This window comes from Myxine glutinosa, chromosome 8 (assembly GCF_964187855.1).
Source record: "Myxine glutinosa chromosome 8, kmMyxGlut1.1, whole genome shotgun sequence".
Classification (NCBI taxonomy): domain Eukaryota; kingdom Metazoa; phylum Chordata; class Myxini; order Myxiniformes; family Myxinidae; genus Myxine; species Myxine glutinosa.
Genome location: NC_136268.1, coordinates 5,843,844 through 5,915,932, shown reverse-complemented (window position 1 = coordinate 5,915,932; position 72,089 = coordinate 5,843,844). Strand labels below are relative to the sequence as shown.

The 72,089-nt window shown below is 47.0% G+C and overlaps 1 protein-coding gene across 1 annotated transcript; it reads left to right on the top strand.

Annotated features, from left to right (window-relative positions):
- Nucleotides 1–16,321: 16,321 nt before the first annotated feature.
- LOC137432243 (ras association domain-containing protein 10) lies at nt 16,322–61,688 on the top strand. Its single transcript, XM_068123999.2, has 2 exons — nt 16,322–16,738; nt 60,398–61,688. The coding sequence occupies exons 1-2, from the start codon at nt 16,430–16,432 to the stop codon at nt 61,367–61,369; spliced, it is 1,281 nt and encodes a 426-aa protein (XP_067980100.2). The 5' UTR covers nt 16,322–16,429; the 3' UTR covers nt 61,370–61,688.
- Nucleotides 61,689–72,089: the final 10,401 nt, after the last annotated feature.

Genomic DNA, 72,089 nt, shown 5'->3' with positions numbered 1-72,089 from the left:
GCCCCACAGGTGAACCACACGTAGTCGGCCCTGTGGGCCATAAATAAAGAAAATAAAAAGGACACATTGGGCACACTTTATTGCAAATAGGCCGCCAGTAAGAAAATGAAAGAATGACAACATCTGAAGAACAAATAATAATAACCAGCAGAGGGAGCCGAAGAGCAAGAGATCACCTGCAGGGTTAGGGGTTGTTGATTTATTTTTTATTGTTGAACATTGATGAACAATGGTGACTGCACCGATTGGTGCTTGAGGGTGCTTGTATTGGTGCGGTTTTAGGTGCTTTAATAGTGCATTGATGCAGAGCAGAATGTCTCCCCCCCAGAAAGAACAATCACAGGTCCTGGGTTAGTTTTGTAAATAAAAATAGCGTCATTGTAAATAATGCTTCCCACCGTCAGTGTGTAGTTTGAAGACCATTCCGCAATTCGGTTAACTGTGGGCGTAAGTCTGTTAGGCAGGGTGCAATGGAGCAGCGGGACACATTTATTTATGTTTTAAAACTGTCGCACTCAGGGTCAGGTTAAAAGTAGAGGGAACTACACCTACGTGTCACACTAAATAAAAGTTGTAGGCCCGGGACGTGCCTAAGAGGAGGAGGGTGCAGTGTTGCGGATATGAGGACTGTATATTTTTTTGATTGTGTGCTTTATTATTATCATTATTATTGTTTATTCTGCGCCCCCTGCCTCCGGAGCTGTGTAAAGGTGAAAGGGCATCCCATAATTAGTCCACAAGCATACACGTCAGCCAATAATAGAATACCCCTGTTCGATAGTTATATCTTATTCTGTGTTTTAGAGTAAGGCTGTGTCTCCCATTAATTGAAGTACTCCATTGCACCAGTGAAAGAGAATAGATCCCCTTTCATTCCCATCCCCAAAATCTCCATTTCCTTTCACATCCCCTTTCGTCATTGCCGAGCCTCGATTGCCAATTACCTCCCCTCCAAAACCACCATTGAACAAGCGCTCGGGTCGGAGAAGAAAGGCGTGCCCGCCCGTCGTCATCAAGGGCGGAGCCAGAGGGTCGCATGACCAACCAGGGCCGAGGTGAGCACACCGATGGGCGTGTCCTGAAGGCCGGCGGCTTGATCGCCGGAGGCGCTATAAAGGCGCGCGCGCAAGCGGTGGTGAAGAGTCAGTCAGTGGAGTCGGTGGTCAGTTGGTTGCGTTGGTTGCGGTGAGGAGTCGGTGGTGGTGGTCAGTTGGTTGCGTTGGTTGCGGTGAGGAGTCGGTGGTAAAGAGTGAGTGGACCAAGAAAGAGTTGAGGGTTTGGACCAGACGAGTCGGACAAGTCCTGGGAAAGCACGCGACGTCCACAGCAGCCACAACAGCCACTTGGGGCCTGGACGGCGGTTTTGAGCAAGGCCGTGAAGGAACGGCGGCTGCTAAACGCGCCGATCGTGCTGCAGGACCCCCTTGGACCTTCCTCTCCCTCCAGCCATCCACCTCCTGCCTTTCCACCCTTCTTGTGTACGTGAGTTTGTTTTGTTTGTTCTGTCCCTGGGTTAATTAAGTCTGTATAAGCTAGTATTTGCACTGTGTCACCTGCGTCTTATGTGTTGTAAATAAACGCGACTGCTTTCTTTTTGCTTGTGTAAATAATAAGTCCCATTACTCTTCTGTACGTCTTCTCGTTTTATACCTTTTCCTCTTTGCATTTCGTCGTTTTAGTCTTTTCCCAGATTGGGCAGCTGCGGTGCGATACGGCCAAAGTTCTGGGTGAATCGGGTGAGTTGGGGAAGAATCGGGGGAACTGTTAGGTCGCGGTTGGACCATCCGCTCGGCCCATCATAACATCTAAACGGCGATCAGTAACAATATATATATATATATATATATATATATATATATATATATATATATATATATATATATATATATATATATATACAGTCACGTGAAAAAGTAAGTACACCCCATGTAAAGTTTTGACTTTTTCAACATATTTCAACATACAGCTATTTGATCTTCATTTCAACAATATTGATAGTAAGGGCATTTTATGAGATATTTCACAAATCTGTTAACTAAATTGTTACCAAAAAATTTATTCACCAATATGTTTGTAAAGGTGTGTAATAACATGTGTTAAAATGTTGAAGTTCAACTCCCGTGGGAAACCCAGAAAAAAAGCTGTTGAATTCGGGTACCGAAAAATTATTTTCGAGAATTTTTATTTTTTTTAATCGGCCCTTAAGTAACTTATGAGGGGTCAAATAAGGGTTTTCATGATTCTGAGTTGATTGTTAACATTTATATTTTCACTTTTACATTTACACACAAAGTAGCTTTTATTTCACATACATATATAATACTCAAGAGTTATTTCTCATTCACAATGTCAGAAGTTTCAACAGTCATTGTCTATGTCTTCTTCAGACTCAACAACATCATGACTGCAGTTTCTGCATGTAATGCCATTACAGACTCCACAGGCCGAGATGCACGTGACCCCATTCTTCTTGCAGCTGCATCACCGGTTGCTGCAATCTCCATGACAATTACAGCTCGTGAACTGCAATAGCTCCTCAGGAGCCGTGGGGTCCAGTGTTGGAACTGGCTCATACCCATGCACACCTATTGTCCATCCATAGTCACTGGGGTTCAGAGACATGCTCTGTAGAAGGATCCAGTCGAGGGTCTGCAGGTAGGCACGGAGTGAATGTTGTGCAGCTGCACCCTCTGTTGGAGGTAGAGTCTCTGGTTTGATCACTCCTGCCGCTGCCTTCCTTGAGAACATGTTGTACCGAATTTCACCCAATGTAGTCACTATAGCGACCCCAGCGCGCCGTATGCACTCTTTCAGAGTGGTGAAGATGGTGTTGAGGTCATTAGGGTCTCCTTCAATAACTGGGAGGAACTCGATCTGTGTGCTCTGCTTTGCATCATTAGCATGGATTCTCTTCATCCAGCCATTCCAGTTGGAGTGTGGGAACTCAGGATCGTTGGCTTTGATCACCCACCCCGCTGCCCAGAGTGTGTCACCTGGAGTGAGGAGTGGCTGATCATGAGCCAGGGAGGAGGAAAGCTCAGCGAGGGGGAGAAACATGATCGCGTTCGTTCCTATCTGTTTCCTGTTCGTAAATGGAATAATCTTTACTTCAGTTCCTCTCAGGATCTTAGCTTTGTCGAGTGCCTTCAACTTCACCCGGGGGAAAGCTGCTGTTGTCTGTGGATCTGGCAAAGGTGGTGCCGGAGAGATGACTTCGATCCAACCCATTGAGTGAAAGGGAGTGTTTCCGTGAATAGAGACAATGTTTAAATCTATATTGTCTCCAACAAACTGAGTGACTGCATTGTTTGTTTCCCCAACCTCCATAAAGACCACCTGATCATTACTTGACAATTCACTTTCACTGGCTGGCACTTTGGCTGTCATCACTGATTGATCCTCAAGCGCAGCATCAACCGCAACCTCATCATTGATCTGTTCATCGGTTTCCTCCACAATGGTGTCAAGAGTGCCAGAAGTATCTGGAACATCATCTCCACTCCTACTATTAAGGAAGCAGTATTTGTAGTTTTGTGTCTCCGTGTAAGACTCAGTGTATCCCAGCCGGTGGAACTTGTTGAGCATCCATTTTGACCCAAATCTATGATCAAGTTGTATGGCAAGCCCCATTTGGTGTGGCAATACTCCAGACCGAGGTCGACAGGCCTTAATAAAATTCTGCCCCCAAATGGCAACTCTTTCGTCTGTCTTGACAATCGGTCTCAAGAACATCTGAAGGCTTGCAGGAACAAGTGTCAGCTGACTATCGATGTCAGTCATACTGTGTGTGGTGGGGTATGACTTTGGACCTAAATCAATCAAGGCAATATCATTGGATATGAACTTGAGTGCCGTCTTTATGATCTGAGTCTTCTCATCTCCATGGTCAAGATTAGCATGATGCCCTCGCAGAATATTGTCGGTGCCATCTTTGAGACAGAGTACATCTGCCCTTCTTTCCTGTGTTGTGAAATACAAGGTGTCTTCGTATTTCTCTAGAAGTTTTATCTTTAGCCAATGCTTTGAATAAGAAAGGCTCATCTCTGGTGACTGATCAAGTCGTTGATCCCTTCCAGGCGTCCAGTGACTTCAGTGCCCCAGTCATCCCCGCGACTCCGTGCTGTCTTCAGCAAGCTTGCCTTCAGTGTATCTGCAGTCAAATTATCTGGCACTCTGTATTTCTTTCTAGCTTGTGCTGGATTATTTTTGTAGAGCTGGGCTGGTTGGTTGCAAAGAATGCATACATCCTTATACAGGAGGTCAACTGACTGTGATCTTCTAGAACTGCAGCCAGTTGATGAACTGAACTCACAAGTAGTGCGTCTTCTCTTCAACTTTGATGACTCTTTCTCTGCCTTTGATGCTTGAGCTGACTTCTTGGTGGTTGCAACAAAGTTGTTGTACAGATCATTTTTACACTTCTGGTGGTACCTCAGTTTTCCTTCCTTTTGAGCTTCCTTCATACGTTCCACAACAGTAACATTTTCGACAGTTTCTGCTTGTTTCAATAAAGTTGAGTATCCCTTTGGAGTTGCCTGTATGAGCCTTTCAGCTGGTGTATCCGAGCGTGCACAGATGAAGCAATTGAGCACAGGTGGAGTAACGTCTTCATCCATATTGCTAGACTCCATGTCCTGCAAAGTAGAAAATGAGATATATTTAGAAATTATTTTTCCACAAAGGAGTGTCTGTGGTGAAATATAAATGTTAACAATCAACTCAGAATCATGAAAAACCCTTATTTGACCCCTCATAAGTTACTTAAGGGCCGATTAAAAAAAATAAAAATTCTCGAAAATAATTTTTCGGTACCCGAATTCAACAGCTTTTTTTCTGGGTTTCCCACGGGAGTTGAACTTCAACATTTTAACACATGTTATTACACACCTTTACAAACATATTGGTGAAGAAATTTTTTGGTAACAATTTAGTTAACAGATTTTCATATGTTTCCCTTACTATGATAGATAAAGGTGATATAACATAACAAATATCATGAAACATTAACATTTTGTAGTCCATTGTATAATTTAAATAAATATAAATGCAAATTTCGCATGTGGAAAAAGTAAGTACACCCCTACATTTATCACTACTTCAAATACCTAAAATTAGAATCAGGTGCACCAGCTCAGGTATGATTAGAACATCATCAGAGAGGATCTTGGGGGAACCTGTCTTATTTAAACCTTCGACATTTAGTTTGGTTTGCTCTTTGTTGTTGAAGTGTGCGGTGTCCCCATGCCTAGATCAAAAGAGCTCTCTGAGGCCTTCAGAAAGAAGGTTATACAGGGTGACCCAAAAACACCTCCCACATTTCAAAGGTAAATGAAAAAAAAATGGTTAAAGATAATCAAGATATTATTTGCACACGTGAAACTTCATTCAATACAGTTTTTACTCATAATGTTTTAAAGATGTCATCCTCCAAATGGTGGTCCGTCATTGTCTATACACGCTTGGAGGCGATTTCTGAAGGCTGCCATGGCTCGACGGGTCATGTCGGGTGGAACAGCGGCTATCTCCTGCTGAATTGCAACCTTAAGGGCTTCAAGAGTTTGGGGTCGATGAGTATACACTCGTGTTTTAAGGTAGCCCCACAGAAAAAAATCACAAGGAGCGAGGTCAGGGGAACGGGCCGGCCACCCAACATCGCCACGCAACGAGATCACCCGATCCGGAAACATTTCCCTCAGCACTTGCAATGATCTTCGAGCTGTGTGTGCCGTAGCTCCATCTTGCTGAAACCACACATCGAGTTCTTCAAGCTCAAGGTGTTCGAGTTGTGGCCTTAGAAAGTTTTCGAGCATATCAATATAACGGTCAGAAGTTATGGTGACAGTTACACCACCCTCTTCAAAGAAATAAGGACCCACGATGCCAACATCGGCAACAGCGCACCACACAGTCACTCGATCGGAGTGCAACGGTCTTTTGTGTAGCATGCGAGGGTTGTCTTCAGACCAATAGCGAAAATTTTGTTTGTTTACAGAGCCACTCAAATGAAAATGAGCTTCGTCACTGCACAAGAGAACATTATCTTCCGGAACACGTTGCAGAATGTTCTCGCATAACTCCATGCGGCTTATCCAGTCTCTCGCATTGCGTTCTTGCACAACCGTCATTTTGTATGGATGGAAGTGGAGGTCTTTGTGTAAGATTCTCCTTGCAGTTTCCCGGGACATACCTTCAGCTAAAGCATGCTTCCGCGCAGAACGTCTCGGAGACTGCACAACAGATCGCCTCAATGCTTCAATATTCCCAGGCGTACGAGCGCTCCTCGGTCGACCAGGTCATTTTCTTTTTACAGCTGAGCCTGTTACCCTGAAATTCTCAGCCCACTGCAAGATGGTTTTCCGATCTGGAAAGTTTTGGTTCCGTGGAATACAGAAACATCTTCGAAAGGCCCTCTGCACGGCGATCACGGAACGGTTGTTTGTGAAGAACGCTTCGACAGCGAACGCACGGTGTGCTCCCGACCACGCCATGTTGGCGACTGAGGACGATTGGGGTTGGGCTACCAACAGACCCTAGCCCCACCCCTCCCGCCTCACTACTGCCAGTGCTACAGCCTTTTGAAATGTGGGAGGTTTTTTTGGGTCACCCTGTAGATGCCTACGAGTCTGGGAAGGGGATTTAAAAAGATCTCCAAACAATTTGAAATCAATCATTCGACTGTCCGGAAGATCATCTACAAGTGGAGAAGATTCCAAACAACTGCCAACTTGTTCAGGCCAGGCCGCCCCAGCAAGTTCAGCCCGAGAGCAGACCGCAAGATGCTGAAAGAAGTCTCGAAGAACCCCAGAATGTCATCACGGGACCTACAGGTAGCTCTTGGCACTGTTGATGTCAAAGTGCACGAGTCTACCATTAGACAGAGGCTGCACAAATTTGATCTATATGGGAGGTGTGCCAGGAGGAAACCTTTGCTGTCCAGAAAGAACATCAGGGCAAGACTAAAGTTTGCCAATGAACACCGAGAAAAAGACCAGCACTTCTGGAACAATGTGCTCTGGACAGATGAGTCAAAGGTGGAGCTATTTGGCCACAGTACCAGAAGACATGTTTGGTGATAACCAAAGACAGCATTTGACCACAAGAACCTGATACCAACTGTAAAGCATGGTGGTGGAAATATTATGGTTTGGGGCAGCTTTGCTGCATCAGGGCCTGGGCAGCTCACCACCATAAAATCCACTATGAATTCTTCATTGTACCAGGGGGTGCTGGAGGATCATGTGAGGCCACCTGTCGGAAAGTTGAAGCTCAACCGAAGTTGGACCTTGCAACATGACAATGACCCTAAACATACCAGTAAATCCACCAAGGAATGGCAGAAAAGAAAGAAATGGAGGGTTCTGGAATGGCCAAGTCAAAGCCCGGATCTAAATCTCATCGAGATGCTGTGGGGGGATTTGAAACGAGCTGTGCATGCAAGAAACCCCTCAAACATCGCACTGCTGAAAGAATTCTGCATGGAGGAGTGGGCAAAAATTTCTCCCAATCGATGTCAGAGACTGGTAGACAGTTATAAGAAACGCCTACTTGAAGTTGTTTCTGCCAAAGGGGGCAATACCACCTATTAGAGCCAAGGGTGTACTTACTTTTTCCACATGCAAAATTTCCATTTATGTTTATTTAAATTATACAATGGACTACAAAATGTAAACATTTCATGATATTTGTTATATTATATCACCTTTATCTATCAATATTGTTGAAATGAAGATCAAATAGCTGTAAGTTGAAATATGTTGAAAAAGACAAAACTTTACATGGGGTGTACTTACTTTTTCATGTGACTGTAGATGTATATATATACGTATTTATATATATATATATATATATATATATATATATATATATATATATATATATATATATTGTTGTGGTCGGGTCAAATCCCCACTCCTGCCAACAATTTGTTGCGGTCGTTTGGGTTCAAGGTGCACACGTCAAGGTGCACGCACGTACCGAAGAAGCGCGCGATCGAAACCTCACTTTCACACACCTTATTCAATTGCGTACCGAGCGGTTTTGCACGGTGTGGAAAGCGGCGTTACCACACGAGATTTATGGACCTGAGTCTAGCCAAATTCGGTCCCGGGTGATGCTAGGCCAATGGAGAAAAGACGTACCGACCAGGTTGGAAGTAAGAACAAAATGACAGCCTTTTATTTGGAAGGCACAGAGAAACAAAGATGAAGATTTACCTTAACAATTCTTACCCATCCTAATAAACCCCACTGGCGCCTTCACACTCTGACTCACACTCTCAGGGAATAACACTCTGGTTAAAGGGCATACCGATGTACGTGCTGGGATTCCTCGCTGGTGACCAGGTGGTACTCGTGGTAGGGTGTCCGCGGCTCGTAGTTCGATCGTGACGTGCAGCCTGGATGAGGTAAATTCAGTACAGGTGGGACGAGCTGCCACGCAGGCAGACAACTTCAGCTCAGGTGAGTCATGTCGAAAGGCCAACGCTTGCAGGTCAGCCAGATGGCGCAAAAGATCGGCGCAGATGCGATGGGTGCCGACGAAGAACACAAAGGCCAAACACGTGTAGTGGGAGATATGAAAAAGCAAGCGAGGTCTCATCGTGGGCGTGGCGAAAGGGGCAATAGCTCAGGTGTGTCCTCGAAGAAGTCCCAAAAAGCAAGAAACTGATAATGCCTGTGCGTGGGCTATTATCAGAACTGGTCATGCCCTTCAAAATGTTCCAGAGCCTCCCATTGGCTGAGGCTTGTCACATCATGGCGACGGGTTCCCGGCTCGCCATTGGTCACGTGGGCCGTGCTTTTGGCTACGCCTTTCTGCTCATTAAAAAAATGGCTTCCCTTAACCACACTAAGGTTTGACATCCTGCCTAACTCAATGCATATTTGGTCTTTTTTACTACTCAATGGGAAAGGGCTAATGTTTATATTCAATAAGACATAACTGACTAATGCAGGCTACATGTTGTCGTGCAATTGACTATAGGGGGTCTGCCTTCAAGGCACAACCGCAACAATATATATATATATATATATATATATATATATATATATATATATATATATATATATATATATATATATAAATAAATATATATATATATATATATATATATATATATATATATATATATATATATATATAAATATATATATATATATATATATATATATATATATATCAGTCACTATGCGACCCCCATATCATCAGTGGAGAACCGCCAGCAAGGTGTCCCATACAGCTGCTGCTGCACCTTGCTGGGAGCGATAAGCACCGCCTGCCACACGGTAACGTTATCTCTGGTATCCACTCATCATATGGAGTCGACCTGGTTGTGGTTGGGAGTTACTAATATATATATATATTGTTGCGGATATGAGGATTGTATTTTTTTATTGTATTGTATTGGAAATGGTGATGAACATTGGTTGGATATGGCCCCTCTTGCCTCCAGAGTTGTATAAAGGTAAAAAGGGCGTCTCGGTAATTAGTCCATAAGCATACACGTCAGCCAATCATAGAATGCCCCTGTTCGATAGCTTATATCTTATTATGTGTTTTAGAGTAAGGCCTTGTCTTCCATTAGAATAATACTCCATTGCACCGAGTAAAAGAGATAGATTCCCTTCATTCCCATTCCCAAAACCTCCATTTCCCCTTTCGTCATTGCCAGGCCTCAATTGCCATTGCCAATTACATCCCCTCCAATTGCTGCCATTGACCACGAGGCAGGGTCGGAGAAGAAGGGTGTGTCTCCACCTCGTCATAGAGGGGAGGAGTGAGCCAGCCCCACTCGACCAACCATGAACAAGGGGTTTGGCTTGAGAGGGCGGAGGAAGAGCGTTTGGGGGAGGTTCGCAAAGGTTGAGGGGCGGGGCCTATATAACCCGCCGGCGGGGCGTTCCCCAAGCAGTTGAGACAAGGAGGGAGGAGACAAGAGCTGGGTCGTCAGAGAGTTGCGCTTTTACTGAGTCCAAAGAAAGAGCTGGGTCATCAGAGAGTTGCGCTTTTACTGAGTCCAAAGAAAGAGCTGGGTCGCCAGAGCAGATGCGCTTTTACTGAGACAAGCAGCTCCGACCCGTGACTCCGCGCACACGACAGGCTCGGTGGCATCAGCGGCCGTCGAGGTCCAGCCCGACGTCCCGTGCGGGATCAAGCTCCAGCCAGCTCCGTGCCGTCCCCCCCCCCCCCCCCCTCCAGCCACACACCTCCTTCCAGCAATCCACTCTGCAATTTCCCGCGTGAGTCAGTGTCTTTGTTTGTTCTGTCCTGGGTAGGTAATTAAGCTTGTATAAGGAATTCACTGTGTCACCTGCGTCTCATGTCCCTGTAAATAATCGTGACTGCTCCTTTTTGCTTGTGTGTGTAAATAATAAATCCCGTTACTCTTCTGTACGTCTTCTTCCTCTTTGCATTCGGTCGCTTTAGAGTTTTCCCGATTGAGTAGCTGTGGCGCGATACGGCCAACGTTTGGGTTGAATCGGGTTTTAGTCGGGGAATAACTGTTCGGCCGCGGTTACACCACCGCTCGGTCAAAATAACATCTAATCCGCGGTCCGTAACAATATATATGTATATATACTGTATATCGATTCAAGAATAGACCTCTTTCATGAACCTAATCTTTCCCTCCGCCACCAAAGGTGGATGGAGGTTGTGTTTTCACACCTGTCTGTTTGTTACTTGCCGGAAAAATTCCAGCTAGTATGTTGGTTGGTTGGTTTGTCTGTCTGTCTGTCTGTCTGTCTGTTTGTGTGCAGTACTACGTCTACATCGTTGCACATAGCATCGCCATACTTTATACACATATTTGCCTTGCCCTGGAATAGACTGTGCCCAATTTTTTTTTAACTCTCTCGGCCCAGATCAAGCTCAAGGCCACCCAAAATGTGAAAATCATGGAAACTGTCATTGGTTAGCAGGCAACGAATGCTCACGCGGTTACACATTGCAGTTACACATCGCTGGGCACTGCGATGCGAAGCGAAAGACGCCTCAGAGCTGTCACATTCACAATCGCTATGTCGTATGTACTCCCGATACGTGTTTCCTTCATTGTAAAAACTACCAAGTCAACAGTTAAAAGGATTTTGAGCCGATAAGTGTTACGGCCTTCGCAAGATCGATGGAGACAGTGATCTGTTAGCTTATACTCTGCCCAGATAGCTATGCTGGCTATGCTGCTAGGTATACACCGCCGGCAAGAGTATACATGTCTAGATTTCAAGAATATACATGCATAGATATAGATTTCCCGCCATTTTGATCCAAAATGGCCGATAAAAAAGTACATTCTGGCAAGTCCTCGGTCTCTGACCGATTTCTAGTCTGTTTGTCCGTTTGTGAACAAAATATCTCAAAAAGTTGTGGACGGATTCGTACGAAATTAGGCAGAGATGTAGCGTATGTGACAAGGACGAAATGATTAGATTTTGGTGAAGATCTGGATTCGGATCCGACTACTATCAGTTTTTTAAAGTGATTCTTCACCATTGGGAGATGGGGCCAAAAACGATACATAGCAGGATATCTCAAAACGTTGTGGATGGAAAAGGACGAATCTTGGTGGCCTGGTTGGGTGTCTGACAAGGACAAAGATATTCGATTTTGGTGAAGATCTGAATATGGATTCGGATATGATAATTATTTAATTTTTTAAGTGATTCTTCACCATTGAATGATCGGGCTAAAAACAACATATAGCAGGATATCTCAAAAAGTTATGGATGGATTAGGACGAAACTTGTTGGACAGGTTGTGTGTGTGACACGGAAAAATCGAATCAATTTTGGTGAGGATCCGGATCCGGATCCAGCTCGTTTAATTTTTTAAGTGATTCTTCACAATTGAGTGATATGGCCAACCAGGCGGAGGTGTGCTCTCTACTGAGTGCCGTTCTAGTTTACCTTCTTAGTTTGGCAATGTTACACTACCTGGAGATAAACCTTTTGTCATTACTTTGAAAACGTTCATTAATATAATTAAATGTATGCTGTTCTTTTAGAGTTAGGGAAAAAAAATTGTTGACACATCTAGAATATCGAACAAAGGCATTTGGAGACATCCGTGTAATTCTGCATGAAATTGGCAAATTATGAAACATATCGGATTTACACCTGCAATCCCAGGCTGCTCTGTGCTCTGCACCTCCAGAAGGGAATATCAAGCAGGGCAACCTAAAATGTCATTATCTCTATAACCGAAGGTGGACAGAGGTTATGTTGTCACCAGTTTGGTGGTACGTCCGTCTGTTTGTCTGTCTGTGAGCAGGATATCTCAAATACTTATGGACGCATTCAGACGAAACGTTGAGGACAATTTGGGAGTGTGACATGGATGAATTGATTAGATTTTGGTGAATATCCGAATCCGGATCCGGATACGACATTTACCCTGCGTTCGCGAAGTGAAAGCGGGTTTAAACGATCGGTTACGTACGTGCATATGTACATGTCTGCATTTTTAAAAGTAATTTTCTGGCATCCGTTGGTCCGATTGACAGGAAATGTTCACCATCGTATGCGTCTATTCATGTAGAATTTTTAATGATAATTGTGACGTCATAATAATGTGGTAAGGGTGCCATCTCACTATAATTCACCAAATGTCTGTCTGTCTGTTCCCAGGTACCGCAAAAACGGCTGAACCGATCGCAACGAAATTTTGGGTGGGTAATCCTGGAACCCCCTGGAGTAAAATAGGATATATATTTTTTCCCATTCCCCCCCCCCCCCAATTTTCCAATTTTCCAGTTTTTCCAAACACGAGGGAATAATATATACTGTACCGATATGAACAGTGATGTGGCGTTTATTTAAATTCCACAAATACTGTTTAGATTTTGATGATTTGCATGTGATATGATTTAACGGATGTTTATATAAATCGTTCAAAATTTAAAAAAAACCTTCAATTTCTGATATTTTGTCTTTTCATTTGGGCCTCCCAATTGAGGCCCCACCTCCCAATTGAAGCCCCGCCCATAGGGCGGGTACCGTTGCTAGTCTTGCAAAACCGAAAAACATTGGACCTGTACATCTCCGAAACTGCTCCATGGGGAAAAAAAATTGAAACATGGCTCATTGTAAAGAACTCCGCATGGGGAATAAGTTTTGTTGACGGTGACGTCATTGGTGCCTTAATTATGACATCATAATTATGCAATACGTACAACGCTTAGTCCGATCAGTTTCAAATTTCGAGTGTGATCTGCGCAACAATTGTATTCGAGAATGTAAATGTATGACGTCATTGGTCACGTGGTCTGGTAGCCATATTGGATCAAAGAAAATAACCCATTAAAGAAAACATAAGAGTTGGCTTAGACCAAGACGACTGCGCAGGATAGGTATTCTCAGAACACCATGTAGTTATTTTTACTATTACCAAATACGTCACCCAAAGGTGCACAAAGGTTACGTTTCTGTCAGCAGGATACCTGAAAATGATATGAAAACCTAGCGTTCAACCTGGAGGAGGCATGCGCTCTCTACAGAGTGCTGTTATATTTTAATTATCAAAGTTGGGGACATCCATGAAGTTCGGCAGAAGCAACGAATTCACTTTCTTAAAGGAACTTTCATGAGTGATTAAACAAATTACCGACATCTTTTAAAACTTGTGTAATTATAGAAGTTCCATTTTTTTATGTGATATTTTTCTCTGATGTAAAACTTATAAAGTTGTAAGTCCCAAGTATAATGAATAGTATCTCATTATAATAGAGCAAACGTATATGGTTATTTTTGTTTATATGCGACCAAAACGTCTTCTTCTTCTTCAATATAAAATTAACTCCCTCTTAATTACGTTTAGACTACTGAGACCCCTCAGACCTTTGACGACCCTTTAAGTCCCCCAAGACCGAAGACCCGGTCCGTATAAATACCCCAAAGACCCAAAACACCCAAAAGACCCTGAAGACCCTGAAGACCCCAAAGGCCCTGAAGAACCAAAACATCCCAAAGACCGAAAATACCCTTAAAGGCCCTGAGCATCCAAAAGACTCTGAAGACCCAAATGGCCCCAAAGACCCAGAAGACCCAAAAACATCCCGAAGACCCAAAAACACCCCAAAGACCCAAAATACCCCGAAGACCCAAAATACCCCGGAGACCAGAAGCACCCTGAAGAACCAAAACACCCAGAAGACCCCAAAAGACCTGGAAGACCCAAAAGACCTGGAAGACCCAAAAGACCTGGAAGAACCAAAACGCCCTGAAGACCCAAAACACCCTGAAGTCCCAAAACACCCTGAAGACCACAAAGACCCTGAAGATTCTGAAGACCCGAGAGACCCAAAACACCCCGACGACCCAAAAGACCCAGTAGACCCAAAACACCCCGAAGACCCAAAAGACCCTGAGGACCCCTAACAACCCAGAAGACCACAAAGACACCAAATACCCAAAATACCCTTAAAGGCCCTGAGGCTCCAAAAGACCCGGAAGACCCAAAATACCCCGAGAGACCCAAAACACCCCCAATACCCAAAATATGCTGAAGACCCCAAAGACCCCGAATACCCCAAAGACTTAAAATACCCTTAAAGGCCCAGAGGATCCAAAAGACCCTGAAGACCCAAAATGCCCCAAAGACCCAAAAGACCCCAAAGACCCAAAACACATGAAGACTCAAAACACATGAAGAGCCAAAACATCCCGAAGACCCAAAAGACCAGGAAGACCCAAAAGACTCCGAAGACCAGAAACACCCTGAAGACCCCATACCCTTAATACCCTTAAAGGCCCAGAGGATCCAAAAGACCCTGAAGACCCAAAATGCCCCAAAGACCCCAAAGACCCAAAACACATGAAGACTCAAAACACATGAAGAGCCAAAACATCCCGAAGACCCAAAAGACCAGGAAGACCCAAAAGACTCCGAAGACCAGAAACACCCTGAAGACCCCAAAGACCTTTAAAGAGCCTTTAGACCGAAAATACCCTTGAATATCCTGAAGAACCAAAATACCCCAAAGACCCTTAAATACGCAGAGGAACCAAAATACCCTTAAGACACCGAAGACTCAAAATACTCCAAAGACCCAAAATACCCTTAAAGGCCCAGAGGATCTAAAATACCCTGAAGACCCAAATGGCCCTAAGACCCAAACACCAGGAAGACCCAAAAGACCCTGAAGACCAAAATACCCTGAAGACCCAAAATACACCGAAATGGTCAAAGATGCCTATCCCTCTGAAGTCTGAAACGATGTGTGGTGAGGCGCATCGAGTCACGCTAATATTAATGATAAACAAGTCTCGTGTTTATAGAGGATATCTTTCGAAAAGAAGTGTGATTTATCCGTGAAGTGTATTACATAAGGTGTCTTCTCCAAAGCCGACAATTGCTTATAAAACAAAACCGCCATGAAAAGTTATTTCTTGCTATTCACACCTGTCAAGCTGAAAACCTTTGCGGATGTCCTCTCTTCCAGGTACACCTTATGTGCAACTTTCCGCGCAACAGCTTTCCTGCCCGGGTGTCGTAATTGTACATAGTTCCGGAGTTTGTGAAATGTCCAACTCTCTTCGGTAAGTGCTAATTGGTTACCTGCGGTAAGGTAATTCTTTCAATGGCAGCAAGTTTTTTTTCCAGGACAGAACAAGGAAAGGATTATCTATGATTTTTGTATAGGCCTGTATTTTATTTTGAAGAAATGGAAGCCATTTACATCCTATGTATTTACACACGATGGATTCCTGTCCTTTGGTTTGCTTTGTGTGGGACAGAGTAGAGTGGAATGGACGAGCCTCCAGCGTCTGTTCGTCTGATTCCTGGGCCGGGCCACTCCAGGACAATGCGACTCTTTGTCTGCGGGAAGTGGCGCGAGAGAGCTCCCGGTATGTCTGGGACACCAAGGATGCGCTGAGAACGTGCCCGGTTACCCCGGGATACTGACATGGACCAGCAAGCGGAGCATCCCTGCCTGGATGTCATCCTGCGATCCGACATTCCCTTCGTGAGCCTTTCATGCACTTCCATGGAACATCATTGTTGGGGAGTTTATATTCGTGAAAAGAAGCCGAGCCAAGTGCTCCACTATTAATCATCTTCCGAGCTCATGTTTAAATCCCTAATTGGGAATACTCCACTGTGGTCACCAAGAAGCACCTGCTTCTATTGACTTGAATCGTTCTGGAAAACCATATGATGCAAAAGACCATTCGTAATGACCTGACATGATCGTGCTTGCAGGTGCAGACTTGCGGAGTTGAGAGCAATGGAGGAGGTTGGACGGAGTAACAGAGGAGGAGACAGAGTGGGGGAGGAGACATGAGCGACAATGAGTGGACTCTGCGGGGCGGTGTCAGGGGTACCTATAGTAAAGCGGACGAAAGGGAGAGCGCGGGAAAAACGAGTGTGGCGAGGTTCACCTGCTGTACCTCCACCCCCAACCCCTACCCCTCCACAACTCCCATGAGGAACAATGTCCAAGCCCCGCTCTGTCCCCGTGTGGTTACGCGGAGAGAGACGCGTGGTCTCTGGACTGAGCGCCCGCACGACGAGTACCGACGTGGTCCGGGCATTGCTGCGCACAGAGGAAGACCTAGTCCCGAGCGAAGTGCCGCCTCTGAGCGACGAGTTCGCCCTCTTGGAGCAGTGGAGAGGCTGCGAGAGGCTGTTACCGGAGCGGACCCGCATCTTGCGCCTTTGGTGGGCCTGGGGGGGCGAACAGAGCGACGTGCGCTTCGTGCTCGTGCGTAAGAGCAACACGGCCAGGACCTCGGAGGCTAAGGTACTGCGATCCATCGTGTTCACAAAGCGGCCGTTTCGAGAAGTTTTATGATATAGCAATTGTGTTAGGAGATTGGACAGGTGCACTGCCGACCCAGGTATAGGCTCCACCATCATAAAGACCCCCTCATGTACAAAACCTGTTTAAACGTCGATGAAATGCAAACTTTCTTCGCCGCAATATCAGCAAAACCCTTTAGCTTTGACAATGACACGTATTTGCTGTGCCAAGAGAGCTGTTGTGATGAGGTTGCCATGGATACATACCAGCAATGCCCTCTTCTTCCACGCGGTCGCTGGCACGTTGTCAGAAATGGCAGAGAAAGGAACAAAATTAACCAAGCAAACCATGGACCTGGAAATGATATACCGACTAAATTATTGGAATACTGATCTATACTTTACCTGATTTACGTTATCATCTGCCTTCCGTTTCTTGCGCCCGGAAATATGGCAAAAAAAATATGTTTAAATCCCTCCTCGCCCCCACACTTTCCTCCTCTTCTCCCCTTCCGCTCTCTCTTCTCTACTTCCCATACGCACCGATTCATAAGCTCCATGTATTCCGCCTCCCTCACCTTCCTTGGATTCCTCCAGTCTCCTCAAAACTTCCTTCTCTCCCTCTCTGTTCCTTCTAAGACAGGTTAAGACAGACATTTGTAATTTGTTCAGGGTGCTGGTGAAAGCTTGCCCACCCACCCCTGAGGACACCATCGGATCTAGTGATGCTAACAGACAGGACGCCAGGTCGGTCCATCGGATGGATGCTAAACTAGACATTAATGTGACGTTTTACCTGTAAAATACGAGGGTGAGTGACATTAAGTTTCTGGGCTGACCTGAAACACAGGATAGACACCTCAGAGGAGAGCGTAGATACCTGGAGGCTACTGCTGACATCCCTAGCTACAATGATGCTCTGGAATCAGGGATTGTCACAGAATCTATAACATGCAAGTAACGAGTAGGGGGGAGTGGGTGCATATCGAGATGATGGCAAGTGACATAACTGGGATGGAACAGCCAATAATTATGAAATTTCTTGTTAATGAAATCAAGCCTGTTGTAATTTACTGACAATTGGCTGCCCTGAATAGTGATATTGCTAGTTAAGGACATCTGTATAAAAGACCACCTTGGGGGACTACTGTCACTGTAATGTTGGAAAGTTTTGATGGATAGACAGGTAGACCAGGTGATGGTTCTGTGCATGTAACTCGGTGCAAGCAACAACACAGATTGAGATGTCTTTGGAGAGCAGAGAGCAGTGTTTTTGGTAGGGACACCACCAAATGGTCCGAGTTGAGGGTGCCGCAGCAGGTGTCTGACATCTAACCAATTTGGTGCACACGATGAGGCAAAGTAGGAATAAACCTCTCTATCCACATGTAACCTCCTGTATCACCCCAGGGGTGGCAAACTTGCCTCGTGGCCGTGCCACCCAACCTCCTGAAACCTCCCAATATGTGAGCCACCTCTAGTCCTCCTAATATGTCCTATTTTGCCACTCCCCCCTCCACTCTTTCCCATTCTTCCTTTAATTGTCCCCTAATCCTGTCCATCTCTCTGCGCCTCCTGAGTCTTGCTTACCCTAAAACCCTGACGCTTCTATAAACGGTACAATCACTACTCCTATCTTCTGTCGCTAACCCTACTGTCTAATCTAATGTAAACCCCAACCATTCCTTTGCTTTGGCCCATGGCTCGGTGCAACAACCAACTCGAGCGTCTCCTCAAGGACTTGTTCCAAGTGGATGCACCTCCCCTCGGTACGGTTTTCCAGAGGCTATGGGTTCGATTCCTGGTCTGGGCATGTAATTTTCCCACATATATCAATTATATATATATAAATAAATATAGATACACACGTCATGGCCAAAAGTATCCGGACACCCCTTCTAATTAGGGGATTTATCTGTTTCAGCCACACCTATTGCTGACAGGTATATATATATATATATATATATATATATATATATATATATATATATATATATATATATATATACATATATATATATATAAAATAAGGCACACAGCCATGCAATCTCCATAGACAAACATTGGCAGTACAATGGGCCATACTGAAGAGCTCAGTGACTTTCAACATGGCACCGTCATAAGATGCCACCTTTCCAACAAGTCAGTTCGTCAAATTTCTGCCCTGCTAGAGCTGCCCCGGTCAACTAAGTGCTGTTATTGTGAAGTGGAAACGTCTAGGAGCAACAACAGCTCAGCCGCAAAGTGGTAGGCCACACAAGCTCACAGAACGGGACTGACGAGTGCTAAAGCACGTAGTGCATAAAAATCGTCTGTTCTTGGTTGCAACACTCACTATCGAGTTTGAAACTGCCTCTGGAAGCAAGGTCAGCACAACAACTGTTCATCAGGAGCTTCATGAAATGTGTTTCCATGGCCGAGCAGCCACACACAAGCCGAAGATCACCATGCGCAATGCCAAGCGTTGGCTGGAGTGGTGTAAAGCTCGCCACCGTTGGACTTTGGGGCAGTGGAAACACGTTCTCTGGAGTGATGAATCACGCTTCACAATCTGGCAGTCCGACGGACAAATTTGGCGGTTTGGCAGATGCCAGGAGAACGCTACCTGCCCGAATGCATAGTGCGAATTGTAAAGTTTTGTGGAGGAGGAAAAATGGTCTGGGCTGTTTTTCATGGTTTGGGCTCGGCCCCCTAGTTCCAGTGAAGGGAAATATTAACTCTACAGCACACAATGACATTCTAGACAATGGTGTGCTTCCAACTTTGTGGCAACAGTTTGGGGAAGGCCCTTTCCTGTTTCAGCATGACAGATACCCATGCACAAAACGAAATCCATACAGAAATGGTTTGTCGAGATCAGTGTGGAAGAACTTGACTGGCATGCACAGAGCCCTGACCTCAACCCCATCGAACACCTTTTGGATGAATTGGAACGGCGACTGCAAGCCAGGCCTAATCGCTCAACATCAGTGCCCGACCTCACTAATGGTCCTGTGGCTGAATTGAAGCAAATACCCACAGCAATGTTCCAACATCTAGTCAAAAGCCTTCCCAGAAGAGTGGAGGCTGTTATGGAGGCAGCAGAAGAGTGGAGGCAGCAAAGGGTGAGGGGCGGGGGTGGGGAAGGGGGGGGGGGTGGAGACCAACTCCATATTTTTTCCATATTCCTGGTGTTGCCCTAGTACTTCCTGGTACCTGGTCCTGGTATGGGAACTCCATATTATTGCCCATGATTTTGGAATGAGATGTCTGAATGTGCACATACTTTTGGCCATGTAGTGTATATATGTGTGTGTGTGTGTGTGTGTGTGTGTGTGTATGTATGTATATATATATATATATGTATATATGTATATATATATATATATATATATATATATATTGTTGTGGATATGAGAATTGTGTTTTTTATTGTTGTGTAAATTGTTGTAAAAATATCGCCCTCCTTCCTCCAGTTGTGTATAAAGGTCAAAGTGCGTCCCATAATTAGGTCATAAACAATCACGTTAGCCAATCTTAGATTTCCTTCTTGTTGGTAGTTTATTTCCTTATTCTATGTAGGTTAAGGCTCTGTTCCCACTAGTTGACACTCCATTGCACCGAATTCAAATAGATAAATCCCCTTTCATTTTCATTTAATAAAGCCTCAATTGCCAACTGCATTCGCCGCAGCTATTGGGCGGTTTTCACCGCGACTCCATGAGCCACGAGGTAGGCTTGGAGAAGAAGGGGGAGGAGCCGCCGAATCCAGGGCGGAGCCAGAGAGCCCGTGCTGACCAATCAGGGCCGAGGCGAGCTCACCGATGGGTGTGTTCTAGAGGCCGGCGGCTTGATCGCCCGCGGGCGTTATAAGAAGCGCGGGGAAGCCTTTGACACAAGTGCAAAGAGAGAGTTGAGTTCGAGATACGGCAGAAGTGCGAAGTGCTAAGGGCGAAGTGCGCAGGAACAAGTGCGAAGTGGGAAGTGCCAAGTGAGAAGCGCCAAGAGAGAGTTGCACCGGAGGAGCTTCGCCGTGCAGTTTGGAACCGCGGCGGTTTTGGCGATCCCAGCTCGAGCATCGACGGCGGCTGTCCGCTTCCAGCCCGACTGATCCCCGCTGAACCTTCCTCTCCCGCCAAGCTATTCCTCCTTCCGAGCATTCCTGCCTGCAAATTCCCCATTCGTGTGAGTCCGTCTTTGTTTGTCTTGTCCTTGGGTTCCTAAGCAAGACTGAATAGGTAAGCTAGAATTTTCACTGTGTCTCCTTGATTTCTTCTGTAAATTATTTTATTATCCTTCCTTCTCCTTGGTTTCTTTTGGTTGTAAATAGCAAATAAATTATATTCGTATTTCCTACTTCTGTCTTCCTCTTCTTCACATCCGTGTCGCCTTTGTCTTTTCCCCATTGAATATCTGTGGCACGATTTGGCCCACGTTTAAGGAATCGGGTCTTACTCATTGTTAATAGTTCGGGCCGCGGCCGCCATCCGCTCGGCAAATCAACACCTTATCCGCGGTCCGTAACAATTGGTGTCTGGGAGTGAGATTCGGACCTGAAGCACGAATGGCGCGCTCAAAATTACCGGTGGCCCAAAAATTTTGTTTTATTTAAAATCTTAAATTTGGAAATCGTGCCATGGATAGTCAAGGCGGCGGGATGCCGGTGGGGGAACTAGAAGAGGGGTTAGGGGTAACCCAGGAACAGAGGGAGGAAATGGAGGAGAGCAATGGTGAGGTGGTTGAGGAGGTGTCAGGCGCGCAAAATGGCGCCCTCGCGCTTCGTGGTTACAGCGGCACCAAATTTTGCCGCGCCTGTGACAGTAGCAGCGCCGCAAATGGACTGGGGCCTATTCATGCTGCAAATGCGGGCCATCATGGAAGAGAACAGGGGGCTGGGAGACCAATTGGGAGCAATGAGGGACGAAGCGAGGGCTAATAGTGAGCGAATGGATGGCCGAATGGGGGCAATGAGGGACGAAGCAAGGGGTACCAGCGAACAGTTGGGAAATAAATTTGAGAGACTAGGAAGCAAAATGGAGCGAATCGGCAAAATTGGGGACAGAATGGGTGACCGCATGCAAAAATGTGGGGCGACCATGGATCGCATGGTGGGCGAGAAGGTCCCAAGGGTGCACGACGAGGTAACGCGGTCGAGGAGCACTGGTTGGGCGAAGTGGAGAAAAGCACGGGTAACTGGACCGGGGTAGAAAGCGCAACCCGGGGTATGGGGCAGCCGGCGACCGCTGAGGTAGAAGAGGGAAGTTTATTAAAGCCAGCGGTCGTCGTGGCGAATAAAGAAAAAGCAGTAGTGTATGATTAAAATTGAAGAGACGACGGAAGTAGCCCAGGAATCGGAGGAAGGAATGGAAACTGTACAAAGTCCCTGCTCACATCACGATGCTGTGCTTAACCCAAATGGAAGTTTGCAGGTGCGCGTGGAGAAAAGGATCCCCCAGGTGAGTCGTGCTGTGTATTGTGCGGGGAGATTTTGTGGAAGGATGTTTGGCGACGAGAATTGTCGCGCGATTGGGATCGATATGGCACCCGGGCGTTGGTGAAGGGTCCCGTGTGAGTGGAAATAGCACGCGTGTGAAAAAAAAGTGTGCGTCAAGGGGTGAGCGTGTTACGAAGCGCGAGTGTGAAACCGAGTGCGAGCGAGAATGCACGTCAGGGTGTATGGAGAGTGAGTTGGTGGTGGCGCGAATGCGAGAGGGCACAATGGAGCACGAGTGTGAAACCGAGTGCGAGCGAGAATGCACGTCGGGGTGTACGGAGTGTGACATGAGGAGTGAGTTGGTGGTGGAGCGGGTGCGAGGATGCACGTATGGGATGAACGGCGAGGGTGTGCGAGAAAGCACACCTGAGTTGGTGGTGGCGCGAGTGCGAGAGGGCACATCGGAGCGCGAGTGTGAAACCGAGTGTGGGCGAGAATGCACGTCGGGGTGTACGGAGTGTGACACGGAGAACGAGTTGGTGGTAGCGCGAGTGCGAGGGAGCACATCGGAGCACGGTAGTGGGTGGATGCAAGAGTGCACGCCCATGGTGAGTGTTACGGAGGATGTAACGGCGGAGAGGTGTGGACCGAGGTGTGCGAACGGCGAGTGTGCGCAAGAAGGTGCGCGGGAGGTGTGGTGTGTAACAGGGAGTGCGTTGGTGGAATGGACGGAGTGTGTGGGATGCACTGGAGGCGCTGAGACGCCAGGTTTTGTGAGTGTGAAATGGGTCGCGTATGCAAGTGAAGCATCGACATTGAACGGGTTAGCGTTTAGGGCGACGGATAGCCAACGCGGGCACTCGGTGCGCGTTGCGCTTTGTTGGATGTGAAGCCTCGCACGGGGCTCCCTTTGTTGGATACGAAGCCTCGCGCGGGGCTCCCTTTGTTGGATGCGAAGCCTCGCGCGGGGCTCCCTTTGTTGGATGCGAAGCCTCGCGCGGGGCTCCCTTTGTTGGATGCGAAGCCTCGCGCGGGGCTCCCTTTGTTGGATGCGAAGCCTCGCGCGGATCGATGCTGCGTCGCCACGCTTCGGGGCGTTGCGCATGATTCGGGCCTGGCCCCGCCCTGCACGGTCGAGTCCGGGCCTTGTCGGGCGAGGCGACCGGTCCAGTTCAGGGGCGAGTAGGAGGAAGCGGAACGGTGCCCCTGGTGGCGGGGATGGGGTTCCGACCGGGCGAGCCTCGGTCATCGGGCCCGGGACCGCAAGGTACCGAGCCGCGATGATGCGTGGAACCTCGGCCCGAGCATGCCTCCTCCCCAGAGTCGTGAATGCCGGATGGATCCAACTGCAGGCGACCAAACCACCCGAATTCATTGCTCGGCTTTGCGAAGCTGAGTTTTAATGATGTCATGACGCACCGAGGCTAGGATATAGCGGACTGTGATGATGGTAATAGTGTTTTTGGATTCGAAATTTTGGGATAGAAAATTTTTGATTGGTTGGAATTTGGTGTGCAAAATTGGTAGTGGAAGATACCCGATGTGATGGGATGGCAACTCTGCCATCCCTCACGACGGGGGCAAAGGAGCACTGGTTATGGGGTTTGGCAGTGAAAACTAGCCCGGGAGGGTTAGGATATCGTGTGTAGGGACTTAGAGATTGACCATAGGTAACGGTAAGGTTTAGGTAGCAACATTGAACCGGTAGTGGGGACATAGAGAGGGTAGTTGGAGTATAATGATGAGGGAGCGCAATAGTTTAAAGGGGCGACTGGGAAGCGCAAGTTCCAGAGGGGAGTAGTTAGAAGAGATGATGCCGTGTGTGTGAGGATCGAAAGTGTATTGAGCAGGGTATGAGTAAATGATTGTGAGTGTGAGTTGTAGTGAGATTGCACAGGTGTGCAACTGGACAGGTGGATGGAGCAGTGTGTGAGTGAGTGATGGTGATGTGAGTTGTGCTGACCAAATGGTCCAGGAAGGAAGGAGGGTGCAGGTGGCACCAGGTGATTGCACAGGTGTGCAACTGCAGGTGAATGGAGAATGGTTGTGTGAAATACATGGAGTGTGGAATATATGGAGTATGGAATGGATGGTCGTGGAGTGAGTATGGTGGAAACTGTGGAGTGGAGTGCATGGTGCAAAGGTGTGAATGGGGGAAGAATGGACCCCCATCACGAATACCCGGGGAGGGTAGTGTAAGTGTTAGGTAGAGGGTACAGGTAAATTGTGGTTGGATATTGGCATCTGTGGTGCGTGTGGAAGAATGGAGTTTGGATGGGTGCATTAGTGACGTGGAAATGGCTGGGCGTGTGGCCTGTTAGTGTGTGTAGTTGATTGGGCACTCCACCACTGAGAGGATGTCGGCCAGGTGAGGCCGCAGGTGGGCTCTGGGAGCCGGTAGAGTTGTTGTGGATGGGGCCCGAGGATCCGGAGGACGGACCCGGGTAGCCCAGTGCCAGAGGGCACCGAGGGGTGACAGAGCCAGGAGGGGCCTTCCCCAATTAGATAGGTTAGGTGAGGAGCAGGTAAGCTCGGAGGCAACTACAGTGGTGGAGGTGTGCAGGTGGGTAGACCTGCTGGGAGAGCCACATGCCACAGTCCTTAAATTCTGCAAGGGCACCGGGAGATGAATCGGGGGAGTGAGACCCCAAATTGAAAAGCACCACAGTTTGGTCAATGGGAATTGGTTTTTAGAACCCATAGTGTAAGTTGGCCAATGCATTGGCAGGGAAGACCCCGGGTAGTGTAAAGTGTGTTAATGTCATTTAGAAGATAGTTAGGTTTGAAATCTCCTTGCACCATTTGCATCCACTCGCCTGAGGTGACAGGACTCCACACCATGCCATGTTTTTATTATTTTATTGTGCAAATGTTTGGAATGTGAGACGCATCATGACGTGGGTGTGACATTGTGCTGTTGTTCCATCACTCCCTCCTTATGAGGATTGATGATGAATTGGGTGATGGCAAATTTTGGATAGAGGGATTGTGGTGACGAATTTGGTATAGGAGAGATATGGGGAGACGTGACAGTAGTGACGAATTTGTAAATGTGTAGATTGTTGTAAATATGGGGTAAGGGCAAGGGTAGAGTAGGTGACAGGGGGGGTGACGTACGGTAGGGACGAGCTTTTCTCCGCTCCGTCTCCATACGCACCTCGCCTTGCATTGCCTTTATTGATGTGTACCCTTATGACCTTACCCCTCGCTCACCTGTCTTTCCCCCCCACCCCCCCTTGTCTCCCACACGAGGTCTGTGCGCCACTGGGCGCCGAGGGGAGCGTGCGGGAGTCCGCCATTGTGCGCCCAAAACTCTCGCAACCACAGCTGTCTGCATCGATGCACCACCTTATGGACCACATGGCTGTGGCTGAGCACCACTTATGGACCCCATGGGTTGGGGCATGGCCCCTCTGCTGGAACCGGCCATGAAGGCCCGAGATCTTGCTGGCGGACCTTGGTCACAGGGCACCTATGCCCCACAGGTGAACCATACATAGTCGGCCCTGTGGGCCATAAAAAAAAATGGACACGTTTTGTGCACTTTTATTAATCCAAATAGGCCGCCAGCAAAGAAGATGACAACAACAGGAAGAATACCAATGGCCAGCAGAGGGAGCCGAAGAGGAAGACCAGCACCAGGGTTTGTTGTTTTTATTTTTATTGAACTATGGTGACTGTGCACCGATTGGTGCTTGAGGGTGTATTGGTGCGTTGTGGGTGCTTTCATGGTGCATCGATGCAGGGCAGACTGTCTCCCCCCCCCAAAAGAACGATCACAGGTCCTGGGTTGCGTTTTGTAAATAAAGTAGAGTCATTGTAAATAATGCGCCGCCACCGTAAATGTTTAGTTTGAAGACCATTCCGCAATTCGGTTAGTTGTGGGCGTGAATCTGTTAGGCAGGGTGCAATGGAGCAGCGGGACATATTTATTTATGTTTTAAAACTGTCACACTCAGGGTCAGGTTAAATGTAGAGGGAACTACACCTACGTGCCATACTAAACGTAAAGGTAATAGGCCCGGGACTTGCCTAAGAGGAGGAGGGTGCAGTGTTGTGGATATGAGAATTGTGTTTTTTTTTATTGTTGTGTAAATTGTTGTAAAAATATCGCCCTCATTCCTCCAGTTGTGTATAAAGGTCAAAGTGCGTCCCGTAATTAGGTCATACACAATCACGTTAGCCAATCTTAGATTTCCTCCTTGTTGGTAGTATATTTCCTTATTCTATGTAGGTTAAGGCTCTGTTCCCACTAGTTGACACTCCATTGTACCGAATTCAAACAGATAAATCCCCTTTCATTTTCATTTAATAAAGCCTCAATTGCCAACTGCATTCACCGCAGCTATTGGGCGGTTTTCACCGCGACTCCATTAGCCACGAGGTAGGCTTGGAGAAGAAGGGGGAGGAGCCGCCGAATACAGGGCGTTGGCCGCCCCTCGTCATCAAGGACGGGGCCAGAGAGCCCGTGCCGACCAATCAGGGCCGAGGCGAGCTCACCGATGGGCTTGTTCTAGAGGCCGACGGCTTGATCGCCCGCGGGCGTTATAAGAAGCACAGGGAAGCCTTTGACACAAGTGCAAAGAGAGAGTTGAGTCAGAGATACGGCAGAAGTGCAAAGTGCTAAGGGTGAAGTGCGCAGGAACAAGTGCGAAGTGGGAAGTGCCAAGTGAGAAGCGCCAAGAGAGAGTTGCACCGGAGGAGCTTCGCCGTGCAGTTTGGAACCGCGGCGGTTTTGGCGATCCCAGCTCGAGCATCGACGGCGGCTGTCCGCTTCCAGCCCGACCGATCCCCGCTGAACCTTCATCTCCCGCCAAGCTATTCCTCCTTCCGATCATTCCTGCCTGCAAATTCCCCATTCGTGTGAGTCCGTCTTTGTTTGTCTTGTCCTTGGGTTCCTAAGTAAGACTGAATAGGTAAGCTAGAATTTTCACTGTGTCTCCTTGATTTCTTCTGTAAATTATTTTATTATCCTTCCTTCTCCTTGGTTTCTTTTGGTTGTAAATAGCAAATAAATTATATTCGTATTTCCTACTTCTGTCTTCCTCTTCTTCACATCCGTGTCGCCTTTGTCTTTTCCCCATTGAATATCTGTGGCACGATTTGGCCCACGTTTAAGGAATCGGGTCTTAGTCATTGTTAATAGTTCGGGCCGCGGCCGCCATCCGCTCGGCAAATCAACACCTTATCCACGGTCCGTAACAATATTATATATATATATATACATATATATATATATATAAATAAATATATATTGTTGCGGATTCGGGGGTCGGCACTCCCCTTACCAAGGGGGGGTTAATCCCCTTGTATTTTAAGCTGGCCGTCCCCCAATCCTGGAAGCTTTGACGCTCCTTCCGGTCGGAATTAGCAAGGGTGATTGGTCAATTAACTCCCAAATACCTACTTACTAACCCGACCATAAAGCAGGGAAATAACTCCCGCTCGAACCACGGATAAGATGGAAATTGCCGAGCGGTTAGCAATCCGCGGCCCGAGCCATTAACAAAGACTAACCCGATCCTGAGCGGTTTCCAAATCGTGCCACAGGTACTCAATCGAGAAAAGACCAAAACGATCGGATAAGAGGAAACCAGAGTAAGGGAAGAACAAAGAGTGGGTTTATTACAAATGTACAAGAAAAGAGGAAACAAAAGGATGTACAAGGAGAATAAGAAAAAGCATGACACAGGGCAGGCTTACCTATACAGTCTTAACTTATTACGACCCCAGGACGAACAGACACACTCACACGGGATTGTAGTTGTAGGGGAGGAAGGTCCAGGCAGATGGTCCAGGCGATGGGATCCGGCTCCGGTCCACTCCAGTCCAGGCTCCGGTTCCGCGGGCGAAACCCGGCAGGCAGCTTCGCGCATATCATCGGACGCAAGCGGACCTTACGTATCTCGGGGTTACATATATCGGGGGGACTGGGATGCGGCGTAGGTAATACGTAGCTCGTGCCAGCTCTCTCTCTCTCGCCCGATCAATGGCTTGTATCACAGGCAGTTCGTGCAATCAGCGCCTTTCCTCACAAGTCCTTTACAATCAATGGTCCCCTGCGCAGTCCGTTACAATCAATCGTCCCCTGCGCAGTTCGTTCAGCAAGGAGTTCGTGGCGCATTCCCTTACGATCAGCATCCCCCGGCACAGCCGGTAAAAGGGCGTCGCGCTTGCGCTTATATAACGCGCTTTGAGATCAATGCGCGCACTTCGAAACCACGCCCACCAGTGAGCTCACCTCAGCCCTGGTTGGTTGGCGAGGGCTTAACTGCTCCGCCCTTGATGGCTCGTTGACAGGGCCACACCTTGTTCTCATGTCCCGCCCCCTTTTTCCTCAAGCTTGACTGCGTGTTGAATGGCATTTGGGGCGAGCGCTAAGGCGTCGGTGAAGGCTCAATGCAGCGAACGCTTCTGGCAAGCAGAGGCGCGTAATAGAATTGGGAGAGAGAGATTGGAAAGGAAGCGAATGGGGCCTATCTTATTTGATTAATGCAAAGCAGATTCAACTATTGGGAACACGACTTATCTGACACATAATAAGGAAATAACTAAAGTTCCTATGGTGGCCTACGTGGTGCATATGGACTAACTATGGGTGCGACCTTTAACCTTTTAAATGATGGAATATTATTTACAAGAATTATTTACAAAGTGAGGGTTCTAAAAACCGCAACACTGCACCCTCCTTTCCTCAAGACCCAGCCCGGGCCGAAACAACTTTAACTTAGTGTGACACTTAGGTGTGGTTACCCTCTACTTTTAACCTCACCCTGAGTGCGACAGTTTTAACACTAAATATGTCGCGCCTGCTGCATTGCATTCTACCCAACAGCCTCATGCCCACAGACTAACCGAATTGCGGAATTATTTTGAAACTACACATTTAAGCCGGTGGGGAGCATTATTTACAAAAACACTAATTATTTACAACTACACCCAGGACCTGTCTTTTGTGGGAAGAGAAAAGATCTTTTTGAAAAGAGGAAAATCACTGCACTGCACTGATACACCATACCATATGTACCAATATGCACCAATAATAAAAATGCACCAAAAGCACCAAAAAGCACCATCATCAAAATGCACACTTAAAAAAACATTTTAAAATAATCAATGATGTCTGATGTCTTCTTGCTTGTCTGCTGGGCGGATGCTTCTGGTTGTCTTGATCTTCTTGCTTGCTGTCTATTTAATAATAAGAAAGGGCACAACCCGTGTCCGCTTTTTATTATTTCTGGCCAGCAAGGCCAACTTAGGTGGTCCACTGCTGGGCATAGATGCCACTCTGAAAACACAGAGGTCCGCAACCAGACACCACTGGCAACAATGGTCGGTCCCAGCAGAGGTGCCAGGCCACAGTACTTGTGGTCCATAAGGTGGTGCTAGGCCACAGAACGTGTGGTCCATGAGTGGTGCTAGGCCACAGAATGTGTAGTCCATATGGTGCATCAGTGCAGGCCGGAGGCAGCAAGGGTGCGGGCGCACAACTGTGGTCACCTGCACACTCCCCCCCCCCCCCCCCGGGCACAACAGAACAATGGTCCGTGAGTGGGGAAGGAAGGACAAGCAGATCAGCGGACAGGGGCGCAAGGGTACACACCAATACAAAGCAATGCAACATGAAGGGCGCGGGAGAGCGAGCCGAGAAAGCTCGTCCCTAACCGTTCGTCACCCCCCATGATACCTACTCTACCCTTGCCCTTACCCGTATTTACACAATTTACAAATTCGTCTCTAACGTCTTGTCTTTCCCATTCCCTCTAATACCAAATTCCTCCCCAATCCCTCCCAAGAAGGAATGGATGGAATCACAAACAATGTCTCACCCACGTCATGATGCGTCTTTCAATTCCCAAATGTCTGCAAAATATGGTGTGGAGTTTATCACCTTGGTGAGTGGATGCGGATGGTGCGAAGAGATTTTCTCCTATCTATGCTTCTAAATGACATTAACTCTTTACACTCCACCCAGGGTCTTGCCCTGCCAAACTATTGCCCATCTTACACTATGTGGTTCTAAAAACCAATTCCCATTGCACATACTGTGGCGCTCACCAAATTTAGGGTCTCACTCCCCCGAGTTTTCATTTCTGTGCCCTTGCACAACTTCAGGGCTGGGTCCTGTGGCTCACCAGCAGGTCCGCTCACCTGCACACCTCTGCCATTGTACGTCGCCACCCGAGCTTACCTGCTCCTCGCCCTAACCTGGCGAAGGCTCTCTGGCTCCCTTACCCTGCTACCGCCCTCTCTGGCGTCGGGCTACCTGGGTCCTTCTCTGGATCCTCGGGCCCCATTGAACTCCAACTGGCTCCCAGAGCCTACCTGCGGCCTCACCTGGCTGACAGACTACCAGTGGCGGAGTGCCCATTTAACCATATGTACTAACAGGCCACACGCCCAGCCATTCCATACACTCATGCACCCATCCAAGCAGTACTCTGCTACTTTCAGCCCCACAGATGTCAATATCCAACCACAATTTACCTACTCCCTCCACCTACTTTTAAACTACCCTTCCCAGGTATTCGTGAAGGGGTCCATCCTTCCCCCATCCACTCCTTCGCACCATACACTCCACTCCACGTATTCCACACTTCCACTCCACACCATTCATTCCATACCATTTATTCCACTTTTACACACACACACACACACACACATCTCTCTCGAGCATTGCCTCACTTCATCACCCTCACCACAAAGAACTTCCATACGCAATGCCTCATTTCTGCCAAAACTTCAAGCTCATACACAGACATACAGCATCATCTGGCTATCTATTGCCCTTCTAAGATTAGTGCTTCCCTGTCACCCCTTATACTATTGCACATCCCACGTCGTTATCAACCAAACTAATCGACTCTACGTCCCCACTACCTGTAAAAAGTCACTACTTAACTCTCAAGTCACCTATGGTCATCTCTAGTTCTCTATACATTTATCCTAACCCTCCCGGGCTAGTTTGGTACTGCCACCCCATAAACCTAAAGCTCCTCTGCCCAAACAATACAATGTGAGGGATGGTAAGTCCACCATCCCTCTACATCGGCATTATTTTCAACTATCGCCATTAGTCCACTATACTTGAGCCTCTTGGTGTGAATGCATTGTCATTACAGCTCGGCTTCGCAAAGCCAGCTATTCGTGCGGATGGTCAGTCTCCTGGAGGTTGGGTCCGTCCGGCATCGATTCTGGGGAGGGGGCATACTCGGTCCAAGATTCCAAGGTCCATCTCGGTGCGGAGCCTTGCGGTCTCCGGCCCGATGACCCAACCTCACCTGGTCGGAACACCGCCCCCGCCAAGGGGCGCAGGTCCGACCCGGCCGTTCTCCCCCGGAATCGCGCCGATCACCTGAACGACGCGGCACCGACCATACAGGGCAGGCCCCGGCCCGAATCGTGCACGGCGCTCCGTGCAGGAGCGACGCGGCTACGATCCCGGCCGGCCCCCGCAGCACACAAAGCGCACCATGCCCCGAGAGCTCTCGTCGGCTAAACGTCGGCCTAACCGCTGCCCCAGTCAACGTCGATGCTCGGATTGCATTCTCATACCACGCGTTCCGTTCTACACTCATACATCTCGGTGCTCCAATGCCTCTCATACAACCCACGCATTCGATCACCGCACACTCTCGTGCACACCACCCAGGAACACTCATTTCGCTCACAGACTTCGTTACACACTTGACCACCGCACATCTCCTTGCACACCTTGGCGCACACTCCTCGGTTACATCCTCTGTAACACTCACAACGGGTGTGCACTCTCTTGGTACACACCCACCCAGCGCACACCTACCCATGGGTGTGCAATCTCTCGTCGCACACCCAATAACGCGCTCTGGTGTGCTCTCCCACACACTCGCCACAACCAACTCAGGTGTGCATCCTCGCACACGCTCCTCATCCATCCCACACTCTGTGTCGCACTCACCCTCACACTTACACTCCCTTGTGCATTCATCCTCACTTTCGTTCTCTGTTTCACATTCATCACACATACACTCCGATGTGCATTCACTTGCGCACTCGGTAACACACTCGCGCTCTGGTGCCATTCGCACACGAGCGCCATTCGCTCTCACACAGCGCACAAAGGACCTTCCACGAACGCCCGGGTGCCATCTGGATCCCAAGCGCGCGAACAATCTTCTCGCGCCAAACACTTTTCCGCAAAACCTCTTAGCACCATATACAGCCCGACTCACCTTGGCGCTTCCTCTTATTCGCTCCACCACCTGCAAATCTTTATTCGGGTTAAGCACGGCATCACGATGCGAATACAGACTTTGAGCATATTCCATTTCTGCCTTCCTCGAGTGCTTTTCTATGTCCGTCTCTTCCACCCCAATTTCCACTATTGGTTCGATTTCTCTTCCTAGCCCAACGACCGTCGGCGCGCTTAAAAATTTTTCTTTTAATTCTGTGGCCGTTGGCTTTTCTATACCCCGGGTCGCGATTTCTATACCCGTCCACGTGACCATGCCTTGCTCAACGTCGCTCAACCCGCGCTCCTCTAGTCGCGCTACCTCGTCACGTACCAATGTGCTCCTCCCACTCGACATGCGGTCTATGTTCTCCCCCAATGCTTTTATTTCACACCTGGATTCCTGCCTCATCTTTTCCCTGTCGCTCCTCTCCATTTTTTCATGTTTTCATCATGCTTGCCCATTAAGGCCCTCATTTCAGCCATAAATGATTGCATGTCTTTTAACATTGGTACAGTGGGCTCGGCTCTCAGCGCCGCCATTTTATGCACCTGCAACCCCCACTACCGCACCTTCTTCCATTCCCTCTTCCATTACTCCCACTTCTTCCCTGGGGTCCTGGGTCGACTCTAACCCTTCTTCTACCTCTTCATTTCCCCCCACCGGCATCCGATCGCCTTCACTATCCATGGCACGACTCAATTTGGATCTTTTAATAAAAATTTCGGCCGCTCAAAATTTTGACCAAATTTTTTTCAGATGTATTAAAATTTGGTTCGGGTCCAATCCCACTCCCAGACACCAATTGTTGCGGATTCGGAGGTCGGCGCTCCCCTTATCAAGGGGGGTGTAATCCCCTTGACTTTTAAGCTGGCCGTCCCCCAATCCTGGAAGCTATGACGCTCCTTCCGGTCGGAATTAGCGAGGGTGATTGGTCAATGAAGTCCCAAATACCTACTTACTAACCCGACCATAAAGCAGGGAAATAACTCCCGCTCGAACCGCGGATAGGATGGCAAATGCCGAGCGGTAAGCGATCCGCGATCCGAGCCGTTACCAATAAAACTAAACCCGATCCTGAGCGGTTCCGAAATCGTGCTACAGGTACTCAATTGGGAAAAGACTAAAGTGATCGGAGGGAGAGGAAACCAAAGTGTAGGAAGAACAAATAAGGGTTTATTTTTTATGTACAAAAACCCAAAGAGGAAACGAAAGGAATATACAGGAGGAAGAAGAAACAAAAGGACACAGGGCAGGCTTACCTATACAGTCTTAACTTATGACCCTGGACAAACATACACACTCACACGGATGGTAGCTAGTAGGGGTGGAAGGTCCAGGCAGATGGTCAGGCTCCTCGTCCGGTCCTGACTCGTGCCGTGGTGGTGATGGAGGCAGGCTGGCAGCACGCCGTGTGTCGTTGACCACAAGCGGACCTTACAGATATATCGGGGGGACTGGGATGCGGCATACGTAATACGCAGTTCGTGTAAATGCTCTCTCTCTCTCCCAATCAATGGCTCATATCACAGGCAGTTCGTGCAATCAGCGCCTTTCCTCACAAGTCCTTTACAATCGATGGTCCCCTGCGCAGTCCGTTACAATCGATCGTCCCCTGCGCAGTTTGTTCAGCAAGGAGTTCGTGGCGCAGTCCCTTACGATCAGCATCCCCTGGCGCAGTCCGTAAAAGGGCGTCGCGCTTGCGCTTATATAACGCGCTTTGAGATCAATGCGCGCACTTCGAAACCACGCCCGCCAGTGAGCTCACCTCAGCCCTGGTTGGTTGGTGAGGGCTTACTGGCTCCGCCCTTGATGGCTCGTTGACAGGGCCACACCTCCTTCTCGTGTCCCGCCCCCTTTTTCCTCGAGCTTGACCGCGTGTTCAATGGCATTTGGGGCAAGCGCCAAGGCGTCGGTGAAGGCTCAATGCAGTGAACGCTGCTGGCAAGCGGAGGCGTGTAATAGAATTGGGAGAGAGAGATTGGAAAGGAAGCGAATGGGGCCTATCTTTTTTTTTTTCTTTTTTTTTTTGTATACTGAATCGAGGCTCGTGTATTTCATTAATGCAACGCAGATTCAACTATTGGGAACACGGCCTTATCTGACACATAATAAGGAAATAACTAAAGTTCCAATGGTGGTCTACGTGGTGCATATTGACGAACTATGGGTGCGACCTTTAACCTTTTAAATGATGGAATATTATTTACAAGTATTATTTACAAAGTGAGGGTTCTAAAAACGGCAACAATATATATATATATATATATATTGTTACGGACGCGGTTTAGATGTTATTTTGACCGAGCGGTTGGTATGACCGCGACCGAACAGTTATTCCCCGACTAGACCCCGATTCCACCCAGACGTTGACCAAATCGCGCTATGCTAAATCAATGATGGAAAGGACACAACGACTGGGATAGATGAAACGACGCAAGGGGTACAGTTCTCAAGACCTCCGGAGGAGGGTATAATTACAGTGGTGGAGAAAAGGGGGGTAGATTACGCGGTAGTGAGGTAAAGACACAGAAGAGATAGGCACTTAAATACAGTCTTATCTTATCCCAGACAGACCACAGACAAACGGAACAAGGCTGACTTACACAGGGATTGATGGCAGGAAGGGACAGGTAGTCGATAGCACAAGGTGCACCTTGGCTCGGGGACAGGATAAAGCACGGTCCAGTCCAGAGATGCGGGGAGGCCTCACAGCGCTCGGAGGGTACGTCTTGCTTGCTCCAAGCTCAGCGCGCATCTGACGTCACCTCCCTCTTCCTGTGCATGCTCAGCGGGGAGTGACACGCCCTCGGCTGGTTGGCTCCGCCCCCCTGGGGCCGGTCCGCCGATTCCATTGGGTGCGGGGATTACCGGGCTCCGCCCTTGACGAGGAGCTGACAGGCAGCCCCTATTTGGTAACCCCGTCGAGCACATGTTCGATGGCGGCTCGTTGGGAAGGCCTCATGCCCTCCCAACACCCCCTACCAACCAAGCCGGAGTGAGGACGCGCACTCCCTGTGCACGCCGCCGCCGTTGCTGTTGTTGTTGTTGTTGCTGAACCGTGAGGAAGAGCTGCGGGGAGGTATTGGGAGGTCCTAAACTTCCTAACGGTGCCATACAATCACATTCTGGTGCAACGAAGGGTCAGAATTAATGGAAACGAGTCCTTAACTGAGATAGACTAAGAATAACTAGCAAGATGGCCTATAGTTGTCTTACATGAGATGCGGTGAACCTGGGCACGACATTTATTGGGGGAAATAGGGGGAGGTCGGGTCTACAGAGTGTTGTTTACAGAAAATGGGACCAGGGAATGGGGGATTGGGGATAGTTGGGAAGTATTGAGGAAATAGGGGAATATTTACAAGCGGATATGGATGGATGCAAATCCCATATCCGCAACATTGCACCGTTCTCTACCTCGGGGCGTCCCGACCCGATAAATTTTTACCTACTTTAGTGTGGCACTCAGATGTAGTTCCCTCTACTATTAACTCAACCCTGAGTGCGACAGTTTTACAGATGTTCACAAATGAGTAAATATGTCCCCCTGCGACGTTGCACCCTTCTCCTAACAGAAACACACCCACAGGATAACCGAATCGTGGAAAGCATCCTCAAACTAAACATACAGCCGGTAGGGAGCCTTATTTAGACAACACTGATATTTACACTACGATCCAGGACCTGTTCTTTGAGGAACACATGCAGATGTTATGCATAGGGAGAGCACGCATGCCAGCATCGATACACCAACCCACGAGTGCCCTGTGGCCCTACGCCCTTTAATAATGTGCAGAGCACCCCGTCCAAGCACCAAAAGCACCATCCAGTGCACCAATAAAGTGTTCAATAAAAATGCACAATTAAGTGTCCATGGTCACCGGTGGTGTCGCAGCCGGCCGATGTTCTGCCGCTGGTCTTGCCTTCTTGGAGTGCACTTGGCCTTCTGGCTTCTTTAGAAATAAAGAAAGGCACCAACCGCATCCATTTCTTAATTGTGGCCGTCAGGGGGCCAACTAAAAGTGGTTCACCTGTATGGCATAGGTGCCACGTTTACCCAGAGGTCCATCAATGGGTGGTGCTTGCCCGCAAAAGAACTGCGGTCCATGGTGGGCGGCCACAAAAATTGCGGTCCATATGGTGTATCGATCCAGGCAGCAAGCAGCGGAAGTACAGGCCCACAACTGCGGAGCCAGCACCTCTCTCTCCTCTCTCTCTGCCCCAAAGCCAGATCCTCGGAGCTGGGAGACAAAAGAAGACAAGTGAGTAAGGTGGTAAGGGCGCAAAAGTGCACGCAATTCAAGGTAATGCACACTGGGGGCACATGGGAACCAGGTGAGACAGGTACGTTCCTACCGTACGCCCCCCCCCCCCCACCAGGTAACCTACATTGCCCCTCCCTTACCCCTTACTGTATCCACAAAACACAACACTACCCATAAACATCTACTTTACACATCAACAACGTCCCTACTGTCTTCCCCGTTCCTCCCATAAACCAAATTCGTCTTCTCTCCCTCCTAACCAATCAAATTTGCCATTTCCAACTCTCATCAAAATTTGCCATCACCAATTCATCATCAGTCCCTCCTAAGGAGGGAGAGATGGAATCACCCCAATGTCTCATCCACGTCGTGATGCGTCTCACAAATCCAAACAGCAATTCTCACTTCCTGCAACACAAAACAAAGAAAACACAGGTGTGGAGTCATCATCATCACCTCAGGTAAGTGGCTGCGTATGGTGCGACAGGTTCATCAATCCTAACTATTTCCGAAATGACTTTAACAACTTTACATTACCCAGGGTCTTTCTCCTGCCAAACCATTGGCCCACTTACACTATGGGTTCTAAAAACCAATTCCCATTGACCAAACTGTGGTGCTTCTCAAGTTGGGGTCTCACTCCCCCGATTCATCACTCGGTGCCTCCGCACAATTTCGGTGGCTGGGTCGTGTGACGCTCCCAGCTGGTCTACCCACATGCACACCTCCACCACTGCAGTTGCCTCCCGAGCTCACCTGCTCCTCACCCTAACCTAACTAACTGGGGAAGGCCCTCTCGCACTCTCACCCCCTCAGTGCCCTCTCTGGCACGGGCTGCCCGATCCACACCCGGGATCCTCAGGCACCCACTGACACTAACGGCTCCCAGAGCCCACCTGCGGCCTCACCTGGCCGACATCTAACAGTGGCGGAGTGCCCAACCATTCACACTCATACTAACAGGCCACACGACCAGCCAATTTCACCACACCAATGCACCCATCCACAATACCATTCTGCAACCGCACCACAAATGCCAATTTCCAACCACAATTTACCTATACCTTCTAACTATTCTTTAAACTACCCTCCCCGGGTACTCGTGAAAAGGGGGTCCACTCTTCCCCCATCCACACCTTCGCACCATGCACACCACTCCGTACCACTTACTCCAACTCTCTCCACACCACTCATTCTCTGCTCCATATATTCCACACACCTGCACTTGCACACCTGTGCTCTCATACTTGGTGCCGCCTGCACCCTTCTCTCCCCCAAGCGCATTTGCGCTGATCCACAACACTCACTACTCATACACTGCTCCACACACCTGTCCAGTTCTCACACAGCATCATCTCATCTAACTACTCCCCTCTGAAACTTGCGCTTCCCAGTCGTCCCTTTAAACTATTGCGCTCCCTCGTCATTATCATCCACTCTAATCTACCTGCGTCCCCTCTACAGGTATCCTTGTCACTAACTAACCTTAACGTTACCTAATGTCATCTTCGCTAGATCCTTACACACAATATCCTAACCCACCCGGGCTAGTTTTCACTGCCATACACCCCATAATCTATAGCGCATTTGCCCCATTCATGGGAAGGGTGGCAGGGATGCCACCCTTACCCACCGGGCCCATCACTCATCAATCCCCCAGTCCTCTGGCACTAATAAGCCCCCCTTATTCAAAGGTACTGGGTCCCGCCTCGGCATCTAAAGCCGAGGCAATCCACGGGGGCGCCTGCTCGCCGGTGTAAGGCCTTCTAGTTTCCCGGGGTCTGGCGGGGGGGGGGGGGGGTGTCTGGGGTCGGCTAACCCGCTCCCCCCTGGGCGGAGTTAAGGACCTCAACCGCCGGGGATCATCCCGGCGCATGGCTCGACAGTGCCGCGCCAGGTGACCCAGACGGTTGCAAGTATAGCACCTCACCTGATAAGGTGCTTGTCTCCGGAATTCCAAATTTCCCCCCCTGAAGGTCCGAATTGGATTACCCGCTCGTGGTCCACCGCGGGCCACTTCCGGGGCCGCCTGCCATGGTCCAGGTCCCGCCAGGCGCTGGTCCACCAGCCTCCGGACCATGCCCGCCAGGTCAGGACTCACGTCGGGGGCGGGCCCCCAAGGGGGTCCTCCCTCCATCGGGGGTCCCACCTGGCGGACCGCCACTGTGTGACGCTCACTCCCCCGGGCCAGGGGCCTCGCTGCTTCCCAACGGGCTGCAGCGTCAGCCACCTGGCTCAGAGTCTGCGGGCGCCACATGGCGAGCTGTTGCCGGAGCTCAATATCCGGGAGGGCCTGGATAAAATGGTCCAGCGCCAGGCTTTCCCGGGAATCCGCTGCCATGTTAGCATGTGCGATCCCCACTGCGCGGCGAATGTCGTGGGCAAGTTCCCCGATGGCTTCCTGGTGCTTGCGTTTTCACAGCGCGAGCTGAGCTTTAACAAGCTCGCTCTGCTGTTCAATGCCGAATCGATTAATCAGGGCGTCGCAGAGGGCTGGCAGGGTGAGAGCACCCGGTGGTAATGCCGTCAGCACCTCTGCCGCCGCGCCGCGCAATGCGGCCACCAGGTGTACTCCACCTTCGTCCTCACCCCAACCGTTGCCCTTACACACACAGTCAAACTGCGCCAGGTACGCGCGTAGATCACTCTTGCCGTCATACGGCGCGAGTGCGACCTTGTGGGACCACCTCGTATGCGAGTCGTTGCCTGCCTGCCGGACCCCGTGCGTCGCCCCTTGCGGGGTCAGCGCGGGGCCGAACCGGCCGGGCCCCCACAGTACATTACCCCCAAGGGGCTCCCGTGCCTCCCCTGTCCCTCTAAAAACTACCCCTGTTGGTGTCGATGCATGGGTCACACTTCCGCAACCCGCTACCCATTCCATACCACCACAACCTTGCTCACTCACACCTCGCACCTCTCCCATCACCGGACCCTCTCGCTCGCACCCTCGTTCCATACCCTCCGGACCAGCCATACACCTCACTCTTGGCCTCTCACGAACATCCGGGTCCATCTCGACCCCCAAGCTTATTAAATCACCTGGCGCATCATACGCACGACCATATTGGTCACCACTTACACCGGGTCCTCTTTCTCTTCGCTTCTCCTCCATCACCTGCGAATCCCTCATCCAGTTAATGAGCACATCATCACGATTCGAACACAGACTTTGGACCAATTCTTTCACTTCCTCTTTGATCTCTTTCTTATCCTCTCTCCGTCGCTTCTTAATTTCGCTCACCCCTTCTTCCACTTCTTCTAATTTCTGCTTCACCTCCTTCATCTCCTCGTGCGCCCCCTTAAGTTCTTCCTCTAACTCCACCTTATTTTTTTCTATGTGCTCCCGCACCTCCCGCTCTTTAACCTCCATCACCTCTACCACCCTGTTCATTTTCCTCATCAGGTCCTCATGTACCGTCTGACACTCTTTTTTAATTACCCCTACATCTTTTTTCATCTCCTTCTGTGTCGATTTTTAACCCTCTATTACCGCTGTGTTCTTCTTTACCTGGCCCCCAACTCCTTTTGTCCCACTGTCAGTTGTTCTACTCCCAGCGTCAACTCCTCTATACCACCTTGCAATTTTACAGTCCCCTTTCTCACCTCCTTCTCCATGCGCTCCTTACAGTGCCTCACCTCCTCGCGCACTCCTCCGACCTCCTCACTCACACCTCTTCTGATCTCCTCTCCCATCACTTGCATCTCCTGCCCAGATGCCACCCTCATCTGCTCCATTTCCTCCCTGTGAGCATCCAATTTAGTTTCTACCCCCATTCTGACCCCCTCTATCTGCTGCCCCATTTTTTTAACTTCCCTTTCTGCTTGGTCCCTCATGTCCCTCAATTTGCCTTCCATACTGTTTTCTAACCCCTCTAACCCCTTTTTCATCCCTTCCATTTGATTCTCTTGAGCGGCCATTCTGTTTTCTACCCCCGTTAACCCATGTTTCACCCCTTCTATTTGATTCTCTTGAGCGGCCATTCTGTTTTCTACCCCCATTAACCCATGTTTCACCCCTTCTATCCCATTGTCTAACCCCTCAAATTTCTTGTCTAATCCCTCAAATTTCTTGTCTAATCCCTCAAATTTCTTGTCTAATCCCTCACCGGTACCCCTCGCTTCGTCCCTCATTACCCCCATTTGGCCCTCCAATCGCTCACCCAGTCGCTCAATTTGGCTCCCCATACTCATCTGTACAGCTGCCTGTAGCTGCGCAATGAGGGCCTGCATGTCAATCCCTCCCACTTGTGCAGCGGGCGCGGCCGCCGTAGCCATCTGCGAGGCGCCATTTTGCGCGCCCGTAACCTCGTGCGCGAGGATGCCATTTTGCGAACCTGCCGCCCTCACTGCTTCGCTCTCCTCATGTCCCTCAATTTGGTCCTGGATCGACCCTGCCTCACTCTCCTCTACCGGAACCCAGCCGTCTTGATCTGCCATAGCGCGACTTTCAAAATTCGTGTTTTTTGTAAAACAAAATCAAATTTCGGTGTCTTTATAATTTTGACCAAATTTTTTCCTAGATGTTTTTAAAAAAAAATTTGGTTCGGGCCTCGAATCTCACTCCTCGACACCAATTGTTACGGACGCGGTTTAGATGTTATTTTGACCGAGCGGTTGGTATGACCGCGACCGAACAGTTATTCCCCGACTAGACCCCGATTCCACCCAGACGTTGACCGAATCGCGCTATGCTAAATCAATGATGGAAAGGACACAACGACTGGGATAGATGAAACGACGCAAGGGGTACAGTTCTCAAGACCTCCGGAGGAGGGTATAATTACAGTGGTGGAGAAAAGGGGGGTAGATTACACGGTAGTGAGGTAAAGACACAGAAGAGATAGGCACTTAAATACAGTCTTATCTTATCCCAGACAGACCACAGACAAACGGAACAAGGCTGACTTACACAGGGATTGATGGCAGGAAGGGACAGGTAGTCGATAGCACAAGGTGCACCTTGGCTCGGGGACAGCATAAAGCACGGTCCAGTCCAGAGATGCGGGGAGGCCTCACAGCGCTCGGAGGGTACGTCTTGCTTGCTCCAAGCTCAGCGCGCATCTGACGTCACCTCCCTCTTCCTGCGCATGCTCAGCGGGGAGTGACACGCCCTCGGCTGGTTGGCTCCGCCCCCCTGGGGCCGGTCCGCCGCTTCCATTGGGTGCAGGGGTTACCGGGCTCCGCCCTTGACGAGGAGCTGACAGGCAGCCCCTATTTGGTAACCCCGTCGAGCACATGTTCGATGGCGGCTCGTTGGGAAGGCCTCATGCCCATGCCTCATACCAACCAAGCCGGAGTGAGCACGCGCACTCCCTGTGCACGCCGCCGCCGTTGTTGTTGTTGTTGTTGTTGTTGTTGTTGTTGTTGTTGTTGCTGAACCATGAGGAAGAGCTGCGGGGAGGTATTGGGAGGTCCGAAACTTCCTAACGGTGCCATACAATCACATTCTGGTGCACGAAGGGTCAGAATTAATGGAAACGAGTCCTTAACTGACATAGACTAAGAATAACTAGCAAGATGTCCTATAGTTGTCTTACATGAGATGCGGTGAACCTGGGCACGACATTTAATGGGGGAAATAGGGGGAGGTCGGGTCTACAGAGTGTTGTTTACAGAAAATGGGACTAGGGAATGGGGGATTGGGGATAGTTGGGAAGTATTGAGGAAATAGGGGAATATTTACAAGCGGATATGGATGGATGCAAATCCCATATCCGCAACAATATATATATATAATATATATATACTGTATATATATTGTTGCGGTTGTGCCATAAAAGCAAACTCCCTATAGTCAATTGCACGACAACATGTAGCCTGCAGTAGTCAGTTATGTTTTTATTGAATTTGGAGATTAGCCCTTTCCCATTGTATAGTAATAGAGACCAAACATGCGTTGAGTTAAGCAGGATCTTCAAACTTTCAATGGTTAAGGGAAGCCATAACACCAGATGTGCAGAAAGGCATGGCCAAAAGCACGGCCCATGTGACCAATGGCGAGCCGGGAACCCGTCGCCATGATGCGATAAGCCTCAGCCAATGGGAGGCTCTGGAACATTTTGAAGGGCATGACCAGTTCTGATAATAGCCCACGCGCAGGCATTATCAGGCTCTTGCTTTTGGGGACTTCACGCAGGACACACCTGAGCTCTTGCCCCTTTCGCCACGCCCATGACGAGACCTCGCTTGCTTTTTCATATCTCCCATGACACGCGTTTGGCCTTTGTTCGACGCCCATTCCGTCTGCGCCGATCTTTTGCGCCATCCGGCTGACCCGCAAGTGTTGGCATTTTCTACACGACTCACCTGCGCCGAAATTCATCTACCTGTGCTAAATTCGTCCATGCCAACTTTGAGGTGGCGGTTCGTCCTGCGGACCTGACCTCATCGAACTGTGAGCCGCGCACACCAGACCACGTGGTCACCAGCAAGGAATCCCAGCACGTACATCGGTATGCCCTTTGACCAGAGTGTTATTCCCTGAGGGTGTGTCAGAGTGTGAAGGCGGCAGTGGGGTTTATTAGGATAGGTAAGAATCGTTAAGGTAAATCTTCATCTGTTTCTCTGTGCCTTCCAAATAAAAGGCTGTACATTTTGTTCTTACTTCCAACCTGTTCGGTGTGTCTTTTCTCCATTGGCCTCGCATCATCCGGGACCGAATTTTGCTAAATTTGGCTAAATTTGGCTAAAAAGACTCAGGTCCATAAATCTCCTGGGGTAACGCCACTTTCCACACCGTGCAAAACCGCTCGCATGCAGAAGGTGTGGGGAGGTGAGGGTTCGATCGTGCTGTCTTCGGTGACGTGTGCACCTTGAACACCTACCGCAACAAATTGTTGTAAGGAGTGGGATAAATTTGGAACCCTCCCTGTCACACCGTAACAAATTGGTGCCCGGGAGTGGGATTGGACCTGCAGTATGCTTCACGTAGTGCGAAATTACGAGCGTGTGCAAATTTAGTTTCAAACAAATTTAAGACAAAATTAAAATTAAATTCGGATGATGTTGGGCCAAAACGAGAAGGGTTCCAGTGGGTATAGAAAATGTAGAGGATGAGGAATTAATGGCCCAAGACATAAACGAAGAGATTGACCTTGGAGTTAAACATGGCGCAGCAGGGAGAGGAGAAAATGGCCGTGCTTCGCGCGTGGGGCCAGCGGTGGAAGCCGAGCCCACTGTGCAAGCGGGTTTGAACATTGAGTTATTCTTGACTCAAATGAAAGCATCCTTTGAGGTGCAAATGGAAGAGTCGAGATGTGAAATGAACAAAATGGGTGATCGAATGAGTAATCGGATGGACACCATGGGGGAGGAATTTTGGCGTAGAATGAGCGAGGAGGTCGCGGGTGTACGTGACGAGGTAAAGCGGAGTGAGATGAGCGTCCAGCGAGGGTTGGAGGACAGCACGGCCAAACTGACTGGGGCAATGGAAATATTGACGCGGGTGGTGGAGGAACCGATGATGGTCGAGTTAGAGGAGGAAATAGTAGAGGCGCAACGGGAAATAACAGAGGTGAAACAGAAGCTGGAGAAGGTAGAAGGAGGAATAATTGAAATTGAAAAGACAGAAAGAGAGACGGAGAATGAATTAGGGAAGGAATTGATGGAATGTGTGCGAGAGTGGTGCTCGGACCATGATGAAATGTCTGTTAATCAAATAAAAAGATTGCAGGTTAGTGAAGAGAGCCGGGAAAAGGTGAGTCCCGAGGTGAGTAGTGATATAGGGAATGTGTTTGGTGCGAGCAGGTGCTCGGCGAGCTTGGGAGAAAGGCCAGACCCGGGGGTTCGTGAAGGGCCCATTGTGAGGGTTACGAATGAGACGGAGTGTGTGGAGAAAGTGTGCACACCGGTGTGTGCGATTACGGAGTGTGTAGAGAGAGTGTGCACACCGGTGTGTGCGATTACGGAGTGTGTGGAGAGAGTGTGCGCACCGGTGTGTGGAGAGAGTGTGCGCACCGGTGTGTGCGATTACGGAGTGTGTGGAGAGAGTGTGCACACCGGTGTGTGCAAGTACGAAATGGAGTGCGAGAAATGATGCGGCTCAGGCATCGACACCGACCGGGGTAGTGCTTAGTGGGACGAATAGTTTACGCGAGCCCCCGAAGAGTGGTGCACCATGGGGACCGGAGGGTATCGGTGCGGCGTCGGTCTCGCAAGGACAGGCATGCACGATTCGTACCTCCGGCACCTGCACGGTATTGTTGGCGCCGTACCGCGGCAAGAGCGATCGGCGGGTTTTGAGGGGCAATTTGAAGTGTCGAAGGCACGCACCTTACTGGGTGAGGTGCTCTAACCGTGGCCGATTGGGTCATCGTGTGTGGGACCGCAAGGCCCCGCGCAGTGATGGACCCCGGCACCTGGGCCCACCAATTCCCCCCCACCCCCTCGGATCATCAATGCTGGCCGGATATCAACCCATACAGGCGACCAACCACCCGCATGGATCGCTCGGCCCTTAGAGGCCGAGCAGCAACAAGGTACCTCCATAGATGGGGGCTCATAGCTTAGAAGACTGGGGGGGAGTATTGTGCCCCCCACATGGGGGTATGGTAGTGAGACCATTCCCCACGTGCATGGGGCCCATGAGCACTAGTTTAGGGGGATAGCATTGTTAGGCCCATGGAGGGGCCAGCAATGGTTGCTCCATGGGGGCACCGAAGCACTAGCTGAGGGAGGGCTAGGATAATGATTAGGGATCTAGAGAGACCATAGGGACAGGGATTTAAGTAGTGACCATGAACTATAGAGGGGACATAGAGAGTTTAGCTGGTTGTTAACAAAGGGTGTGCATCGTATAAAGGGACGATGGGGAAGCACGTGTTATAGGGGAAATTAGTTAGATAAATGATGCAGTATGTAAGTGTGAATTGAATTGAGTAGTGGTGTGCAAATAATTGGTGTGGAATGCATGGTGCGAAGGATTGAATGGGGGGAGTGGAACCCATTCACGAAGGCCCGTGTGGGTAGTTTAAAGTTAGAGTGTACAGGTAAATTGCATGGATATTGACACCTGTGGTGCTGATTGTGGAAATTTTTTTTTTGTTTTTGTAAGGTGCAGGAGGTGGTGGAATGGCTGGGTGTGTGGCTTAATTGGTAGAAATAGTTATTTGGGGCACTCCGTCACTGGGAGCTCGTCGGCCAGGTAAGGCCACAGGTAGGCTCAGGGAGCCAGTTAGGTTAGAGTGAGTGGGGCCCGAGGATCCAGGAAAGGGACCCGGGTTGCCCAATGCCAAGGTGGGCATCAGGGGGTAAGTGCCAGGGAGGGCCTTCCTCAGGTAGGTTAGTGAGGAGCAGGCAAGCTCGGGAGGCAGCTGCAGTGAACGGAGGGGTGCAGGTAGGTAGACCTGCTGGGAGAGCCACACGACCCAGCCCCGAAATTGTGCGAGGGCACGAATAGAAAAATTTGTGGGGTGAGACCCAAATTTGGAGGGCACCACAGCGTGGGCAATGGGAATTCGGGTTCTTAGAACCACATAGTTTAAAGAAGGCCGATTGGCAGGGTACAAATCCGGGGAGATTAAAATGTGTAATGATGTTACTGTTGTTAGAATTTTGTGAAGATCCCTTCGCACCATCCACAACCATCCACAAGGGGATGGATTTCACACCACGGGACTCAATGTTTGATTGATAGGATGTATCATGACGTGAGTACGAAACATTGTGTTCAATCCACCTTTCCTTCCTGGGAGAACCTGGGGAGAGTTGGGGACGAATTTGAAATAAAGAGTGGACGGGGGAGACGAGACGTAGAGACGAATTGTAAATACAAGGAGGGCTAGGGTAGTGTAGTTAACGGTGGGAGGCATGAACGGGTAGGGCCAGGCTCGACTTTACTCTGCTGGCGTTTCTCTCAACAGCTTGTCATACCTGTGTTTTGCATGTGCCACCGTGTCTTTTCCTGTTTTGCTCGTTGCGTCTTCTCTGCCTCCCCAATCCAGGACCATCACGAGGAACACTGTGCCGTCGCAGCATCTTGCTGCCACCCATAATTCACATCCATTCATCCCATCCATCACCTTATGGACCATTGGCTCAGTGGCCACACCTATTTCCATTGTTGCACCTCTTGGCTGCCTCATTATCTTGCCACACATGGATCACCTGTTGAGTGGCACTGACACCACGCATTTGGACCACGATTCAAGTGGCCCTGCTCAAGAAATAAAAAGTGATCCATGTGTGCAATTGTGAAGATTTAGATGGCCCTGATCTTCAAATGGCCTGTATGCCGGTCAGGGCCAGCCGGTTTTGTTAGCCCGCCTACGAAGGCATGAAGCCAGAAGATGACTCCAGCAACAAGAAGATGACTCCAGCAACAAATTCTCCAAAGTTTTATTCCTCAAGTCCAGGTCCTGGGTCATAGTTTTTTGCAAAATAAATTGTGTGTAGTGTAAAATGTAAAAAATGTTGCCCACCGGTTATGTGTTTAGTTTCAAAATTCTGGCAATACGTGAACAGTACAAGGTTGTGGGTGTGAATCTTTTAGGTAGTTTCTCAACGCATTAGGAGGGACATATTTAGTTTAAAAATGTACATTTAAATGTTTAAAATATATATATATATAATGTCGCACACTGGGATTAGAGTTAAAATGTTAGGGGAATCACATCTATGTGTCACACAAAAAGTAATGTTGAAAAGAATGCCAGCTCACCCTAGCAGCTCCATGTGGACGACTCGTGTCGAGTCTTGGTGAGAGAAGGGGATAGTGTTGCGGTTGTGCCATAAAGGCAAACTCCCTATTGTCAATTGCACGACAACATGTACCCTGTAGTAGTCAGTTATGTTTTATTGAATGGAGAGATTAGCCCTTTCCCATTGTAGAGTAATATAGACCAAACATGCATTGAGTTAGGCAGGATCTTCAAACTTTCTTTGGTTAAGTGAAGCCATAACACCAGATGTGCAGAAAGGCGTGGCCAAAAGCACGGCCCACATGACCAATGGCGAGCCGGGAACCCGTCGCCATGATGCGACAAGCCTCAGTCAATGAGAGGCTCTGGAACATTTTCAAGGGCGTGACCAGTTCTGATAATAGCCCACGCACAGGCATTATCAGGCTCTTGCCTTTTGGGACTTCACGGAGGACACACCTGAGCTCTTGCCCCTTTCGCCACGCCCACGACGAGACCTCGCTTGCTTTTTCATATCTCCCACGACACGTGTTTGGCCTTTGTTCGACGCCCGACACCCATCGCGTCTGTGCCGATCTTTTGCGCCATCCGGCTGACCCACAAGCGTTGGCATTTTCCACACGACTCACCTGCGCTGAAGTTCATCTACCTGTGCTAAGTTCGTCCATGCCAACTTCGAGGCGGCGGTTCGTCCTACGACCTGACCTCATCGAAATGCGAGCCGCGCACACCAGACCACGTGGTCACCAGCTAGGAATCCCAGCATGTACATCGGTACGCCCTTAAACCAGAGGTTATTCCCTGAGTGTGTGTCAGAGTGTGAAGGCGCCAGTGGGGTTTATTAGGATAGGTAAGAATTGTTAAGGTAAATCTTCGTCTCTGTTTCTCTGTGCCTTCCAAATAAAAGGCTGTACATTTTGTTCTTACTTCCAACCTGTTCGGTGTGTCTTTTCTCCATTGGCCCAGTATCATCCGGGACCGAATTTGGCTAGACTCAGGTCCATAAATCTCATGGGGTTAACGCCGCTTTCCACACCGTGCAAAACCGCTCGGCATCCAGGAGGTGTGGGAAAGTGAGGGTTCGATAACGCGGTTCTTCGGCACGCGCGTGCACCTTGAAGGTATTCGTCATTCACCGGTATTAACCGAGGGGAATCATGCAACAAGTTATTGTTGTGCAAGAAGGGGGTTTTGAACCCGAACCCCGCAACAATATATATATATATATATATATATATATATATATATATATATATATATATATATATAGTTGCGGATCTCCGACGTCAGCTCTCCCCTTATCAAGGGGGGGTTAATCCCCTTGTCCTTTTATCTGGCCGACGCGAGTCCTCGAAGTTATAACGTCCTTCTCGGCACGGCGTTAGGTAGGGTTTGTTAGGCCTAAGGATTCCCTACTACCTAAGCACTAATGCCGACCGGAAACGAGGGAATAACTCCTGCTCGAATCACGGATATGGGTGGAATAAGCCGAGCGGATAGCAATCCACGACCCGAGCTGTTAACAATGACTAACCCGATTGTAAGCGGTTGCGATCATGCCACGTTTACCAAATGGAGAAAAGACTGATGCGATCGGATAAGAGGAAACCAGAAAGAACAAGGTAATTTAATAACAAATGTACAGAAAGAAGAAGAGGAGATGAAAGAATGTACAAGAAAGAAAGAGGCAGGAAAAGCACACAGGGCAGTCTTACTTACAGTCTTAACTTATTCCCTGGACAAACGGGCCCTTCTCACACACACAGACACTCACACGGGGGTTGCAGATGGTAGGTTGATGGTCACCAGCGCGTCCAGGCTCCAGTCCGGCTCCGGTCCAGGCGATGGAAAACCCGGCAGGCAGCTCTTCGTAGAGCGTAACGCGAACGGACAATTATAACGACGGGGGAAGGCTGGTATATTGCATACGTACTTTGTGCACTACTCGCGCCAAACGCCCCCTCTCCAATGTCCTGCACTCGCGAGCCCTTCATAATCACGACAGTCCTCATGCAACGTGCAGATTGTGCAAGTTCTTTCAAGCCCTTCAAATCACAGCAGACCTTATACTCGCGAGTTCTCCGGGTAAGTCCTTTCAACCACGATCAAGCGCATTAGTCCTCTCAAAGGGCTTTGTGCGCTGGCTTTTATCAGTCAAACCAGCGATCGCTCCGCAAGCCCCAACCACGCCCTCTCGGGCGATGTCACTCCAGCCCTGGTTGGCTGGTTATTGCTTACCGGCCCCGCCCTGACGGCTGGGTGACGTGGCCACACCTTCTCCCTGGCGCTCCAACCCCCTTTTTCCGGGCCTCACCTCGTGGCTTATGGTGGCATTGAGCGAGCTCAAGGGCAGCGAAGGCTGCTGCTGCTGGCCAAGGAGCGTACCAAATTGGGAGGGGCCATGGGGCACAGACTGGGGAGTGCGCTTAATGGCATCGCTTGGAGGGAGGCTGCAAAATGAACGAATGGGGACCTACTCTTATTTGATTGACGCAACGCAGATTCCACTGTTGGAAAATGACTTATCTAACACATATTATGAAATAACTGATGTCCTATGGTGACCTACGTGTTGCTTGTGGCCTACCTATGGGGTGCTACCTTTAACCTCTAATGATGTGATATTTACAAGAAGTGTGGGTTCTCAAAACCGCAACAATATATACATATATATATATATATATATATATATATATATATATATATATATATATATATATATATATATATATATACATACAGTCCCGTGAAAAAGTAAGTACACCCCAAGTAAAGTTTTGACTTTTTAAAACATATTTCAACATACAGCTATTTGATCTTTATTTCAACAATATTGATAGATAAAGGTGATATAACATAACAAATATCATGAAACATTTACATTTTGTAGTCCATTGTATAATTTAAATAAACATAAATGCAAATTGCGCATGTGGAAAAAGTAAGTACACCCCCGCATTTATCACCACTTCAAATACGTAAAATTAGAATCAGGTGCACCAGCTCAGGTTCAAATGATTATAACATCGTTGGAGAGCATCTCGGAGGAACCTCTCTTATTTAAACCTCAGACATTTAGTTTGGTTTGCTCTTTGTTGTTGAAGTGTGCGGCGTCACCATGACTAGACCAAAAGTGCTCTCTGAGGCCTTCAGAAAGAAGGTTATAGATGCCTACGAGTCTGGGAAGGGATTTAAAAATATCTCCAAACAATTTGAAATCAATCATTCGACTGTCCGGAAGATCATCGACAAGTGGAGAAGATTCCAAACAACTGCCAACTTGTTCAGGCCAGGCCGCCCCAGCAAGTTCAGCCCGAGAGCAGACCGCAAGGTGCTGAAAGAAGTCTCTAAGAACCCCAGAATGTCATCACGTGACCTACAGGTAGCTCTTGCCACTGTTGATGTCAAAGTGCACGAGTCTACCATTAGAAAGAGGCTGCACAAATTTGATCTACATGAGAGGTGTGCCAGGAGGAAACCTTTGCTGTCCAGAAAGAACATCAGGGCAAGACTAAAGTTTGACAATGAACACCTAGGCAAAGACCAGCACTTCTGGAACAATGTGCTCTTGACAGATGAGTCAAAGGTAGAGCCATTTGGCCACAGTACCAGAAGACATGTTTGGCGAAACCCAAAGACAGCATTTGACCACAAGAACCTGATACCAACTGTAAAGCATGGTGGTGGAAATATTATGGTTTGGGGCAGCTTTGCTGCATCAGGGCTTGGGCAGCTCACCATCACAGAATCAACTATGAATTCTTCATTGCACCAGAGGGTGCTTGAGGATAATGTGAGGCCATCTGTCGGAAAGTTGAAGCTCAACCGAAAGTGGAACTTGCAACATGACAATGACCCTAAACATACCAGTATATCCAGCAAGGAATGGCTGAAAAGAAATGGAGGGTTCTGGAATGGCCAAGTCAAAGCCCGGATCTAAATCCCATCGAGATGTGGTGAGTGGATTTGAAACGAGCTGTGCATGCAAGAAACCCCTCAAACATTGCACAGCTGAAATAATTCTGCATGGAGGAGTGGGCAAAAATTTCTCCCAGTCGATGTCAGAGACTGGTAGACAGTTATAAGAAACGCCTACTTGAGGTTGTTTCTGCCAAAGGGGGCAATACCACCTATTGGAGCCAAGGGTGTACTTACTTTTTCCACATGCGAAATTTGCATTTATGTTTATTTAAATTATACAATGGACTACAAAATGTAAATGTTTCATGATATTTGTTATACTAGGGCATTGCCCGTACGTGGGTGCCCGTTCCTTGCCAAAAAAAAAAAAAAAACGCTACCCGTACGCTCTACCCCGCCCGTACGCCCGTAAACAAAAAAAACAACGCTCTTCGCTTCCGCCCTTCGCTCTGACTGAATTGGGAAAAATAATGCGCATAAGAAAACGAATTACGAACCGTAATGGCGGTCAGCTCGTAACGCGCTCAGCTCCGCTCGTCTCACATCGGCCACGCCTACGTAACAAAGCGTTCTGTGATTGGCTGCCGGAAGTGAAGTCGTCACTGTCCGGAAGTTCGCAAATCGCAGTTCCGATGAATCGTTTTAATTTAATCGCAGTTTGAATTCGTTTTAAAACATAGTTTAACGGCAACATAGTTTTCCAACGTGAAATAAATGAATACGCTGTCAAATGTGCCGTCCGAGGCAGAGTCTGATCGCCACGTTCGGCACACGTGATAGCTCGCTGCTCTCTGATTGGTTGAAGCGTTTTTTGGACATAGCTCGGTAAGTACTTGTCCGATTAATTACAAACCTTGAAAAGGCACATCCTCGGGTCCCCAGCAATATACCTGGCAAGTTTAAAGTATATCGGACCCGTGGTTGTCGAGAAACAGCGGTCACAGACACACAGACACACAGACACACAGACACACAGACACACAGACACACAGAGATTGCTGGAATTATAGATAGATTATATCACCTTTATCTATCAATATTGTTGAAATGAAGATCAAATGGCTGTATGTTGAAATATGTTGAAAAAGTCAAAACTTTACATGGGGTGTACTTACTTTTTCACGTGACTGTATATGTATATGTATATATATATATATATATTGATATTGATATATATATATATTGATATATGTGGGGAAATTACATAACCGGACCAGGAATCGAACCAAGGTCCTCTGAAAAACTGTACCAGTGCTCTGCCATCTGAGCTATCTGCATGACCCTGACTGAGCATGCAATTTTCCCACACATATGCAGTAATTGTCATTCTCTCTCCGTCATATATATATATATATATATATATATATATATATATATATATATATATATATATATATATATATATATATATATATTGTTGTGGTTTTGTGTTTTGTACAATAAAGGTTAAATTTCCCCCTCATAGTATAGTCACACAAACAACACGTAGCCTCGCGATAGTGCAGTTATTTCTTAGTATTTGTGAGCAGTCCTTTTCCTGTGTTAGTTTTGCGTTGAGTAGAATAATGAGAGTTAGGTCCTTTTCATTGTTCCATTGCCTTATGCCGCCTCCGTTGCCTTACGCCTCCTTGTGCTGCCTTTGGTTTTTTTGGCGCGAATTAGCATGCGGCAGGCCTGGCAAATCGAGCAGGGACCGAATGAGGGCGGCAGAGGAGCTGACGGTAAGCGCAAGCCGCCAATCAGGGCTCAAAGGGAGTGGCTGCAGCAATGCGTCACAGGGCGTGGTTGGAACGTTAGAGAGGGCTCAGGGCGTGTCCATATAACCCGTTGTGCAAAGCCCCCACCGGCAGTTGAGTTCGGGGCACAGTTCGGGGAGAGGTGAGCTTGTGCATTGAGTTATTGGAGAGGCGAGTATTGATGAGAGTTACGAGATCGGAGAAAGAGGCGCATGAACCAAGTAAAAGCGCTCGTATTAAAGTGACACTCGGTTGAGCTTGAGGCTGAGCCTCTATTGCATTGGGTTACGCGAGTGATGGTGCGCTGGTGAATCAACGTGCTGTGGAAAGCCGCCGAGAGACGCGTACATTCCCTCCCACCTTCCTGCCTCATCTGCCCCTTCTGTGTCTGCTTTCTACCAAATTGTACATACTTGTGTAAATAATAGTAATTAAATCCTGTTATTCCTTTATTCGACCGTCTCGTGTTTTCCATTCATTGACTAAGCATGGTACGAATAGAACCACTCTAATCGGGGTCCAATATTAACGGTAACTGCATGGACCACGTGGTACGCAATCCGCTCGGTGTATCCAAATTACACATGGCTCGTGCGAGGCTTGCTTCCCCACTTCCGTGGCGGCGTGGGTATTTAGGTACATGCGAGACTGGTCCCGAAACCCTACCTTGCGTTTGCCCGGAAGGGGCGTTTCAAGTCTCAGTTACGCCGGCCCAGATAGAACATAGGGCTTAATCCCCCCAGGTAAGGGTAGGAAGGGGGGCGGAAAACCGTAACTTACGTAAACCGTAACCATAACATTTTGTTCTTACTTCCAACCTGTTCGGTACATCTTTTCACTATTGGCCCAGTATCATCCGGGACCGAATTTGGCTAGACTCAGGTCCATAAATCTCGTGGGGGTAACGCCACTTTCCACACTGTGCAAAACCGCTCGGCATCCAGAAGGTGTGGGAAAGTGAGGGTTCGATCGCGCGGTTCTTCAGCACGTGCGTGCACCTTGAAGGTATTCATCATTCACCGGTATTAACCATTGACTGTCCGGAAGTCAACCATTGACTTCTTGTTGTGCAAGAAGGGGGTTTTGAACCCGGACCCCGCAACAATATATATATTTATTTATTTATATATATATATATATATATATATATATATATATATATACATATATAATTGATATATTGATATATGTGGGGAAATTACATGCCCAGACCAGGAATCGAACCAAGGTCCTCTGAAAAACCGTAACAGTGCTCTGCCATCTGAGCTATCTGCATGACCCTGACTGAGGATGCAATTTTCCCATGCATATGCATTAATTGTCATTCTCTCTCCGTCATATATATATATTGTTGCAGATCCGGGGGTCGGCGCTCCCCTTACCAAGAGGGGGTTAATCCCCTTGTCTTTTGAACTGGCCGATCCCCCAGCCCTGGAAATTATAACGCTCCTTTGTGGTCGAGATTGGCCAGGGTGATTGGTCAAGATGGATTCCCAAATACCTGCGTGCCAATCTCTCCGCAAAGCAGGGAGATAATTTCCGCTCGAACCACGGACAGGTGGAAATTTCCGAGCGGTTTAGCAATCCGCGATTCGAGCCGTTAGCAAAAAGACAACCCGATTCTGAGCGGTTCTGAAATCGTGCCACCGGTACTCAATTGAGGAAATCATGAAAGCGATCGGATGGAGAGGAAACCAAAAGGTAAGGAAGAACAAATATGATTTATTAATTACACTAATAAAAGAGGAAACGAAAGAAGGGCATGTACAAGAAGAGGAGCAAAAGGACACAGGGCAAGCTTACACAGTCTTAATTAACACGCCCAGGACAATACAGACAGACTTACACGGGAGGGTAGTGGTAGGAGGAGAAGGTCCGGGCAGATGGTTCAGGCGTTGAGGTCCGGCTCCAGGTGTCAACTCGTACCGTGGTGAGAACCCGGGCAGCAGTGAGCGCGTACCGTTGGCGCGCCCTCGGACCTTATATATGGCGGGGGAGGGGGGGGGGGTAGTCCTTCGCAAGGCCATATGCGCAGTTCAATACAATCGATCGCGCCTTGCGCAGTCCTCCCAGTAACGTGACAATCACTTGAGCTCTCCCCCCCCCCCCCCCCCGCAGTCCGTTATGATGCAATCTGCTCACTCGCCCAACCTCCTCGCAGTCCGTGATGATGCAATCGACGGTCCCCTCTCTCTATACTGTGTAAAGGCCCCGCGCTCGCGCTTATATCGTGCGCTTCGAAATCAAGCCGCGCCACGCCCATCAGTGAGCTCACCTCAGCCCTGGTTGGTTCGTTGACAGGGCCACGCTTCGCTCTTGGCGCTCCGCCCCCTTCTTCTCCAGCTTGACCTCATGGTTAATGGCGTTTGGAGCAAGGCAGCGAACGCTACTGGCAAGCAAGGGAACACAATTTGGAGGGAAGGCTAAGCCGCAAAATGAACAGGATTGAACAAGGGGCCCAGGTTATTTGATTAATGCAACGCAGAGTCAAACTATTGGAAACAGAGCCTTACCTGAAACACATACCAATGAAATAACTGAAGAAGGTTCCGATGGTGTCCTACGTGTTGGAATATGGACTAACTAGGGTGCGACCTTTGACCGTTGGAAGATGGGGATATTTACAGGGAATTATTTACAAGGCTTATTATTTTACAAAGTGAAGGTTCTAAAAACCGCAACAATATATATAAAACTGAGAAATAGCAGAAACTCCACAATACGAGGAGGGCGCCTCATTTGCGTGAAATAAATAATCGGAAGAAATTAAATAAGTAGTGGACGTAGCTTCAAGACGGTCGACCTTTAATTTTCAGACAAGCTTTCGGCCAACAGGATTTTTTCTTCGTCCTCCTCGAGTTCAACGAAAGTCAGCTGAAGTTCCTCCCTTCGTTGAACTCGAGGAGGACTAAGAAAAAATCCTGTTGCTCGAAAGCTTTTCTGAAAATTAAAGATTGACCATCTTGAAGCTTCGTCTACTACTTATTTAATTCCTTCCAAATATATCTCTCTTTATCTATCTCTCTATATCTATCTCTCCATATCTATATCTCTATATCTATATCTCTATCTCTCTGTATATATATATACATATACATATATATATATATACATATACACCACTGCCCACCCCTCTTTGCATTGCATGTAACAATACAGCACATCCAAGCTTCCCCATGAATGTAAACGAAAGTCCAGGTCAAATTTGAACCACTTGGTAAAAGCTTCTATCTATACCTGGTCATGTAACGTTTTATTTTGAATATTATGTGCTGAAATGTTCAGGCCTTGTTTTCTAATATCTTCCACTTTTCATCCAGCAATGACAGACCTCAATTGCATTTCGATTCCCAAATGTTTGTGCAGATGACATCATAGCCATCTGCACTCTCCACCCCTAAAACACATCTGTATTAGATTGCAGAGATTCTTCCAATGACACCTGAAAATGTACCAAAGGAAGGGTCTCTGAGAGTCTTTTGAGGCTCTGAGATGCTATGGGATAGGTAGAGCAGGTTTTCTGGACCAAGATCAGGGCAATAATTAGCACAACACTTTAGCAGGAAGAGTCAGCTCGATACATTACGTCTGCCTTTATGACATCACACATCTGTGCTCCACGAATGTCTGAAAATAACTGAAGAGGCAGCTCATCACAGAGGAGTTAGCAGTACATTCCCGCACAGGAACTGCCCGTTTTTGCTGAAGCATTGCATCTTTGTTTATCCTGCTCCAGATCTACCATTGGCGGCTTAGCTATTCTGGTCAGACATTCTGCAGGTGAAAATAAACAATCGGAAAGGCCTGGAGAGGTGTGGCATTTGCAAGCTGCATTTGAGAAGCTGCAAGTGATGCCAAATTTCATTTACGATACAGCGATTTGGCCTCACTCATTGCCTCATCTCAAAGCCGACCTCTGGTACTTCCTTCTTCCGCCTGTTGTGCATCTGAGACATTTCCTGGTCTTCTTTGCAGTCCCCCCCAGCAATTAGGTGCACACACAGAATGTGACATCCTTTGGCGGAAGAGAGGGTAATACCTCTCTCCAAGGTATTATGTTGGACCACGACACCAAAGGACGTCGTGTGCCATGTTCACCTGGATTTGAGAAAAAGGGAAAAAGCAAGGTTGATAGGGATGAGATCGCATTATAGGAGAAAAAGGAGGAAGTAATTTGAGGAAGCAACTCTGAGGGATAATTTGAGGAGCAACTACGACTCACTATTGACCACTTGGTAGAACAACATTTGAGTGAAATTTGGCAAGCATAGTGTCGCTTAAGTCATGTCAAGGCCTACATGCCTTTCTTTCTACTTCTGTTGGGGAAAATGAGGGTTTGGCTCGGGGCGCGGATTAGGGGAAGGATTACAGCAGACGAGGCAATGCGGGGATACAAATGGGAATTTCATTATAACCAGGTGGAAAGACTTCCATTGCAATGGAGGCACATCATAAGTACACCAACTACTAACTGCTTCACACAAACCGTCCCACATTCCATTTCATGCTCACCTGCACAGCGCCGCCATACGCATCACAAAGCTACATTAGCAAACAATTCATCCCTGCCTGTTACCTTTACGCCATCATTTTAAGCCACCATCACCTCTGTCTCTTTGTTCGTCCCACTCGAAAATTACGCAATGGGATGAAACATCGGAAATAATTATGTCACCACGAAAAATAAATATTGAAGTATAATAACAGTAAATGTACTTCTATATGTTAAAATTAACGTACAGCGCCTTCATTCTTGACATTTTGTTCACACCTCTTGACTATTTTCACATTTTGTGTTGTTACATCCTGAATTTAAAATGCGTTGAATTGAGAATTGTTGTCACTGATCTACACATAATACCCCATAATGTCAAAGTATAATTTTTTTCGATTTTTTTTTTTACAAAATTAAAATTGAAAAGCTGAAATGTCTTGAGGTGATAAGTATTCAACCCCTTTGATATGACACTCCAAATTGAGATCAGGTGCATCCAATTTATTTTGAACATCCTTGAGATGTGTCTACAACTTGTTTGGAGTTTACCTGTGGCCAATTCAATTGAATGGACATGATTTAAAAAGAAATACACCTTTCTATATAAGGCCCCATAGTTGACAATGCATTTCAGAGCAGAAACTCTATGATGAAGTCCAAGGAACTATCCGTAGAACTCAGAGATATAATTGTGAGGAGGTATAGATCTGGGGAAGGGGATAAAACAATTTATAGAGTGTTGAAAGTTCCCAAGAGCACAATGATTCCATCATTAGCAAATGAAAAGAAAATGGAACTACCCAGACCCTTCCTAGAGCTGCCAGTCCGACCAAACTGAGCAACCGGGCGAGAAGGACCTTGGTCAGGTAGGTGACCAAGAACCCAATGACCACTCTGACAGAACTACAGAGTTCCTTGCCTGAGATGGGAGAACCTGCCAGAAGGACAAATCTCTCTGCAGCACTTCACAAATCTAGGATTTATGGGAGAGTGGCCAGATGGAAGTCACTCCTGAGAAAAAAGGCACGTGACAACATACGTGGAGTTTGCAAAAAGGCACGTGAAAGACTCAGAGAATGAGACAAAATATTCTGTGGTCTCATGAGACAAAATGGAACTCTTTGACCTGAATGAACAGTACTACGTCTGGCGGAAATCAAGCACAGCTCATCATCCATCTAACACCATCCCTACTGTGAAGCATGGTGGTGGCAGCATCATGCTATGGGGATGCTTTTCAGTGGCAGGGACTGGGAGACTTGTAAGGAAAGAGGGAATAATTAACAAAGCCAAATACAGGCAAATCCTTGAGGAGAACCTGCTTCAGAGTGCAATAGAACTTAGACTGCAGAGAAGATTTATGTTCCAACAGGACAATGACCCCAAGCATGCAGCCAAAGCAACACTGGAATAAATTCAGAACAAGAACGTGAAAGTCCTTGAATGGCCCAGCCAAAGCCCAGACTTGAATCGAATTGAGAATCTGTAGAAAGACCTGAAGATTGCTTTTCACCAACACTCCGCATCCAACTTAATAGAGCTTGAGCAAATCTGCAAGGAAGAATGGGATAAACTACCCAGATCCCGATTTGCAACTGATACAGATATCCCCAAGAAGACTCGAAGCTGTAATCGCTGCCCAAGGTGCTTATATGAGGTATTGACGCAGGGGGTTCAATACTTATGTAAATTAGATATTTCTGTATTTCATTTTCAATATATATATATATATATATAAATCTCTAAAAACATGCTTTCACTGTCATTATTGGGTATTTTATGTCGATCGGTGACCAAATAAAATCTCAATTTAACCCATTTTTAATTCAAGCTGGAACACAACAAAATGTGAAAAAGTCAAGGGGTGTGAATACTTTTTGAAGGCACTGTAGTTTAGAATTAATATTGATTAATTAGCTATTTCAAGAAAGAGCAAGATGAAATGCACCGAAGTTGTGCGTGGATGACCCCTATATCGATCAAGAGCCCTATATCGAGCCACCTGCAAGCTGATGAACCCCAGAAGGTGAAATAGGCAATAATATATAGGAAGTGGAATTAAAGGGTTTACACGAGGAAATATATAGAGAAGTATGCCATGCGTATACTGTATACTCCATAATGTGCTTTTGACTAACAACATTTCCCTAAATTTTACAGGATATGCTTTGTTTTGATTGCGCTGTTATTCATTAGTCCACTTCCTCTCCTTTAAACAAACAACTTGCTGTCGCTCATTCTAAAAATGGTCCCTCGAGACAACGTCCACCCTTTCCTGCTATGCGGACACGTATGTATAACAGCACAAAGCAAGTTTGAAAGCAAGAAAGTTCTAGAAGTTTTTTGTGTTAACATTTAACTGTGAATAGTTAATGCCCAGACGAATTAAGCTAAATCTCAGGTCCTCAAGGCCTTGATGTGCCAAAGAGAAGACATGCACTTACCGGGAATATACCGTGGGTGGTGCCAAGTGTTGTTCAAACAGAAAATGTACTTGGCGAGCTTTTGGGGTCAAACTCTCAAACTCGTGTTTGATTTCAGCCTTGATTTGAACGTCATCCTTGTTGCACACCTGAAACGTAAGGTTGTGTGGTTTTCAATGGCATAACCTTTTCTACATTGACACTGGAGCAGGAAGCTGTTGTCACCCTAATTACTTTGACTAAAGGAGAACCTCACTACCTTAATCAAAGCTTATAATACTGACAAGTATCACATCCTTACCCTTTATTTTTAGACTTCAAATGTTGCTTTGGTAAACGCTTCCAATTTATTTTGGTTTATACCTGTGCTTGATTTGACCTGTTGCTTGTCTGCTTCTCATACCTGCTCTGTTTTCTCAGTCCTCAGTTTCGCCCACTTGTTATGACGATAATTATTTGGATAAACATTGTCTCATTGATGTTGAGGGTTCTTTGATAATGGTGTTGATGAATTAGCACAGGCTTTGTATCCTTTCCTCTATCACGTTGTATACAGGTGGTGCAGAGCAGTTTGAAGAGTCACGCTGGGCCTGGCACCTGCAGCACCGTTGATATTATCCTGGGCCTTTCACCGGAAAAACAGCGGCGTGTTGTGCACAAGGCGTTTCGCAAGCTTGCAACACTTGGAAAATCTGGCGGTCCTGCCGAAGGGTCACAGGAAGGTGTGGGGGTTACGAGGAGTGCAGTGCGGCGTCTCGAGTCTTTGGTTCACCTCGTGCTTTCCCAAGACCATGACATTCGACAGCAGCTGGAACGCATTTCTGAGCTTGACAGTGCGATTGAGCAGCGAGAGGCCGAAATGCATGCTTGTCGCATACAGGCCGAAGGAGAGAATTACCTGCAAGCAGCTTACCTTTCGCCAATTGAGGAGACCCGAGGAGCTGCAGCGATGATAACATCACGAGGACAAACTGAAGAGGATGACGTGTCGATGTCTGAACTCGAGGCCTGCTGCCAAGCTTTTGGAGATCTCATCAGGGTGGAAGAAGACGTGATGCTGCAAGAGAGCCGGGCCCAGGAACTCCAAAAGGAGATAGAGCAGGTTGGTTGTGAAATGCGGAGTGATGCTGAGACGCGCCTCACCATGGAGTTCGAAGCCAGTACATATGTGAGTCAGCGACTCGAAGGAGAGTTACATCTCACAGGTGAAGCTCTGGCACAAAGTGAACAAGCACTTTGTGAGCGCCATCAGGACTTTGCCTTCCTGATTGAAAAGCTGCGCTCACTCGAAGTGGAGGAAGAATACGCAGCTCATGGGACCTTCTGTGCTCTTCATGCCATTGTAAGACCTTTTACCCTCAATTCACCTGTGGAAAGGAACTCTCTGATGGTACCCCAATGCACTGTGGTGAAGCCTCTTGGTGCCGGCTGTGGTGTCGAAGCACTTGATGATGATTCCGACACTGGTTTGAGTTCAATGCACAGTCAAGACTCAGACCTGACTGTACCTTTGGAGTCGCTTGTTTGACCACACAGATTCTATCTTCCGTTTTCAGATTTGCTGCTCCGTTATCTATATTTACATTTTACAGAAAAAAGTGACAAAATTGTTTGCGTCTTCACTTTTCGACGAGTGATCTCGATGTTGGAATAGGAATACTCACTCTAAGTCATTGAATGACATTTTTCCTTTTTCAATATAATATATTAGAAAAGTCACTTAGAACTTGACCTCAGAATTCACAATGAAGTTTTGTTTTTGCTGAACTTGGATTCAAGTAACAATGTGTATATATATATATATATTCCTGTTATATTTACTTCCTTTTTATTAAATTGCTAGATGAGTTCATCTTCAAGGCACTTTCACACATACACATACACTCACATCCGGGGTCTGCCCAGAAGGCACACAAGACATCGGCCATTATAAAGCTCGTAGTGTTAGGGTGAGAAATCTCTGATGATATCCCGGAGACTCAATAGCTCAGTGGGCTGTCACCGCGAAAGTGATGAGGTCCGTGGGTTTGAGTCCTGGGTGGGTTGAGGCAGATATTTTTCACACCATGCAGTATGGAATTTTTTTGCCTCAACCCAGGACTCGAACTCACGGACCTCATCACTTTCGCGGTGACAGCCCACTGAGCTATTGAGTCTCCAGGATATCCTCAGAGATTTCTCACACTAACACTGCGAGGTGTCGGTTCCAGGCCAGGTGTCGGGTTAAACACACTGCCTAGTCTGGTATAAGCCTCTTCTCCCTGTTTTCCCATTCTTCTTTCTTCTCTCTAAAACTTCCTTGTGTTTTCCACATCCATCAAACTCCTTACAAAGTGGTTCAGTGGGATGACAACAAACTTAATATGGATACTTAACTTATCTTTCTTTTGAAATCCTTCTGCTTCATGTTGGAGATCTCCTGTAATAATAGGATTCCTTGATCTTGTCCATTGCTGGACGATTAAGTTTTACCGTTTGGATGTTTGAGCCTTTAGATTGGATCTGATTTGATTTCCCACTTTGGATTCACTATTCTTAGAGCCTCATGTGGCTGACATTGAAGTCAAAACTAGAAAGGTTTCAATGATGCATGGAGGCCAACTCTATGCTAGTGAATTGGGAATTGTCCAGGGGGTTGGATACCAAGATGGGATTGTTTTTGTTCTTTATGATTGCAGATCCAAAAGCCAGCTTTATATCCTCTCTGAAAGACTTGACAATCAAACCTGGAATTGCCTCTTCCACCAGGTTTACCCTATTGGTGAGCAAGCTCTCTGATAACAAAGCTGGACTTTACTTTTGCGAATTCATTCAATTCAGTGTACAGCTCGTTCTTTGAGATTACATTTCAGAGGGAGGTCCTTGCCTGGTTTAGACAAACTCGCGGCTATATAATCTTGGTATTTAGTTTGATATTTTTAATCGAAACTTCCTTCGTTTATACTGCACGTATTGGCGTACATGATGTCACTGGCGTACATGATGTCATTTCTGTCGTGCGATAAGAAGAGAAGCAAAGGTGTATTTGATGCTGAGCAATTGATGTTCATGCCACAAGTCCTAATTATGAATGTTGAAATCGCAGGGAGGGTCTCGCATTGATGTTTGATATCGTTTTCAGTTCTGGGCACCGATGACGTCATCACACACAAATGCAATCTTTTAGCAGGACGTTTCTCCCTAATAGGGGGAAACATTAAACTCTATGAAATTTTCAAAACCTTTTTGTACGCACGGAAGACAGTCTGACAAAGTTCTACTCAGACGTCAAGACACAAGGTGCATCAGCCCAGCAATTTGTTTCGTGTGTCAGATACACAATGCACACAGGTGTTATTATTCATGGGGATATTCAAAGAATAGAGTTGGTATGTGGCTTGGACATTGCACTCGACACGGGGATGTTGTCTGTTGAGATGTGTCCGCTTCCTTTATTACGTCGGGGCCTAAACCCGTCAATCCTTGACTTGCTTTCTGTGTTGTTATTACTTTGTAAGGAGCAAGAGGGATGACGTGATGATTTTCAGGGGGATTTACAGCAAAATAATATAATTTGCTTTTACTCATACAAAGAATGAAAGTGAAAAGTGAATATATCGTTTACCAGAGATGTATAGTGTATTTATGGGGCTTGTAAAAGGGTGATTAACAAGGTTGAACTAGTTGAACCATTGTTAACCAATAACTAAACCAGAACGGCACTCGGTAGAGCGCACACCTCGGCCAGGCTGATCAATTTATGTTTTAGACCCACTGATAGGTCGGATATGGATTCGGATCTGAACCAAAATCGAATCAGCTCGTTCTTGTCATCTAACCAACTCATCCACCAAGTTTTGTCATAATCTGAGCTTGAAATATCATGTTATATGTCGTTTTTGGGCCGATCACTCAATGGAGAAGAATCACTTTAAAATTCTCTGATGCAGATTTCAATCTTCCCCGAAATCGAACCTATTTGTCCTCGTCACACACCCAACCTGTCCTCCAAGTTTCGTCCAAATCCGGCCATAACTTTTTGAGATATCGTGCTATATATCAATGTTTTGCTCTATCTGTCAATGGTGAAGAATCAATTTTTTTTTTATCATTGTGTCTGCACCCAGATCTTCACCAAAATCGAATCGATTCTTCCTCGTCACATCCTCAACCGGTCCACTAAATTTCGACCGAATCCGTCCACAACTCTTTGAGATATCCTGTTTACAAACAAACAACCAGACAGACAGACAGACAGACAGACAGAGACAAACAGGGGTGAAAACATAACGTCCGTTCACCTTTGGTGGCGGAGGTAACAATTTTGAATGTTTTTGGAAAATAAGATTTATGATGTGAAAATGTTGCCACATTTACTGTACTCGATTAAAGCTTTTGTAAAGTAATTTAAGAGTGAATGCGCCTTCAGTCCTCATCCATTCATTCAATAAAACATTTTGATGAAATACTCATGTATATCATAATAAAATCACAAACTCATCGTCTCTGTTGATCATGTTTTACATTAATGTTGTAGCGGCTGCCGCTGGGGTTTCACAATCGCCTTGCACCTATCAAGGACGCGGAGCGATCACCATGCTGGGCTCGTCCAGGACGCCCGGGCAGGCCCGCGCTCAACTTGCCAGGCCTCGGTCGGGACGCCCGGGCATGCCCGGGCATGCCCGGGCAGGCTCGCCCTCAACTTGCCAGGCCGCAGCCAGGACGCTGGGCCACGCCCCCTGGCGCCGGGCCTGGGCAAACCCCCTGGGTTAATAGATATATATTGCTGACCGATAAACGGGTTTTCAGAGTGCCTGAGTGTTTGATTTCAATAAAACAACTCAGATGAATTCCAGCTTTTTGTCGCGTCCATTCTTCTGATCGACGTGGGAGCCCCAGCTCCTTCAATGTTACAATATTCCATAAAACATGGATATGCATGATACGCACAAACAATCTTCCATATAAGTTCCTCGTCCAGATTTGTGTTTCAACCAATATTCAACAAATTTGGCAAACATATACTCAGGGGCCTCCGGCGGGTCTCCGAAGAGTGGTCGCCATGTCACGAATGTTCACGATAGGTATAGGCTGTGAATTTAAGTCATGACGATGTAATGCACAGCTGTATATAAATGGTCTTGGAGCAGCAAGGAGATTAAAGAGAATAATATTGAATGTAGGGAAAGTGTCAATTGAGTTTGTTTTTTTTTTATACATAGTCAAGGCTTGTGGAAGAGCCTGAGTACGAGTACACCAAATGGATCAGCAGACAACAAGACAAAAGGAAGAGCAGAGAGATAGGTGGGTGGGGGGGGGGGGGGGAGTAAGGGGGTGTGGGACACCAACAGTAGAGCTGAAGACAAAGCCAAGCAGAGGCAGACAAACAATGGATTCATGGAGAAAAGGAGGGGGGGGGCAGGAGATAATGCATGTAGTGGAGAGGATGTATACCACGGATCTGATTTTATAACCTCGCATGTTAGAAGTTATTGGATTCGGTCTGTATGTCAGGGTGTGTGAGCAATGTTATTGTCCACATGCAGATCTACTTTGATATAGATCGTTCATTCTCAGATGTAATTTAATCTATGTTTACCACGGATCTGATTTTATAACCTCGCATGTTAGAAGTTATTGGATTCGGTCTGTATGTCAGTGTGTGTGAGCGATGTGATTGTCCACATACAGAGCTACTTTGATATAGATCGTTCATTCTCAGATGTAATGTAATCTATGTATACCACGGATCTGATTTTATAACCTCGCATGTTAGAAGTTATTGTAATCGGTCTGTATGTCAGTGTGTGTGAGCGATGTGATTGTCCACATACAGATCTACTTTGATATAGATCGTTCATGCATGGATTGGTGGGAGGAGAGTGGCTTTGTAAAGGAGAGAGTGCCCTTGATGGTTTTCAGGTTAAAGGAGGAAAAAAAACTCAATTGTGGAAGATTAAAGCAAATGGGTGGTCTTGAAGAACAATAGTCCGGCTCACCTGCAGATTCCACTGGTACCTGTGCAAGGTGTTATGAGAGCAGATAAAATCTACCTTTGTCTCGCTGTTATGTTTGTGCCTTGTCTGACCGGGTCTTTAAAAAAAAAAAAAAAAAAGTAAATCGCAAAGATGTTTCACATCGATAGAGGCAGCTGGTGGTGGGAAACGTCCGAGCCTCAATTTGGGACAATTTTCCAGGCAGTTCGACCAATGTGCGCCCACTGTGCTCCGGTCTTTGGCGGTTACAGGGAGTCGTTTTCTACACCACAAGGTGAGGAAAAGCAGGCCCATTCATTATATCGTACAATTTATATAGACAGGGCAGGTGAGAAAGAATCCACTTGGCATTCAAAAACTCAGCCAGACATTCCGTCCTCCCACGAGGACTTGTTTTCACATTGTTTGCACAAGGAATTCGAGAGTCAGAGCCCCAATGTACCTTGTAATTCATGACTTTACGCCTTACTCGACTCATTGATTGTGAACGTGCTAGTTCACACCTGGTGTAGCCTATAGAGGTCCGGCCAGGTAGAATAGGTTATGCTCTGGCTCAAACTGTGTGTCCATGAATGCGTCACCTTCCTTATTATGCAGACAATGTCTAGAAGGAACAAGACTGATAGTCCATCAGCGCAGCCGGACTTGTTTGATACTCCAATTGAAGAGGACACAGTGCAACCTGGTTGGGGATACCAGTTAGCAGTTAAAAAATAATTCGAGTATTACATTTTTTGAATTTAAGTATTAAAATTTATACTACAGTATTAATTATATCAAAATATAATGTTAAGGGTGTAGTACAGGTGAGCAGGTGATTTTTTTATTATTATTATTATTATTTTTTTTTTTTTTTTTTAGCTGAACAGTTTCCTTATAGTCTTATAAACAAGAATCATGCTGTTAGAGGTCATAGAAGTACCCCTAATTATTGAAAAATTCAAATTTCAATTCAATTCAATATAATATTTTGCATGAAATTTGTTATAACTTGGGAAATGCATCATTCTTTTGGGCTGAAATTTGGACAGGATATTCAGAATATCACTTCCTTTAAAATGATGAAGGCTTTTGTTTATAGGAGTAGCCATTGTGGATTTATTGAAGGACAACCAAGTTTTATCTGGTAATTGGCATAATTAGCTAATTAGTGAACATTTGACATAATTTCACAAAATCCTCATCAGGTAGTAGAGTAACACATGTATAATACATGTACCAAGTTTTGTGTGAAAAGAATGATAGGTGACATAGAAGATAGAAGTAGAAATGTGTTCTTTGTTTTTCCTTGTTTTTTATTGACGGTCTAATTTATGCAAATTATATGCATGTAATATGACAAAGAAGCGTTGAAACTGGTCTGAGTTAAAGCCAAGATTATATCTTTCAAGAAAAACTGAAAATTAGATATTAACTTGACTTTGTTTTTGTGTAACGGCCTCCCAAAGGTACCTATGTAGTTTTCTCAATTTTTCACCAGTACGACACCCTTAAATCACGATTGTATTGAGATATCAAACCAGCGAACCGTTATCATCTGTTCACTTCCGGATTCGGGAGCAAGGTCCGTGTCGATCATCGCATTTCAAATTCATAATTGTATTGAGGAATCTCTGAAACTTCCTACCTTCCTTAAGACACCGGCTGGGACTCCAAAACATTCCACAGAAGGTTATTATATTTCGTTTTAGTAAAATATTCACCTGTATTGGTTATTAAAAGCTTCCCCCTGTCATGTGACCAGATCCTCAGCTCTAATTGGTGGAGGTATGTGGGGACATACAGACAGACAAATTATGTTGTACACAGCATTGCCCTATGGGCTACACTGTAAAAATCAATCATAGTCTGTTGGGTCGAAGCTGACAGGTAATGGTCACAGACATCTGAACAGACTGCTGTTTCTCCGACTTGTGTTTGTCGAAATGACTTCGAAATTAATCCACAACATGAGGATCATTCATCCCTCCATTAATATGTCACAGAACATGCACTGACGGTACGAGCATAAGTAGATGTAGAAGCTCTCCAAGTGTATTTAACGCAAGTTTCATCGGTTTCAAATCTGCCGATTGCTGTGGCTGTGGAAGGACCTCACGGTGCTCCTCGAAAAGGTGTCCATGCAAACTACAGAGTCCATGGTGTCCGACAAGACCGATGGTCTAACAACGGCTTAGCCGGCCTTGGATCTGCTGAGTGCAGGATCTGCCGTCCCCTTATTATGTGGCCAGATCTTCAGCTCTGATTGGTGGACGTTTGTGAGGGACAGCATAGTGCATTGATGGATGCATTGTGTTTGTGAGGGACGCATTGAACATGCATACTTACACCGGACGGACAGACAAACGCTGTTCTAGACAGCATTGCTTTATGGGCTACGCTGTAAAATATGGCTGCCGAGCCACGTGACAGATGTCATCAATTTTTTTTCTCGACCAATTTATCCCTAGATCACGCTCAATACATTTGATACTGATGGGATCAAGAGTTTTACTTGCTGATTTATGACGTCATAATGAAAGCATCTATGACATCATCACTAACATGTGTTATTCCCCATGGGGAGTACCTTAGAATGATCAGACCAACTGTTGCAGAGAAAACGAATTATAAAGGGAATAAACCTGCAGAATGCTGGCGGAAGGGACATACATGCATGCATACATACATATACATATACATATACATATTGTTACGGCCGTCGAGGATGAGGACCCGAGTCCCAAACGTCACTCCCGACTAAGTGTGTTATAGGGTGACTAATGTCAGCCACCCCAAGTCCCATCCCCAACCCGCCCGGCCGAGGCCCACAACCTGGCCGAGCGGTGTTTTTTTAAGCTTGAACTTTTGGCTTCGTGTAAAGTTTAAACTGCCACACTGTCAGCTCAGGGGAGCTTGCAACCCGACCCAAAAAATGTCAATCAAACAAAATGAAGAACAATAAATTTACTTCACAGAATGCAAAACGATACAATTAATCAAATCATAGAAGTACAAGTATGACAGACTTAATTAATTAATAATGACAGACTGAAACAATTAACACAGGCCACATACAACCGATATGAAAGGCCGACACAACGTCCACACACAACACTCCATCTAACCCAGGGAAGGTAAGGTAAGTAAAGTAAAGTAATAAAATAACAATCGCAGGAAATTTAAATAAAATGGGATTCGAGGATGGGGATGTATACATATATATATATGTATATATGTATATGTATATATGCTATATGTGATTGGTGAGAAAAATAGTTTCCCCATTAAGTATTTTTACCTGTGTATTAAATGACAATACAACTATGGCGTGTTTTGGACTATTGTATCTCGTTGAAATAACTTTATGAAGGTCCTTCGTAAAACTAGCCATGAAATGTAGATTGTAAGAGCTGGGATTCCCGGGTGTCTACATATTACGTACAAAAGAGAAAATGTGATGGAGGCAAAGGAAATGGAGGATTACTGAATTGGGGAGGATGAGGTAGAATAGAGAAAAAGGTGTGGAATGGAGAGGTAATAGTAAAGCGGTGTAATGGCCCATTATTGTAAAGCCATAGAGGAAAGAAAAGGTTATTTTTTGATGATATAAAGATGTGTATTGGATTTAAGGCTGCACCCGAAGCTTTTAATGATATACGGCTGCAGCCAAGGGGTTGACCACCCACCCTTCCCTCTCCTCCCTCCACTTTCCACCCCGATTCCCGCCATTGACCGAGAGAAGGAAGATTGCATCTGTAGCAGCAGAAAAGCTTTGACCTGCATGCAGTTGATGCACTCGGTATTATTTCAATGAAGGACAGTTCAAATAGTTTTTTTTTATTTTCTAGAATAATTTTAATTGGTTGTTGAATCCCCTTACAGTGCACAACACGCACTCACACTCATGTGCGAAATTTCCCGATTTTCCCCATTCGGTTTTGCAAAAAGGATTGGCTCTTGCAAGTCTGAGCGAGTCGAAGATTGTTGCCTGGCTGCACAGTGCAGTACTGTATCATTTCATGAGATCATTTTGTAGAAAAACGATGACACACCTATCACCTTTGGGTGCCTTCCAAATGTTCCAAGTGACAAAGTTAAAATCTGCGAGAGACTGTGCATAAACTAATTACGCAGTCCACCAGGCTGAAGCTTTAAAGGTTTCTGTTCCGAGGTGACATTTCAACAATGAAAAGGAAAGAGGAGCCAGGAAGGCCTAACAATCTTTCGCTTGCCTTTATTATGCAGGATCTTCTACTTTAATGTATACACTATAGAGTATAGATAGTGCAATGTCTATAAATACACCTTCTGCCATAATAAATTATACAGATTTCTGCTACTTAAAGCCCCTGTCACACCTTGACGATTTAGCCAGCGTATGCCGACGTATCAAAATTGAGTGCTGGTGTGAGTCATACGCTGGCATACGTCGACAAATTTTGTGCATGCACAAAATTTGTCGACGAGCTCGGCGTACTACGACGTATGCCAGCGTGCTTCAGCGTGCTCTTAACGTATACAAAACTTACCCATAACGTATTCGACGTGTGCCAGCGTATTCGCCAAATTTTTCATACGTCGGCATACGCTGGCTAAAACGTCAAGGTGTGACAGCGGCTTAACAGGCAACATGGTGGCCTCCTCTAACCCCCCCCCCCCCCCACCCCTTTTCCCTTTCCTACCCTCTACCCCAATTTCTAAAAGTTGTGGTTGCACCTCTTGCCCGCGAGCTCATGCCAAAGATTGCCAGATCTGAATTCTTCCGGAACCCATGTAGCGGGCCCTGATCCTTGAGTACGGCGGTGCAGACAAGTGGTGTCACGTCCTCCTCGTGTCACAGTTAAAATGAATACTTTGAGGACTCGGCCTGCATTTCCCACAACCGCTCGAAGGTGTAACACCTGCAAGAGTTCCTATCGAAGAGGCCTCGGCGGTCAAACTCTGTGCCACACTTTTCACAGTGTGTAATATTGCCCTTTAATGAGGAGGGCCTTGAGATTTACTCTCTTACATTTTGTTATTGGTGTTGTTGTTGCTCTCGTGAAAGCTCGTTTTCTTTTCTAAATTCTTCTTTGCTGTGCTTTATTTTTCCGAAGATATTCCACTGCATGGGCTTCTACCTTAATGTTTTATAGTCCACCCCAACACTCATTTCCTGTGTAATTCTCCCCCAGATGTTTCCCCATGATCATTTGTCTCCCAGTAAATTGCATTAATTAACGGATTTAATTAGATGAGTACACCCGTTGTTATTACAAGCTGCCTTGGAAAAATGCCACAAGAAGCTATTTACCTTAACATGGCACTTGTCCAAGGAGGAAAACCCCTCTGGTGGAGGGGGATATTTTCATTATTAATATTGTTTTGTAATAACGATAACATTTTGCTATTATCATATTACTCTTGTTATTATAAATGGCCTTGGAAAAACGCCATGATAAGCTATTTATACACCTTAACAGGGCATTTGTCCAAGAAAGAAAATCTCCTTGGGGAGCGGGGAAATGAAGTCGAGACAACATCCGTCATGTGACCCATAGTCCCCTTGGAAAGTTTGGTTGAGATTGATTAGGTAATGAACAAACGTATCACGGTCAGACAGACAGATACCAAATGGTGTATTTTAGTTTGCTCATGCAACATTATTGTCTTCTTTTGAAAAACCTCTTCATAGGATAACAGATGAAAACTGTGCAGGATAACAGATGAAAACTGTGCAGGATAACAGATGAAAATCGCGCAGGATAACAGATGAAAACTGTGCAGGATAACAGATGAAAACTGCGCAGGATAACAGATGAAAACTGCACAGGATAACAGATGAAAATTGCGCAGGATAACAGATGAAAACTGCGCAGGATAACAGATGAAAACTGTGCAGGATAACAGATGAAAATTGTGCAGGATAACAGATTAAAACTGCGCAGGATAACAGATGAAAAATTCGCAGGATAACAGATGAAAACTGCGCAGGATAACAGATGAAAACAGTGCAGGATAACAGATGAAAACTGCACAGGATAACAGATGAAAACTGCACAGGATAATAGATGAAAACTGCACAGGATAACAGATGAAAACTGTGCAGGAAAACAGATTAAAACTGTGCAGGATAACAGATGAAAATTGCGAAGGATAACAGATGAAAACTGCGCAGGATAACAGATGAAAACTGCGCAGGATAACAGATGAAAATTGCGCAGGATAACAGATGAAAACTGCGCAGGATAACAGATGAAAATTTCGCAGGATAACATATGAAAACTGCGCAGGATAACAGATGAAAATTGC

Coding starts and splice junctions, on each gene's coding strand:
- LOC137432243 (XM_068123999.2), top strand. CDS start 16,430: ATGTCCAAGCCCCGCTCTGTCCCCGTGTGGTTACGCGGAGAGAGACGC. Junction 16,739..60,397: donor CCAGGACCTCGGAGGCTAAG/GTACTGCGATCC, acceptor CGTTGTATACAG/GTGGTGCAGAGCAGTTTGAA.